Consider the following 67,510-nt stretch of genomic DNA (forward strand, 5'->3'; position numbering starts at 1 on the left):
CTGTTTCAGGAAGCAGCTGTGGGGGAAACAGTCCCATTTCAATGAATGAGATCCTTGTGATTGCTAAAGACTCAGAAGAGACCGTTGTCTCCCTGAAGGGCAAACCAGCTGCATTTGCCCCAACACCCAGATGCAGACAGAAATTTCTCATGTCTTGTTGTCTGGCTCAGATTTCAATGTTTTAGCTGCTCAAGTGTCAGATGGACTGTGAGAGCTGCAGACAGTTTAACTTAACTAGTTCGGTTAAGGAGAGGCTAAGAAGGAAGGAGAAGTCAACCCACTCATCACCAGGACTCAGAAAAAGAAAGACTTTATGGAGTTTGAGGGGAGTTTGAGGACACTCAGACAGGACCTGCTCCCCATCAGCCTCCGGGAACGAAGAGGTGGTTGCTGGGAGCTAGCACTGTCCCTATGTATATCCCCTCCCACGCAGGGCACAAAGGTGTGGAAGGAACTCCTGCCTCACCTCCATGAGGATATTGATGAAACTCCACCCTTCCTGAATCCATGGTGCATCTGATTTAGCAGAACCTCCTCTGCCCAGTCCCCAGCTCACTGTAAGAAAAAACAAAGCCAGGAGAGAAAGAAGGGGTTGTCAATAACTAGGGTGTGGTTGAAGAGGGGAGGAGTCCCTTGATACCTCAGCGACCTGGCTGGGGTTCCACACTGGAGGACGGTGAGCAGGGCCCCCCGCCAACCCTGGTCCAGCAGGAGACACATGTCCCAAGCCTAGCCAGTCAGAACACTCCATACCTGACCACAGTGGTTGGTTTGGAGATGGACACACAAACCAAATCAGTCCAATGAGAGTCAATTCTGAGATTTTTTTTTCTAAAGGCTTTATTTATTTGAGAGAGACACAGAGATAGCAACAGAGAGCATGAGCAGGGAGCAGAGGGAGAAGCAGCCTCCCTGACCCCGCCGAGCAGGGAGCCTGACGCGGGGCTCGATCCCAGGACCCTGGGATCATGACCTGAACCGAAGGCAGATGCTTAACTGACTGAGCCACCCAGGCGCCGCCAATTCTGAGATTTTTGCTGGGATTAGGAGCCAAGAAGCCATCCTTGCCATAAAAGGGATAAATCTTCCTGAAAATAAAGCCAAATCACAATGGAGAAGAGCCTGGAATAGCCCGGAAAGTAGGAGATTCACTTGCAAGAGCAAAGTTTTGTTGAAAGAAGAAATTATTTAGGTGTTCCAACAAATCGGATCTTGGAAGATTGACCAAAGAATTTGTTCTATAAATCGAAGAATAGAAAGGAAACAGGATATGACATCAGAACAGTTGCCCATCACACAGGTTTTCCTGGGTGTGGGGAAGGAGCTCAGAGAGATTTGGCGAGGTCAAAACTAGATTATAAATGTTGCATGGCTTCTCTGAGAAGAAACTCAGCTAGAGGGGCAGAGAGAGATCCCGGACCCAGAGAGGTAGAGGATACATCTGAAATCAGCAGGATTGTGCCCCAATCCCCAAGCATAGCTGACAGACTACGAGCCTCTCAGAGAAGTCCTAATTACAGCACAGAGCTTGTGGTGCTTCTAAAATAGGTCCACAAATTCTTCGACACCCCTCCCTTCAAAAGTTGGAGCCAAATTCCCCTCCACCTGGACTTGGTGACTCACTTCTAACAAATAGATCATGGTCAAAGCAACTGTATGGAACCTCCAAGTCTAGGTGGGTCATTAAGGGCATTGAGGGAGGCTTCAATCTTACTCTCTTAGATCACTAGCTCCAGGGAAGCCAGCTGCCATGTCGTAAGGACACTCTAACAGCCCTATGGAGACATCTGCGTGGCAAGAAATTGAGGTTTTCTATCAACAGCCAGCAAGAAATGAAAGCCTCCTGCCAAGGGCCAAGTGAGTGAGCCACCTTGGGAAAGGATCCTCCATGTCTTCAGATGATTGCAGCCCTGACCCTTGTCTTGGCCATAACCTCTTGAGAGACCCTGAGCCAGAATCACCTAGCTAAGCAGCTGCCAGATTCTTAACCCACAGAAACTGTATGAGATAATAAATATTATTGTTGTTGTTTCAAACCACTAATTATTTTTTTTAATTTTATTTTTTTAAGTCATATCTCCACCCAACGTGGACTCAAACTTACAAGCCCAAGAGATCAAGAGTCGCACACTCTACCAACCGAGCCAGCCAGGCACCCCTCAAACCACTAAGTTTTGAGATAATTTGTTAACAGCAGTATATAACTAATCGTGCTAGACTGCAGCGAGATGCTTGGGCAGTAATGATTATGGCAAATAACCAAGAGATGAGCCTAAGGGGAGACTTATACCAAGCCCTGTACATTCCATGCTGTTGGCCAGAAGACAAGCTGAGAGTTCCTCACTCTCCTAGGAGACACTCCAGACCATGGGTATCATAGGTAGAAGATATAACACCCAGAAGCTTGGGAGTTAGTATCCAAACACCATGCCCAGAGGCCTGGCCTAACCAGCCGTGTCTCAGCCTATTGGGAAACGCAACATGCAAAGGCGGAATGAGAAGAGATTCTTCCGCACAGGATGGCAGTGCCTGGACCAAAGATCTCCTACGCCCAGGTGTCCAGCGGGGAGAGGGAAGGGAGAAGACGGATGAGGTACTCTGAAAGACTGAGAATTTACTCACAGAAAACTGAGTGAACTGAGAACTTTTAAACTAGAAATGAGAAAGTTACTTTGGTTGGTTGAGTTTAAGTTTATTCCACTGCCAAAGAGACGCGTTCATGAGCAAGTTGTGTTCAACTATAAGTAATAAAGTTCTAGGGCGTCTGGGTGGCGCAGTTGGTTAAGTGTCTGACTCCAGCTCAGATCATGATCTCAGGGTCCTGGGATTGAGCCTGCATCAGCCCCAAGTCAGTGGCAGGCTCTGCGCTCAGCAGGGAGTCTACTTCTCCCTCTCCCTCTGCTCCTCCCCCTGCTATGCTCATGCTCACTCGTGCTCTCTCTCTCTTTCTCCCCCACCTCAAATAAATAAACAAAATCTTTTTTAAAAATTAAAATTAAAAAAAGGTTCTGTTTCCACACATCTGAGATGGACTATAAATTTTCAAACCACTACATATTCTTATTTATTTCAGACAAAGAAAAACAAAACGAATGCCCACGTACCCACTACCTCACCTAAGAAATAAGAAGTCAGTCTCCCCAGTACTCCTCCTGGACTGCTTTTCTGCTCACCCCCACAGGTAAATGCTATCCTGAGGTTTTTGGGTTTTTTTTTTTTTTCATTTTCACTCCCATGCATTCCTTTTTACTTTAACTGCAAATCTGTCTCCTCAATAAAAAGTGCATTATTTTGCCTATATTTAATCTTAAAATAAATAGTACCATATTGCAATTACTTTCCTTCAAGTTCTTTTTCGTCTTAACATTATAGTTGTAAGATTCACCCATGGTGAAATTTGTAATTCCAGTGCATCTAGTTAATTCAATTTCTTAGTCTGTTTAAATGTACTATGGATACTGATTATTCCTCTTATCTTATTTTGAGCTTTCCAGTTTTGTCTAAACTTTCTTTTTTTATTATTTCTTGATAACTTTTTTTGAATTGATTCGATTATTGTTTCTACTGACTTGGAAGTGCACCTTTTATTTCTAATATGTAATAGTACATTTTTCAAATGTTTATGTCACAAAGTTTAATATTATTCAGCATTGTTATCCTTCCCCAGCAACTCAGCTCCAGCTGCATTATTGCTGACTCAGATTTTAGTTCTGCTTCAATTTTTACCCACAAATCAAATAGTATTGTGGTGCTTTATTTGGTCAATATTTGTTTATATTTACCCATTTGTTTACCAACTTTTGGACCATTATTCTCTTGCATCTCACACCTTCCTTTTGAAATCAGTCTCTTTTTTCCTGACAAAATTTGTAAGTCTGATGATAGTAAATGATCTCTTTTTTGTCTTGTCTAAAACTACCCTTGGTTTACCTTCCCTCTTGAATGCCAGTTTGTAAATAGTTCTAGAATGGCAAAATTATTTTCTTTTCACGTTTGAAGGTTTTATTGTATTACTCCACTGGCTTATATTGTTGTAATGAAGGTGTCTGTTGTCCATTTAACTATTATTTCTTTATAGATAATCTGTCTTTTACTTCTGCCCTCTTTTAATACCTCTTCTTTGTATTTGTTTTTATACTTTAAATATGGTGTGACTATGTATGGATTTCTTTTTATTTATTCTACTTGAGATTCGTTTTGCTTATTGAATCTGAGTAGTCATATCTTTCATTAATTTGGAAAAGTAATCAGCTATTATCTCTATAAATATTTTCTGTGTCCCCTCCTCTGTCTCCTCTCTTCTGAGATTCCAAATAGAAGACTTCGAATCAGGGCAGCTGGCTGGCTCTGGTGGTTAAGGGTCTGCCTTCAGCTCAGGTCATGATCCCAGGGTCCTGGAACTGAGCCTGCCCCTCCTCCCCCTTCCTCAGGACATAGCCCACCAAGAGCTTTATGCAGGGGTCCCAGGAATCATCTGCTGTCATCCAAGCCTCTGCGTTACTGAGACTTAAACCAACCACAAGGTAACCTCAAAAACCTTTGTTTTTGGTCTCTGAGGGTTTCCTTTATTTTCTAGTTCCCTTCACAATGCATTTAAATGGAGATGTGTAAACTTTACCCAGCATATCCAGGAAATTTGCAATGGGAGGGTTTGTTTTTTTCTAGGAGATATATGCCACCATAGTGTTCTTCCCACAAGTTTTTAAATCATTCAGTTTGCAATGTGTGGAACAGTTTGGAGAAGAGAAACACACAGAAGCAGGGAGACCTACTAGGAGACTACTGCAGAAATTTACACAAAAGAGGATAATAACTTAAAGAAGAGTGGTGGTAGCAGAGACAAACAGAAACAGATGGAGCTGGGAGATATTTAGTAAGTAAAATCAACAGGGTTTCAGACATCCAAAAAGAGATGTCTAGTAGAAAGTTTTAATAGGGGTTAGGAGGCCAGAGGAGAGATTCAGGTTGCATAGGATACTAGGAAATCTCTAAAAAACTGGTAACTAAATTGTTACCGAAACTCAAACTTGTCTGTGCACCTGAAGCCAATGTCTGAGACACCAGTTTTGAAGCAAAGAAAGTTCTATTATCAGCAGAGCAGCCATTTCCAAAGATGCCTTGTCCTGTTGAACCTAGGGACAGCTTACAAAACGAAAGCCTTACATATGTTTGGGGAAGGAGGTGAGTATGTGAGAGGAAGGTGAGAGGTTTCTTGAAACCCTGAAAGGGGGCAATCGGGAGGTATGCATTTATTCCAGAGAATGAAGGGTCAATCAGGACCTGGTACATCAGAAAATTTCAAGACAAATGTTTTTGTCCAGCACTCATTAGTTTTCCACAGTCAGTGGGTAAACAGGGAGTAGGGGTGGAAAAGGCAAAGTTCACGATTGATAAGAGGTGCTAAAACATAAGTAGGGAACAAAACAGAAGGTAGACCTAAGTTAATAATGCAACTAACACAACTATAGTTCTGCTTATGCTTTCAAAGCAGGTCCAGGAACCAGGTGTCCAGACTCAAATTCACCAACATAGATACTTGGAAGAAAATGCAGAGGGAAGAGAGGAAGGTCTTAGGACCCAGCTTCGAGAAATACCAACATTTTAAGACCTCAGAGGAGGCGAAGGAAGCAACAGAAACTGAAAAAAGACAGGAGAAAGACCCAGAAGAGAGCTGTGGCTTTCACTGAGGCCAAGAGATGAGCATTTCCAAAGGGAGGAAGTGTCCAGCAAGTGTCCAGTGAAACAAAAGTCAAGAAAAATGACTGGGCATTCGTTTTGGTGACACGGGAAATTGGTGATCTTGCCTAGAGTCAATGAATGATAAAGGCAGGAGCGGTGCTCGCTTTGCCAAGCACATACACTAAAATTGGAACGATACAGAGATTAGCATGTCCCCTACGCAAAGATGACACGCAAATTCGCAAAGCATTCCATATTTTGAAAAAAGAAGAAAAAAGACGGGAGTGAATTAGGGAATAGAAAATGGACACCACTCCTTTGAGAAGTTTGGCTATGCAGGCGACGACAGAGAGAGGGCCTTCGCATTCGAAGAAAAGGGCTGGAGATGTGTTATTTTAAGAGGAGGGTAACTTTATAATGTTCTAAAGAAGACAGGAAGGAACCGGAAGAGGGAAAAGAAAAGCTAAGAGGCCGGGTCGAAAGAAATCCATAGTACGGGTAGACGAATTCTCTTGCATTACTACTGATCCACCAGGCTGAATGGACGTCCAAATTTCGGCGGTTTGAGTACCTACAGGCTTTCGGTCAAGGGGTTTTGGGGGGTTGGAGTTTTGCTCTGGTTTGTTTCTGCATGAAAGCCTTGCCTCCTCGGCCTTCTTCCCTTCTTTCCCCGCCCACTCGGTGTGTGTCCACCGCCCCCCGCCCGTCCCCGCCACTCCTTGCAATGAAATATACTGCCTTCTCTATGAATTCTTCCGGGTCGCCAGGCAGGGCCACGCCCAATCTCAATCCTGCCCGCCCCCCCATTGGAGCGCGCTTCCCGAAAGACGCATGCGCACAGAGGGCGTAGTCGTTTCCAAGATTGGGCACCCCCACTACCGCCACCAAATCTTGCGCAAGCGCGTTAGGTCCTGGTCGCTATGCGGGTGCTTGTGGGTGAGGGAGGGCAGAAAGGGAGAGTCGGGGGCGGGCTTATGGAACGGTTGAAACAAAGCTTGAGAGGTGGGAGGCAGTCTCTGAGGGAGGGCACTAAAACGTGCACAGGTAATCGTGCAGCGGCCTTGGCCTCCTACCCCAGGAAGCCGAATCTCCCCAGTCCCTGTGACCTGTGTCACCTCTGCATCGCGGGGAGGGGGCGAGAAGGAGGGGAAAAGTCTGAAGTCAGCTGGGATGGCAGCAGAGGACGGGGCCACAAGCGGGGACGGAAGGCGACCCCGAGAGGATAAATACCTCGTATTTTCTGGCCAGGTGGCGGGACTGGCTTCATTGGGACAGCCCTAACCCAGTTGCTGAAAGCCAGGGGCCACGAAGTGACGTTGGTCTCCCGAAAGCCGGGGCCCGATCGGATCACGTGGGTATGTCCGTCCTCTGGAAGCTCTGGGGGACGGTCCGGTTTGGCGGCGCAGGGCGAGCTCCCACAACCCGCCCCCCGCCCAGCACTGTGTTTTCTCTGACAGGATGAACTTGCTACGTCGGGGCTGCCCCGCTGCGATGCCGCTGTCAACCTGGCGGGAGAGAACATCCTCAACCCTCTCCGAAGGTCAGCCACGGCCCTGAAGCTGATAGCCTTCAGAGCAGAGGGAGGACGGTGTGACCCTGATGAGCTGTGGAGAATGGAGATGTCAGATTGAGAACTAAACTCCAATCCCAAACTACTCATCCCGCCCCACTCTTCCCTGCACACCTACCTGCCCTTCTGCCCTCTCAGCCGTTGACTTTCGTCCTCACTTATAACTCAGGATGCCCAAAATATATTCATTTTCTTTCCCCAGGAAAGATGGACTATTTCTCTAAACCACAATGCAGGGTTTACCTAGAAATGGGTCTGGATGAGCCCCACGGAAAGAGAGCCCCTGTCAGAGAAAACACAGAGCCCCACGGAAAGAGAAAGGGATATGTTCATGGCTCATTTCCTTTTTGTTTCTCCTGCAGGTGGAATGAAACCTTCCAAAAAGAGGTTCTCAGCAGCCGCTTGGAGACCACCCAGATACTGGCTAGAGCCATCAACAAGGCCCCACAACCCCCCCAGGCCTGGGTCTTAGTCACTGGTGTAGGTATGTCCCAAATCACCACCTTTATATTAGCCAGAGGAAGAGAGGTCACAGTGAGGGGCTAGCTCAGGCCCTTCTAGCTCTACATGCCCCAGAGTGCTGGTCTTTTCCAAATACAGAACTTCCTAGGCCCTCCATCCATGCATATTTCTTCTGACCTTTGTGTACTTTCACTCAGAAATGGGGATCCCTAGAGGAAGAGGGGATAGTGGCACTGCTCCTGATGCCGGGAAAAGTCCCACCTACTCCCAAGTCCCTTGCCTGTCATGGCACAGTTCTTTAGGAACGGAATTCCTGATTCTTATATTTCACCATTGGGACGGGATAATTACAACTATAGAACATATGTCACCTGCTACTCCAAGTGTTTTATATGTATTACAGCATTTAATCCACAGGACCCCTAGAAGGTAGGTACTATTATGACTCCCATTTTAAAGATGCCAACAGAGAGCTTATATAATTTGCCTGAAGTCACAGGCTTAATAAATGGTGGAGCTCAGAGTGGATCTCCGGCAGCCTGGCCCCCAAGTCTTTGCTCTTAACCACTACACACTAGCAGCCCCTCAACTTAGCCCTGCAATTAAAGATAAGTTACCCCAGGGCAGCAACGGGTCAACCCATGGAGCAGCTCAAAGAGAAAGTATCTATGGCTCTGTCTTCCCATGGGAAGATCCCAGGGGCCAAGAAGGGTGAGACCAAGAGGAACAAGGGCCAGGCAGGACCGAGGATACTGGGGCAAACCAGTGCTGTTCCACCGGCAGCTTACTACCAGCCCAGCCTGACTGTGGAGTATGATGAGGACAGCCCAGGAGGGGATTTTGACTTTTTCTCCAACCTGGTAACCAAATGGGAAGCTGCAGCCAGGCTTCCTGGAGAGTCTACACGCCAGGTGGTGGTGCGCTCAGGTGAGAACCAGGCTTGGGTATCAGACAGGGTTGGAATGTCCACCCTGGACTGGGGGCCTGGGGGCGTCAGGGGAGCTGAGCATCCAGAGTGAGAGGAGGCTGCCGTTTCTGGCCAGCCTGCAGGTGGGAGGACGCGAAGCCCCAGAGAAAGCTAAGTTGGCATGGAGACGGGGAGACCGGGAGAAACTGGAACAGCCTGGAGGTTGAGGAGCCTCACATGCTGTCCCTCTTGCCTGTTCTAGGGGTTGTGCTGGGCCGTGGGGGCGGTGCCATCGGTCACATGCTACTGCCCTTCCGCCTGGGCCTGGGGGGCCCCATTGGCCCGGGCCACCAGTTCTTCCCCTGGATTCATATCAGGGACCTGGCAGGAATCCTGACCCATGCCGTCGAAGCAAGCCACGTGCAGGGGGTCCTGAATGGAGTGGCTCCAGCCCCCACCACTACAAATGCTGAGTTTGCCAAGGCCTTCGGTGCCGCCCTGAGCCGCCCAGCCTTCATTCCTCTCCCCAGCGTGGTGGTGCAGGCGGTCTTTGGACGAGAGCGTGCCATAATGCTGCTGGAGGGCCAGAAGGTGGTCCCACGGCGGACACTGGCCACGGGCTACCAGTATTCCTTCCCAGAGTTAGGGGCTGCATTGAAGGAAGTCGTAGCCTAAGTGGGGAGGCTCCTGGCAGGGCCTGAGGCCTGCCCCTCTACAGAGGCTTCCTGGTTAGAGACTGAATACGCTCAGGTACTCCTCTGAGACCTGAAACCCTCTGGTTCTTAGGGATTCCCCTCCCTGCCCTCCTTCTCATTGTTCTGTTGCTCCACCTTATTTAACTGAGAGACTGTCCACAGTGTCACGGTTGCAGTCTCATCAAGCTGGGTCCTTAACCTCTTCAACTCCTTGTAAAAGAATTTCCAAGTTTGGTTTCCCTACGTGTTCCATTACTGTCCCAGGTATCCTTTATATGTTGTGTAGAATGCTCTGCTATTGAGGCAATAAAGATAAATTATCTCACAGGCTTTGGTTTGCTTCTTTGGCCTAGATTCTCCTGGAGTTTATGTCCGAGAAAATGCCGGATGACTCTTTCCCCTACGTGGGGCTCTGAACGTTATAATGGGCAACATCTCCCTTCTGGGTCCCTCCATTGCCAGAATGGTAACAAGTCTGGGGCATGAGGTTATAATAAAGGTGGAGACTAGAAAATGAGAGAAATGATGATCCAGTAACAGTGGGTTCTGTGGTCATCCTGCATACTTGTCCACACAGTGCCATTCGGGTGCATCAGAGGAAGAGACAAAGCCCCAGTCTAGAACAGCCTTCAGTCTATCACTGAACAGCAGTGAATAAAGCAATCACACATTGTCCTAAGTCAAGCTGCAGTAGGACAAAGCCAACATCCCTGTCTGTAAGAAGCTGAGGACTTGCCTCTCATCTGACTGGGACTTCAGGCAACCAGGGTCCCCAGCACAAAAGGGCAGATGATACCCCTGGCCTCCTGCCCTGGTTATTGGCCACAACTTAACCAGCAGTTCCCGTATCCCCCAATTTGGGCCATCTTAACCAATCTCCTTTCTTCCCAGAGGACTCTGGGCTGTCTTTGAGCCACCATCACCCCCTAACTAGCTTCTTTCCAACACACTTGCCCCCAGCTCAGGTCAATACGGGCTAGTGGAATAAAGCAGCAATGGGGAGGAGGGGTGAAGACCCTGGGACCCAGAGACTCTCCAGCATCATCCAGCTCCCCACACTGGTTGCTGGAACGAAGAACTGAGGTGGCAGTAGTCAACTTGCTGTCTCAGGGAGAAGTGACAGCCTGAAAAGGACCATGTCCAGGGACCTGCCACAGATCCCAGACAGCACAGAATCCAAGGGCACCTGAGCTACTTCTTTATCTGGTCTTGAGCTCTTTAGGAAGTTGATGGGCTCTGTATTGTTCCCAAGGGAATGACCCATCTCAAGGGGTAGAAGTAACAGAAAAGCGTATTTGGGGGCTGTGCTAAAGGAAGGTCTACTGACCAATGCTGTCCACGGATGAATGTGCGACCTGGAGGTAGTCAGGTTCCCTGCACAGGACTTTAAGCAGATAAAGGACAGGAGGGGCGCCTGGGTGGCTTAGTCAGTTAAGCAGCTGCCTTTGGCTCAGGTCGTGATCCCAGGGTCCTGGGATCAAGTCCCGCATCGGGCTCCCCGCTCTGCGGGAAGCCTGCTTCTCCCTCTCCCACTCCCCCTGCTTGTGTTCCCTCTCTTGCTGTGTCTCTGTCGAATAAATAAATAAAATCTTAAAAAAAAAAAAAAAAGATAAAGGGCAGGATGTAGGAATCAGGATGGAGAGGCAATGGTCTTATGTAACAGTGGTTGATCTGGTGGCCAGTCAGTTACCCTCCTTCTGACTTGGGATTCTTCAGTTTTCATTTTCCAGATAACTGGTTCATCTCGATAACAACCTCTGAAAACCCGCCCATCCCCCCCCCACACACACACAGCAGAAGCGGGGCTCACTTTATGCCACATATGTGTTCTGTAGAGAAAATGCTGGGGTCAGATCACATTAACATTGTCATTGCAGAGCATGGCTTCATCAGTTTGGTGAACGCTCAACACTTCAGCAAGTGCATCTAACCGGGGACTTTCTGACACATTCGTTCATCTGTAAACACTTGAACACAACAGGAGAGCTGCCATTTACAGGAACCCTGAGAGTATTTTGGTAATGCAAACAGTCACCCCTAATTAACTGTTTTGTAAATGTGGATTTGGGGGGTTGCCCAAAAGGGACGCAGCCATTACAGGGCATATGATACTGAGGATGCAGTGTTAATTAAAATCTAGGGCCTAGGCCCTGGGGACAGAGGATCTTCAGCTCTGGCAAAGTGAGGTTTTGGTTAGGCAGCCTGTGCAGCCACAGACAGACACACCTGAGACTTGATGCAAGTACCTTTCCTCCGAGGAGCTTTCCTCTGTGTTCTCATTTCTCTTCCCAGCTGGCATTTTTAGCCCTGATTTACAAGCAGAAGTAAAGGCCAAGCAGCTCCATCAAGGTCACAGACAGACATAGCTGAGACCGGAAGCCAAGTCTCCCTCTCTGCCTTCTCCACCAGCTCCCTGCTGCCCCACTGTGACCCAGACCCCGTAACACCTCCCCAGGGCCTCCCCAGGGCCCAGCATTCCCTTCGATGCACCCAGCAGTCCAGCCAGGTCTGGGAAGCAACCTGTCCCTCTGGCATCCAGAGCCACAGCCAGGGGGAGGAAAGACTTCGCTTCCTTGCCACCTGCTCTTCGTTCCCCAACCGCCCCCTCGCCCCAAGCCTCCATCCCCAACTCAGTCTGAAGGAGGAGCCGGCAGTCCCCACTTCCAGGACCCGCTCTTCCCAGCGGGCCCCCACTCCCTACAGAAACCCTGTGCTATGGCAAGGTTGAGAACTTAAGGCTGAGCAGAACCTCTTGAGAGCTATCTGAGGTCCTGACTCAAGATGAGATCAAGTCCCACCAACTCAGAGTGAGTCTAGGTCAGGGTCTGAGCAGCACAAGGACCCTCACAGAAAGAGCCGAGCCGGGCCAGGCTGGAGCTGACCGGGTGGCAGGCAGGCAGTCGGGCAGGGGAGGCTCAGAAGTTGAGACTCAGCAGGGCCTCAGAGAGCTGGTTGATGTCCCGGCAGTACGGCTCCCGCTGCAGGATGAAGTCCACCTTGTGATCCTGGCCCCAGAACACCTCCAGCAGCTGGCGCCGCAGCCGCTCAGTCTCCCGGGTCTTCCGGATGCCACTGCTGCCTTTTTCCTCCTGCTGCCTTTCTTCTCTCCCCTGCTGCTGCTGCTGCTGCTGCTGACCGGGTTCTGCGACAGCCCTGGAAGGATGCTGAGCCTTAGAAGCCCCCTGTGCCCTGGGAAGAAGCAGAGGGTACACGAAGAGCTGATGAGCATCCTGGAGGGAAGCGAGAGCTCAATGGGCCTCCCAGGTAACGCTGGGGCCACGGTGAAGACGCAGTCCTGACGTTCCCCAAGCTGACCACTGAGTGGCAGCATCAAGCCACTTCCGAAGGGGAGAAGACCAGTCCCTTTAGAACCAGGAAGGTGAAGCCTGTCACTATTACGATCTAGTTCTAGTCTAATACAGTGATCGTTTCCATAATGGTCCAGCAGAGGGTGTGTGGAATACAACTGGCTGTAAGTAAAAGCAACCATGTTCCAAATAATCCACCAAAAATATGTATTAGGGGAAGCTCCCCTCCCAGCCAGGAGGGCCCAGATCAGGATGCCCCGAAAAGCAGTTAAAAGGCCAGGCCCACAGCAACCGAACCAGTACAGAACTAAGCTGGCCCAGATGAGGTCACCCTGCCCCCAAGACTCGGGATCTACAAGGCCCCTGCAGACAGAGGGCCAAGGCTGGGGGCTGCCTGGGAGAATGTGGGGCATTACCTGACTGGCTTCTTCAGGAACTCATCCAGTGTGGGGCCATTTCGCCCTAACGGGTCATCAGGAACCATGAAGAGGTTTCCCACAAAAGTGAAAGGCAGCAGGCTGGGTGCAGAAAGAGAACGTATGGTCACAGAGGGGCTCTGACGAACCTCCCAGACAGCTGAGACCAGCACCACCAGAAAACTACTGGCCACCATCCTTCGAGACCATATCAAGTCCCTTCCCAGAGTCTTCACCCGGTGGCGGAGCAGAACTGGTTTAGAGAAAGGTCTGAGTACACGCCCTGTTCTCAGGAGAGGGCTCTCACCGCTCCCTGATGATCGCCATCCACTTCTCGGACTCCTCCGCCAGGTCCCGGAACTGGTCATTGGAGACAATGACCCCATCGGTCTCTTCGGCCAGCTTCACCATGAACCTGTCTCAAAAATCACAGCAGCCGTTCTGGGATTCTCCAAGGCCCCAACCCTAAGGAGTATTATCGACTCCCATGACCCACTTCTGCAGATGGAGATCTGGCCCCCCACCTCACCTTGACCCAGCCACCAAGTGCCTGCCAGATTTAGGTGCCACGGGTTGGAGAGGAAACAAAGATGAATCCAGGATGGTGTTCCAATAGCATCCCCTCCACCTACCACAATCCTCCACCCAACACTTTGTGCCTCATTAGTGAGAGACAGTGAGATCTGGCTCCAGCCCTGTCTTCTTCCACCCTACCCCACCAGTCAGTCACACATCTATCGGGTTCTTCTCTTGAAAAGCGTTCCACTCTGCCCCTTCTTTTCCAGTCATACCGTTACCCTTAGCTATCTGGACACTGCAGCTGAGACACTGCATAGCCTCCTGATAAGAGGGTCCCCTGACCCCAACCATTTACCACCCTTCAGTCTCTCCTGCCTTCCCCTCAACAAATCTCTCCCCTGCTTGCCCTTTAATCTACCGAGTAAAGTCCACATGCCCAGGCCTGGCAGCTAGGGCCTTCGAAGCCCAGCTCGAGCCACCCTTACAGCCTTATCTCGCCTGGTATTCCTAATGAACTTTCAACTCTGCCAAAATCAATGATCAGATAACACCCCGTTCTCCAAACATGTCCTGTGCTGACTGCCACGTTTCTCAAACTATTCCCTCCATCTGGAGGTGCTTCCCTAACCTCACTGAGGAACAGAATCACCAGGGAACTTTTAAAAAAAGAGATGTCTGGGCCCCACTTTCGTTAATTCTGACTCCACAAGACTGGAATAGGACTCACGAGGCAGTGGATGGGGGTCTTTTCTAACAAGTTTAGAAACTAAAAGATGCAGCCTAGCCCAAGTCCTCAATGGACAAAAAACTGGCAAATCCCTCCCTTCCCAGAAAACTCCTACCAGAAGGGGGCTCCCTTTCCTCCAAGCTGCCACTGTGTTTGGTGTAGGGTTTGTGTGGGCTGCGAAGTCAATGATGAGGCCCACCCTAATTCCCAGCGTCTTCACCTCCTTCTGCAGGCCCTGCGCCTACTGCTAGGCGCTAAGTGAGCAGCCAGTATTGGAAAGACAGTGTGGCACCCAGGACACTAGTAATCCAGATTCAGTGTAACATGTCTGGTTCTGAGTTTCTGTCTGGGAAACAAATGAAGGTATATCCATGGTCTCATAGGATATACAAAAGGCATTTGCTGGTTAAGGGTATTTTACTATCGTGTTACTTCATCTGTTGCTCAGCACTACTCATTCAGTAGGCCTATGCCACGCACCACTGTGTCATTCACTGTAACCAGACAAAATTCCAAATTCGCATTGGGCTGTCTGCCTACTGGGACCTACGTAACTGTACAGACACGTGCCTTTAAAACTCATTACAACTGACTCGCTCTTCAGTTTCAATTCTGTGTCAGTGCTGGTGTGGAAAGGTTCCATATCTTGGATAATCTGTGAAATCTAGACATAAAACAGAAGAGCATTGGGAGAAAGTGAACTGCCTTTTTGTAGAATACCATTTGCTTGTTAGGGAGGAAACGTTGTTTGAAAAGACAAAATATGTAAGCACTATAGTTTGGAAACTAGTTTTTCTTTAAAACTGAAAATCCTAGAGGATAAAGAACTTGTAGTAGTAAAAATTTTTTAACTGGTTAATTGGGTTTTAAAATCTGCCCATTTCTGGGGCGCCTGGGTGGCTCAGTCAGTTAAGTGTCCGACTCTTGATTTCGGCTCAGGTCATGATCTCAGGGTCGTGGGATGGAGCCCCGCATCGGACTCTGCACTCAGTGTGGAGTCTGCTTGAGAGTCTCTCTCCCTCTCCCTCCACTCCTCCCCTCCACCCCCTCCCACCTCTGCTCTCCCTATCTCTGAAATAAATAAATAAAATCTTTAAAATCTGCCCATTTCCCCACTGTGTAAACTCTGGGGAGGGAATGTGCCCTGCATTTTTCATTTAAACAATTTGGCAGTTTTAAGTTCTCACTTTTCCTTTGCCATGTAATAGCCTTGGTCAAGAGAGCTAACCACTCTTACCCTATGGCTGTGGTTCTGTAGGACAGAGACGAGACCCACTGCCACACTAGATTGGGTCTGTGAACAGTTAAGGAATATCACTGTACACTTGCCTAGCACCTTGAGTGAGGCAAGCACATCCCTTAGCTCCTTTTGATATTCACAAGGAGGGTGACCAAACGAAGAGGACCCTGAGACAAAGAGGTGAGCCCGCTAAGAGAAGGGTCCACGGGCAGAGTCAATGAATAGTACAACTTGGGGCTCAAATTCAGATCTTCCGATTCTAAGTCCAGTGACCTTTCTGTCAGAACATGTTTTGTGTACTCTTACAATCCATGGCTTGTGTCTCTTCATTTGACTTGTGATTTGGAACATTTACCCTGGCGATTCCAGAACGTTGGGGAATTTCTCTACATGTTTGGAAATGTGGGTTGTCAGAAGGTACTTGTCAGTTACTTATGTCACCAGCTTTCCATTAAACTAGGATTTTCTAGACAGGAAAGCACTACATAAATACCAGGCAGCATTCAGCTTGAGGAACGAAAAATGAATGAATGGACACACACTATTGTCCACCATCTGTCTCATCACGCCTGCGGGGCAGGTTTACTGACCCATTCGTGCAGGTCCACAAAGGAATGACTGGCCATTTCCCCACTGCCCAGGCTTAGAGACAGCACAAGGGGTCAGGAGCTTCTGTCTCTCCCTCAGTTCCCCCACTGTGTTCCTGGAATCTCAAGACAGGGGCCAGGAGAGAAGCAAGTACCTATCATCATAGGAGGAGATCCTCTTGCCATCCATGACTCGGGAGGGAGTGAGGGAGAGCAGGCTGAGGGAGTACAGCTTTTGCAGGAAGTGGCCCTCTAGAGAAACACAGGCGCACAACAGGGTTATCCTCAGGCCGCAGCGGGGCCTATCCCAAGTTACAAAAGACCAGGCCCAACTCACCTCTGACCTTGGCATCCTTACTGAAGCGCCACTGAGGCACAAAGACGGTTATGTCCCGGTGGCCTCGGTCCCAGAAGTACTGCACAGCAATGGCGATGCCCCGGCTGGAGAAGTAGTGTTGGAGGCCGTGCCTGCAGTGGGGAGCGGTCAGTGCTCCGGGGCCCCAGAGGAGGGGCCGCTCAGGGTCAGGAACTCTGCTCGGATCATCCCTCCCACGCCCACCCCGGATCCTCAGGCCCACCGGGTACTCACACCATGGCCACATTGCTGCCGTCGATGACAATGTGACGGAGGTCTGGCTGGCCGGGGACATTGGCAAGGCACAGGGTAAAAGGGTCCTGCAGGGCCTCCTGGAAACGCTGCGTGCCGGTCACCAAGTTGCCCCCGCGCGAGCCTCGTTTCCACGGAGACCCACGACCCCGCGCTGCGACCTGCTGTTTATCTCCCCTGTCTCCTCGGTCTCCACAGTGCCACGGGGGTTCGGGCGCAGGTGGAGGGCTAGGCACCCTCGGAGGTGAGGCTTTCCCGTTGTGTAGCCGCTGCAGGAGGGAGGCTCCCCGGGGCTGAGCTGCCCTCTGACAGGGGCCCTGGGCACCAGGAGGCTCGCCCTGGACACATACCAACCTTCCTCTGTCCTGAAGCACCCCCTCCTTGCCTAGGGCCTTTCCTGTCAGGGGCCCTACCTGCCCTGCCATTCCTCCTCCTGACTGTGATCTGAAGGCCCCTTCTTTCACCCAAGCCTCTTCCCCAGACAGTTCCTTCCACCCCAAATCCATCTCCCTGGGACCACCCTGCTTCCCTCCCTCCTTCTCCATAACCTGTCTCTCTCCCCTCGACTCTCGCCACCCCGTAGGTCCAGGGTCCAGGGACTCCCTGCCTTCACTCGAGGGAGCTCTGACGCCCTGGTACTGAGCACCCAGTGGGCCGGGACTCCCCCCGCCGCAGGGGGGCAGTGCCTGGGGCCCCTGCCCCCTGGCTGCCTCCTGCACCAGGCTCAACAGTTCCTCCTGGACAGCTAGGGGCAGCTGCAGCAGGGCCTCTCTGTGGGCATCCCCATAGGGCTGCAACAGGGCCGAGAAGTCTCTCAGCACTCCAGCACACTGGGAGGCTCCAGGGGCTCGCCCCGGCCGAAAGTCCCAGCTCAGCCGCTCCACCAGCTCCTCCACTCTGCTCTGAGCCATGACGAAGGCCTCGGTCAGGCCACTGACCATCAGCGAACCGGGGGGCCCTGGGACGAGGTGGGCTGATGTGCTCCAGACCAGACAATCAAGGAAGAAGCCCTGGGCTCCCAGGAAGATGCAATGCAGTTTGGGTGGATAGTGGACTTCATCCTGCAGCTCTGGGCTGCAAAGACCCTTCAGGAACTCCTGGGGGAGGAATGGGCAGGTAGGGAAAAAGGAGACTGCTGCAATTCTACATGGCCCAGTAGCCTCCTCAAGCCCAGTGCATCCCACCCTGAGCTCCAGGATGCCTGGGCAGAACAACGGAGCCCCATAGATCCTGACAAAGGTAAGGATTAAAAAGGGATCAAGAATCCATTTCCTTCCCTTTTAAGCTGATAGTCTATGGCTAATATTTCCATTTAGAACTTGATTCAACTTAAGGTACTATTATAATTAACTGATTATAATTAACAAGGCTGTCTCCCTAAATATTTATGCATGTGTATGTGTGTTATATATTTCCACCATAATGACTGTCATTGCTAACTTTTGCTGAACTCATGCTTTATCTCATTCACGGTAAGCCCAATGAGGAGGACACTGCTATTATTCACATTTCATAAATAAGGAAACGGGAGACTCTGTCACAGGGCTGGTAGGTGGTGGAGCTGTACTGGAACCTCTGACCGAAGGAAGCAATGTGGCCTGCCTTCCCATCCCCCACTGAATTCCTTGGTGGGGCCTGCTTGCCCAACTGGATCATCTCCCAGTCACAACTGATTTGAGCGAATCACCTGTCGCTAAGTCTTGGCAGAACCTGGCTCATCACGGCTGAAATGAAACCAAAACTCCACAGAAATACAGATTTGCAAAGTCCCTCAAAGTTCAGAGCCACTGAGGTTGCCAGTAAGACAACCAAGGAGTGGAGATCCTCCCCAGCAGACCCTCCTCTCCTCTGCCTCCGTGTAGGGGAGGGAGTCACTGTTCCCTGAAGGGGCAGAGAGGGGTGTTCACCTTGGCTCTGCTGGCGTTCTCCTTGGGGCCCTCCAGCTGCAGCCAGATGTGAGGGTTCTCAGGACAGTCCTTCGGGAGGACACTCATCCCCACGCTGAAGATGCGCTCCACGTACGGTTGGTGCTCCCGCACCTTGTCCTCAGCCTCCGCAGACACAGCAAAGCGGTCAGGGGACGGTGAGCCAGCCCCCCACGTAGGCATGGCTGCTTGGCCACCCAGCCCTGGAAGGAGAGAAGGCAGCTCAGAGCCTCCTCGTCCCCTCAACCCAAATTTTGGTCTCCCAGCCGACACCAGCTATCAACAGGTCGCACCTAGTTACCCATCTAGTAAACACCCTGGGTCCATCTAGGAAAGGAATGTCAGATTATGCGGAACCGGGTCTTCTCTCCGAGAGGAAGTCATGGGCAAACAAGGCTGCCTGTTGGGGATGGGCATCTGGCCTTTGGAAAAGGCTGACCAGGGCCCTAAGCAGGAAGAGTGGGGGGCTCCAGCTCGGTCTGGAGGCCAGAAGTGAACAGATGACAAAACAGTCTCTCTCCTCAAGGTCTCTGCAGTCCCCGGGTCCAAAGCGGCCTCTTAAAGACGAATCCTCACCGGGGCTTGAACTGTGATGTCCTCTGGAGTCCCCGGTCTGCCATTTCCAAGGTTCTAGCCCCTCCCACCTCTCCCCCTCCCTCCGCTGTCCGCCGCTCCTCTCCGGCGCGCTACGGCCCCACCCGGGGCCCAGGGGCCAGGCCGGGTACCGCCCACAGCCGCCTGCGGCCGCCGCCCCTCCCCCCGGCCGCGCTCTGCACTGGGGCCTCCGGCTCGGCTCCTGCGGCCCGGGCGCGGGGGAGAGCGAGCCTACCCGCCTCGGCCGCCCGCTTCGGCCTCAATCCCGCCGGCGCCTCTCGGTGCCTGCCGGCCCCCGCTTCGCCCGCGCCCCAGGCCCAGAGGAGAAGGGCGGGGGCAGGGGGAGGGCCGAACCTGGGCGGGCCTTCCCGAAGTCCTCACCCAACGGGGACCTGTCTTCACATCTCGACCAGTTTTTTGAGTCACTTCCTGGCCCGGGGTGGAGTCAGCCAGACCCCACCCCGCGCTGGGCCGGCTCCGGGCCCTAGCGCGCCCCTGCCGCCCGGCTCCTCCCCGGCCCCGCCTCCCCGGCCCCGCCTCCCCGGCCCCGCCTCCCCGGCCCCGCCTCCCCGGCCCCGCCTCCCCGGCCGGCCCACTCGCCCGCAGTTCCGCCGGGCTCGGCGTCCAAGCCTGGCTGAGGGGCTCTCCTCTCCGCGTAAGTCTGGGTTCTCGCTCCTTCTGAGCAGCTGTTTCTCGGGAGAGAAGAGCCACTCGTTGGGAGCTGGAGGTGAAGAAGGCCTTAAAGGGACTAATCCATTACCTTCGGATGAAAATCTGGAAGACCAAGGAGAGAAAGAGACTGACCCACGGTCACAAGATACTGACACCGTTGGCCCAAGCACTTTCCACCAAAACAATTGTAGGGAAAAGACAAGGGCGCCCGCTTTTTTCCAAGAGCGGAAAGGGGCCACTGAGGGCCGTTGACTAGCAAGGGATTTTGAAGAGGGGAGGAACAAGAAGAAGGAAGGGACTGTAGGGCTCTCTTGCACACACATGCACTCACACACACACACACACATAACGGGCACTCACACGTCCTCACGGGCACATATACACTCTTACGAACACACCAAGTTCTCTGTCATCCCATATGCAGCCTTCAGTGCTCTCCAGAGGGGTTGCCCTGGGTTCTGGCCATAGCCCTCCTGTCTGGCTGCTTCATCCCTCCTCTCCCTCCTCAAGCCCAACTGCTGCTGTCACTTCATGCCCTGCCAAGGAGGAGGGAACTGCAGTGACGGCGGGAGAGAGAGGCAGGACAGAGAGGTATGGAGAGAGAGAGATGTTGAGACCAGGGAACAGTGAGACCCAGAGAGAGGGCTGAGGAGCAGGGTGAGAGGTAGTGAGAGTCCACCAGAAGCGGAAACTGAAAGGAACACCAAGAGGGGGCAGAAGACAGGAGGACTTGTGGGTCACAGAGCCACTCAGCCATGGTGGGAGCCAAGCGACACTGGCTACCAGGTCTCCTACCCAGCCCCAGGCTGCCCTCGGCCCTGATGCTTCTGGCTCTAGGGTGCGGGTGGGCCCAAGAGGGGGCAGAGCCTGTCCTCTTGGAGGGTGAGTGCCTGGTGGTCTGTGAGCCTGGCCGAGCTGCTGCAGGGGGGCCTGGGGGAGCAGCCTTGGGAGAGGCGCCCCCCGGAAGAGTGGCATTTGCCGCAGTCCGAAGCCACCATCATGAGCCAGCAGGAGAGATCAGCAATGGCACCGGTGGGGCCATCTACTTCGACCAGGTAATCCCCCTACCCTTGTCCAGATGACCTGTAAGGACCTGGAATCAACTACCCAAACCCACTTTGCTCTTAAGGAAAAGCCCCCCACTGTGACCAGGTGCTCCTCAGCGCCACTGCCCATCTCCCTTCCCTACACTCCTACCCACATCCCTCCTTGCCCTTTCTCACCATTTCTTTTCAATCTGGGCCTTCCTCCTGTTCTTGTCTTCTTGCCACCCCTTCTTTTCCTCCCCACAACCCAGTAGTTTCCCCGAGCCCCACTCAGCAGAGTCTGCTTCCCACAGGTCCTGGTAAATGAGGGTGGTGGCTTTGACCGGGCCTCAGGCTCCTTCGTGGCCCCTGTCCGTGGTGTCTATAGCTTCCGGTTCCATGTGGTGAAGGTGTACAACCGCCAAACTGTCCAGGTGACCTGTGTGCTGGGGCCCTGTCCTGGCTCAGGAGGGGAGGGGAGGGAGGGTGAATAAGTGGAGTCAGCTGTGACTCCTCGGTAGACCCTCCATTGACCTCTGGGGTGGGGGGCTGGCAGGGCCAAGGGAGGAAAGGACCAGCCTAGCAGAGAGGGTGGAGGAGGTGGAGGCCAACACTGGCCACCTCTCAGCCCTCCAAGAGTGCACTGAGCCCCAAGTTCCCAGGATTACAGAGTCCCTTGGGGGCTGGAGAAAAGAAGCAGCCCTCCAGAAAGTGGGTGGTCTTGGGACAAGGGCTGGGCAGAAGTGCTAACTGGGCTCACCTCCCCAGGTGAGCCTGATGCTGAACACATGGCCTGTCATCTCAGCCTTTGCCAACGACCCTGATGTGACTCGAGAGGCAGCCACCAGCTCTGTGTTACTGCCCCTGGACCCGGGGGACCGGGTGTCCCTGCGCCTGCGTCGGGGGAACCTCCTGGGTGGCTGGAAATATTCAAGCTTCTCTGGCTTCCTCATTTTCCCACTCTAAAGGTTCAAGCTTTTCAAGGACTGGAATCTAACCCCTGACCTCTGACCTCCACCCTCTGCCCTCTCCTGCCCAGAAGCAGCTTCTCTGGGGTAGGCGAGAGGCTCCCTCTGGCTGCCTGTATTCTACCTTCTTGCATGGGACCCTGTGCCTAACACCCACGGTGAAGAGTGAAGAGTAGAGCTGTGGTGTCTGGGGACCCGGCCCCTCTTACCTCCCCTCCCACCCCCTGCCTCTCACTGCAGGGTTTGTGCCTGTGGGGTTTGGCAGGTAGGGAGGTCTGTGCTACTTTGCAGACTCTGCTCTTCCTGTTCCTCCACCCCCAGCTCTCCACTCAGTGCTATTTGGGGACAGGTGGCCCAGGTGAGCCTGACAGGCCCCCACTGGGGCCCAGATGGACCAGCCTCAGTGTACCCTGCAGGCTCCTTCCTGTGAGGTGTGCCAGCATCACGGATCTTGGCCAGCACAATCAGAAGCTGAGCCAGCACTGTGTGGGCTAGGGCAGGAGGCTTAGGCACCAGCAGAAGTGCGGGGAGGACCACAGAGCGGCCCGGAGCCTGTGGCTGGTGAGGCAGGCAGGGCATGTGCCCAGCCTGAACGTGGTATACGTATTTCATTTACATGGGAACGGCCAACAGGCAGTGAACCTGGGTATCCATCTGTGCTAGGTCCCAGATGGACTCTGGCCTTCCCCTCCCCATCCAAGACATGGGGTGTATGTGTTCGCTCTAGCCAAGAGTGGGTATACTGAGTTTCCTTAGACAGCTGGAGGTAGGGGTAGAAAGTCACATGTGAGCAAGTGTAGATCTCCAGGCATGGAATGTGTCAATGATAAGGCCACCTCCTAGAACTGCTCCACCTTTGTGATCTGAACTTCAACCACTCCACACCCTGACGGTCACCTCCCAGCTCTCTCAGCTACCATCACTGTACCTGTTCCAGATAATCCCTCAGCCTCTCTTCTTTCTCCTGATTTGTGCTGTCTTGTCCTCCTTTCTTAAACTTCCTGTTATCTTGGATGCTATGATTCATCCCTTCAGCCACTCTCCTGCTGGTATTATAAAATCTCTCTGTCTTACCGAGCTGTCCCATTCTCCCAGCATGGATGAACCTATCAGTAAAGCAACTAGAGAATGATGGTCAGTGAGAAACTGCAGGATCACTGAAGAGACAAGATGCCATTACAATTTGGATCAGGGGTTACAAGTTACAGGCAGGTATGTTGTTGAGAAGATAAATGTAAGCTTGTATAGTCAAGTCAAATAAAAAAGGAAATTAGTAATGCTTGAATTAAATAGGAAATACCAATGTGAATTTGTGGTTTTCAAAAGAAATAACTTTTTCAAACGTTGTCACTAAAGTAGCCTAGAAACAACATCAGGAAAAATCTGATATGCATTCTTAGCACCAGGATCTTTGCCTCAAATATTATTCACCTTTAAAATAACTCACGGAGGGGGGCGCCTGGGTGGCTCAGTCGGTTAAGCGACTGCCTTCGGCTCAGGTCATGATCCTGGAGTCCCGGGATCGAGTCCCGCATCAGGCTCCCCGCTCAGCGGGGAGTCTGCTTCTCCCTCCGACCCTCCCCCCTCTCATGTGCTCTCTCTATCTCTCATTCTCGCTCTCTCAAATAAATAAATAAAAATCTTTTAAAATAAATAAATAAATAAATAAATAATAAAATAAAATAACTCATGGAGGGGCGCCTGGGTGGCTCAGATGGTTAAGCATCTGTCTTTGGCGCAGGTCATGATCCCAGGGTCCTGGGATCGAGCCCCACATTGGGCTCCTGGCTCAGCGGGGAGCCTGCTTCTCCCTCTGCCTCTCCCCCTGCTCATGCTCTCTCTCTCTCTCTCTCTCTCTCTGTATCTCTGTGTCTCAAATGAATAAATTTTAAAAATCTTTAAAAAATAAATATAAATAAAATGAAATAAAATAAAATAACTCACGGAGGGGCGCCTGGGTGGTTCAGCCGGTTAAGCGGCTGCCTTCAGCTCAGGTCATGATCCCAGGGTCCAGAGATCAAGCCCCACCTTGGGCTCCCTGCTCAGCAGAGAGTCTGCTTCTCCCTCTCCCTCTGCCCCTCCACCCACTTGTGCTCACTCTCTCTCTCCCTCAAATAAATAAATAAAATCTTTAAAAATTAATTAATTAATTAATTAATTTAATTAGATTAAATAACTCAGGGGGAAGGGTGCCTGGCTGGCTCAGTCAGTGGAACATGTGACCCTTAATCTCAGGGTTGTAGGTTCGAGCCCCCCGCTGGGTGTAGAGATTACTTAAAAATAAAAATCTTTTTTTTTAAGATTTTATTTATTTATTTGAGAGAGAGAGAATAAGAGAGAGAACATGAGAGGGGGGAGGGTCAGAGGGAGGAGCAGACTCCCTGCCAAGCAGGGAGCCCAATGCAGGACTCGATCCAGGGACTCCAGGATCATGACCTGAGCCGAAGGCAGTCGCTTAACCAACTGAGCCACCCAGGCACCCAAAAATAAAAATCTTTAATAAATAAATAAATAAATAGAACTCAGTGTTCCTTAGAGAATAAATAGCTCCATGTCTTAAATAACTCTAGGCCCGGAACATGTTGTTAATGACAGAAAGCAAGGATATTTTTTAAACTGTAAAGGTAGAGCTGAAAAGGCAAAGGAATCCGTCTTAAAATGCTCCCAAATGACATGCTGTGACAATTTGATCATCAAAAGGAAAATAATAGGGGCACCTGGGTAGCTCAGTCGGTTAAGCACCTGCCTTCGGCTCAGTTCGTGATCTCGGGGTCCTGGGATTGGGCTCTCTGCTCAGTGGGGAGTCTGCTTCTCCCTCTTCCTGACCCTCTGTCCTTAGCCCCACTCATGCTCTCTCTCGCTCTCTCTCTCTCAAATAAATAAAATCTTAAATTAAAAAAAAAATTTTAAGATTTTATGTGTCAGAGAGAGAGAGACAGAGAGAGAGCACAAGCAGGGGGAGAGGCAGAGGCAGAGGGAGAAGCAGGCTCCCCGCTGAGCAAGGAGCCCAATGCGGGACTCGATCTCAGGACCCTGGGATCATGCCCTGAGTTGAAGGCAGACGTTTAACTGACTGAGCCACTCAGGCGTCCCAAAATTTTTTTTTTAATTTTTTAAAAAAGGAAAATAATATAATTAATCAGAACAAGGTGAATTTTTAAAATCCATGACTCTGGAGTGATATTCAAAAAGGAAACAGTCACTATAAAATATCCAAAAAGATAGTTAATATACCTAGTGGAGAAGAACAAATATAATGGTATATTTTTAGTTAATTCTGATAAGTAGAAGAGTATAAAAATAGTAGGTATTTTATCTCTTCATAAGGTACACTCATTTCTCTTTATCTGTATAAGTAGGGAGGGGTGGACACGTAGAGCTGTGAGTAATTCCAGAGAAAGTTGGAACTGTGTCAAGAATGAAGAAGACTGATTGGCACCATCTGGTCATATATTACAACTAGGAAGAAAGGGAGTCCAACAGTGTGTTGCAAGATGATGAATTAGTCAAACGTCTAAAAGATAACTGCTCACAGCTCAAACTTGATCCTTCATCTCTTGGGAAAGGGAGCCTCTATGTTACAATACTAATTACAATGAGATTTCAGTAAGAGTAAACCCAAAATAATAATGGCTTAACCAAGGAAGATTATTTCTGTCTCACATGGAAGAATTCGCACATAAAGAATCTAGGGGGGGCGCCTGGGTGGCTCAGTCGCTGAGCGTCTGCCTTCGGCTCAGGTCATGATCCCGGGGCCCTGGGATTGAGTCCCGCATCGGGCTCCCTGCTCAGCAGGGAGTCTGCTTCTCCCTCTGACCCTCCCCACTCTCATGCTCTCTCTCTCTCTATCTCATTCTCTCAAATAAATAAATAAAATCTTAAAAAAAAAAAAAAAAAAACTGGGGCCCGGGGCGCCTGGGTGCCTCAGTCGTTAAGCATCTGCCTTCAGCTCAGGTCATGATCCTAGGGTCCTGGGATCGAGCCCCACATCAGGCTCCCCGCTCAGCGGGGGCCCTGCTCCTCCCTATCCACCCCCCCCCCGCTTGTGTTCCTGCTCTCGCGCTCTCTCTCTCTGTCGAATAAATAAATAAAAATCTTTAAAAAAAAAAAAAAAAGAGTCTAGAGCCGGATTGCAGTTTCATGGTGATCACAGCTGAGTTTCCCTTCTTGCAGTTCTACCATCGTTAGCATGCCATCTCATGGCCCAACATGGCTCCTTGCATTCCAGCCATTACATCAGCCTCATAGCCCCCCAGGAAGGAGGAAGGAAGAAAGGGCACACTTTCCTTTATAGAAGCCTTCTGAAAAGACGCATCCCACATTCCAATTGCATCTCACTGGCTAGAATTTAGTCACACCTGGCCACACCAGGCCAGGGAGAGAGGCTAGGAGGTAGAGTCTTTATTCCAGGCAGCTCTGCTCAGCTAAACATTAGAAGTTTTATAATGAGGAAAAAGAGGAAACTGCATATTGGGGGAAAACAACTAGATGTTTTTAAAAGTGCAAATGGGCTACATAAATTTGTCAATAATGACAGTGAAGTTGTTGTATTGGTTTTCCATTGCTGCGTGTAACAAATTACCACACAATTAGCAGCTTAACACAACACCTATCCATTATCTCAAAGTTTTCTGTAGGTCAGAAGTCCAGCAGAGCACGACTGGATTCTCTATCTGGGGTTTCATAAGGTCAAAAGCAAGGGCTGCCTTCCTTGCTGAAGGAGAAGAATCCACTTTCAAGCTCATTCAGAGTTCAGTTCCTTATGGCTGTGGGACTGAGATCCACCATCTTTGAGCCAATGATGTTGGGCCAAGCCCTTCGTACACTTTGAATCTCCCTGACCCAGTCATGTCTCTGACTTCAGTGGAGAAAGTTCTCTGATTTTAAGTGACCACATGATTAGATTGGGCCCACCCAGAAAATCCGGGATAATCTCCCTATTTTAACCTAAATTACATATGAAAATGTCCGTTTTACCATGAAACATAATTCAAGTTTCCAAGGATCAGGGCATGGACATTTTGGGAACATCTGCATGGAATATGGACATTTTTGGAATATCCTCGTCATTAAATTTAAAGATGGCATCATCTAAAGGAAAGGCATCCAGCTACAACACACTAATCATGTGGAAAAAGTGTGGGCTTGAGGAATTCCCATGCTATTCAAGGTAAACACTGGCTCTGATTTCAGTCATTTTAGAAGGGGATCCAGTTCCCAGGTCCCAACCAAGAATTCGTTGATTAGTAATACAAAACTTCATCTGCACTGGGATAAGTTTCTTTTTTTGGATGGCTAAACTGAGATAGTATCCATCTCTTGGGTCTACAAACCCATTTTTATAATAAGTGTAAGTGTAGGTGTAATAAACGTCATGGTCCTTGTAAGATGTGTGTGCTTTACCAAAATCATGCTTTTAGAGAAGTTAATACATTAAATTGGTGATCCTATCGAAATATATATGAGGATTTAAGTTTACAATCAATGTTTAAATCATTTGATTTGTAAAATACATGGATTTTGATTTATTTGGTGTATAAATCGTGTTTAAATGTTTAGACAATTTTGCTTAAGTAGGTTTACAAGGTAAATAGATTAAACAACAAATAAAGCACAGATGGTGGTTAGTGTTCCTCTCCAGGTACAAAAAGCTCCTCAGACTTTAAGGATCCTAAGAATAGAATCCAGCTGTTTTACCTTCCTATGCCCACGTCCTGGCAGCTGGTTGTGGCAGAGAAAGTCCCACCACTGAAAGATGCGCTATAGATCTAAACTCATGGTGTCCAGCCACCCCTGGTCCTCAAGCCTCCGTCCAAGTCTCCTGCGGTTTCCCCTGCCAGGTGTTCTCCTCATCCTCCCCAGCATCCAACTGAAGCCTTCTGTTCTCTCCCGAAACCTTTTACACCACCAACTCCGCCCCATTGTCAGCAGCAGACAGCCCCCTTCACAGAAGCAGCAGAAACACCAGGCAGGAACCCTTCCCACCACCACATCTAGAAACTCACCGCTCTCAGCCCTGCTTCGTCCAATCTGGCTCAGCAGAAGCTGGGTCCCTCTTCTTGTCAGGGCTGCCATCTCCATCCACCAGTCACGAAGCTCACTTCCTGCAGACATCCCCTTTTCTTTTCCTCGCTTCTCTCTTGTAGGTGTAACTTCTCCCTCTCTACTCCTTCCCTTCAGCAGCTAACTAGACTCAAGTATCTTAAACCTGAAAGAGAAAAAGATGGGTATGGAAATAGTTGTAGGTATAGAGTTGTCCTCGGCTTTATATGCCCCCAAGGCTAGTTGGTGCCATCTCTCCTCCTCTTTAGAGTCAAATATTTATGCTCACCAGTTTCCCACCTCTTAAGTCAACTGTGGCCTCCACTGCTCCACCTAAACTGCTCTCAGCTGCTCACTCACAACTTCTGTGTCACTAAAGTCAGTGGACACTTCCTGCGTCCACTGTTATTCGGGCTCTCCCTAACATTTGGCCCTGTTGACCTCACCCTCTTACGAGAATTCTCTGCGCTGGTTTCCCTGACTATATGCCTTCTGGGCTTGCCCTCCACTCTCGGCCCAGGCTCCAGTCTCTCTTCCAGGCTCCTCTACCTCTGCCCATGGCTTAAATGTTGGTTTTCCTCAAGGTTCTGCCCTAAGATTCCTTCTGTCCTGACGCACTCTCATCCATGTGCTGACAGCTTCCACATTTGTTATCTTTCTCCCTGATCTCCCTCCTGAGTCTCAGACTCATGCCTTGGACAGCCCACCTTAAAGTCGACCTCCTAAAATGAGACTTTCCCTCCTAGATCTGTTCTCTCTGTGTGTCTGTTCTCTGCAAATGGAACCTCCCAGTTGCCCTAACCCAGCGCTAGCCATTGTCCTCAGCTCCCCCTCTCCCTTACCCTCCCATAGCCAATCACTTACACCCGTGGGTTCCATCCATGGTTTTCCATCCACCCTGGCTCAAACTACCAATCTCCCAAATGGAGTTTCCCAAAACCTTTTGTTGTTGTTGTTGTTTCCGGGGGGGTTGTGTTTTTGGGGGGTGAGGGAGGGACAGAGGGAGAGGGAGAGAGAGAATCTTAAGCAGGCTCCACACCCAGCATGGAACCCAACTCAGGGCTCGATCCCACGACCCTGAGATCATAACCTGAGCCAAAATCAAGAGTTGGATGTTTAACCGACTGTGCCACCCAAGTGACCCTAGTTCCCCAAAAGCTTACTAACTTATCCCTTGGCCTCCAGTTTCACCTCCCTCCACCCCTTCTCCACACTGGGGCTGCCATAATGATCTTTGTAAATGAGCTTCACTGCCTAAAGCCCTTTAGGGGATGGGGTGTGAGTCTCAGAATGAGACATATCTTTGTGTGGTTTTTGAGATCCTTGGCAGTCCAGCCTCAGCAAACTCTCCTGCTTCATTTTCACCATCTGCAAGAATGTGGAGGCTTACCAAGTAGCACCAGGTACTAGCGGAGGGAAAGCGGCACCATCCTCTGTTGGGGGACCTGGAGCTGGTATATTAAATTAAAACTATGCAGCTTATGACCTGCTGAATGAGGAGGCACAAGCCACCCACATGGACGTCGTAGGCAGGTCGTTCCCTCCCTGTCTGAGCTTTCACCTCAGGGGCATGAAAACCCCAGGGCCATTTTCACTGGAGGTGCAGTTTCAGTACATGCACACAAAGGAAGAAAAGACACAAGATTTATTACTTACAAATCCCAGACTTAGAGGTGGGGGTTCACTCAATGAACCAAGGGAAGGGCAGTCGTCTATCACTGGTCATGAGTGAGCGAGCAGGAGGTAAAGAGCAGGGTAACAAGCACCTATTAATCATAAGGTGGTTGGCCCAGAGATCACTAAAATGTTTGTGGACTCAACTCTAAGTGGTTATTTTAAAAGGTGCCCCAGGAAAAGCAAAGTGGGAACTTGGGGCGGGGTGGAGGCGGGAGGAGCACGGCATCCTGAGCTCTGATCCTTGAAAATGGCCCAGCCTCTGGGCATGAGCCAGGTTGCCGTACTGCGAAATAGCCAAGCAGCAATTCAAAAATCACTGTTTTCTCATCACACCACAGAAAAAGAAGGCATGGCTTTCAAGTCAAAATTTATCAGGACCAAGAGAATCGTTCTTGGGCCCACCTGAGGTAAATCAGGACCTGTTTTAGTTTGTAAAGCATCTTAATCTGGACCAACCTGAAATGGAGAAATCTTAACTGACCCTGTATAACACATTAGTGAAAGACGGAGAGCCACAAATTGAAGGCGGGAGGGGGGGGAGGGGGGGAGGGGGGAGTAACCCTAGCAACCAAGTGAATATACTCGAGTGAGAAGCAGTGAGCATAGCAGTTAAGATGGTGGCGCGGGAGCCTCTCACTTAGAAGCTGCATGTGACCTTCTGTGACAACCTCTCTGTGCCTCAAAATGTGTTGAGTCCACAAACATTTTAGTGACCTCTGGGCCAAGAGTCTACACAATGGAGAAAAGAATTAGATCTACTCCACAGGGTTGGGAAACACTTAGAACGGTGCCTGGCACAAAGCAAGTGCTCTATATATGTAAGTGACTGTTACCACTTGGATTAGTAAATAATTAAAACTGGTGCATGTCCCAAAGATTCTTGGGCAATCTTTAAAAAGCAGGTAGGACTTTTGTTTTGTTTTATAGTGGCCACTTACCTGTTACAAAACTTCTTTCATTCAGATGTGTTCACTTTTACCCTGAACACAAGGACTTAGTAACTGGTTGCTCAGAAAGCATGGTATGGCAAAGCTGAGCGGTCCTAATCTCACCAGCTAGTTTATGTAAGTTTTAACATGGGAACAGGATACAGTGTGGAACGTTCTTTGTCTTTACAGCTTGTGTTACATCATGGGACTATCTGCATAATGGCTGTTTTGTAATTTCTCTGCTAGAGACTTGGGGAAGCCCACCTGCCAGTGCCACATATAAGAAGGGAAAATCGTGATGGGTGTAAATGAGAGAAGCAGTGACTGGTAGTCTACCATGCCCATGATGCTCAACTGTAGACAGACGTTTTTTATTCACTCCCCCAAAGAAAGGAGGAATCACAAATCCTGCTCAGACCTTGTAAGTTGTTCCATAGCGAAGAAGAAAAATCTCACCATCAGAGGGCTCAGAAGCCAATGTGGGTAAAATCTGATTATGGCTTAAAGTCATCCTGAATAGCAAATAGATTTTGCTGAGCCACCTTTCTGATCAGCCTTCCACTTAGGAGTTAAAGCCTTTCACTTGCTGCCCTGTACAAAGAGCATGTGCATGGCTCTTGGTGAAGGGGGGCCGGGAAGACCAGGACCTCTCTGAATGGCCTGTGAGCTGAGATCCCAGGTTCCTGAGCCACAGGCTCCTCTACCACATTCTCTCTTACCACCCTGCTCTGTATTTGCTTGTTGAGTCATCTTGAATCATCTCCCTCACCCGAGTGTGGGTACCAAAGGGGCAGAGACCATATCACTCACATTACCTGCTACCCACCCCACACCTAGACAGGGCCTGGCACATAGGTGCTCCACAAATAATGAATGACAGGGTACAGACAAACTGGGGAGTTCTCAGGAAGGACATTTCCTTCCTACCACTCCATACCCCTGCCAGTGCTGGACAGAAGCTTGGGCAGGTGATGTGCGCCTGGTTGGCTCAGTCAGTTAAGCATTTGACTCTTGCTCTGGGCTCAGGTCTTGATCTCAGGGTCCTGGGATCGAGCTCCACATCAGGCTCCGCACTCAGCATGGAGTTTGCTTGAGATTGTCTTCTCCTTCTGCTTCTCCCCCCACCCCACCACGTTCACGCGTGCTCTCTCTCTCTCTCTCTCTCTCTAAAAGTAAATAAAATCGGGGCGCCTGGGTGGCTCAATCATTAAGTGTCTGCCTTCGGCTCAGGTCATGATCCCAGGGTCCTGGGATCGAGCCCCACATAGGGCTCCCTGCTCCGCGGGAAGCCTGCTTCTCCCTCTCCCACTCCCCCTGCTTGTGTTCCCTCTCTCACTGTGTGTCTCTCTCTGTCAAATAAATAAATAAAATCTTAAAAATAAATAAGTAAAATCTTTAAAAAAAATTGGGGGGCAGGTGAAAAAGGCAGCAAGAAGCAGAAGCCCAACTTTGGGAAGCTTGGCCACCATTAGGATGGTCTCTGAGCCTGAAAGGCAGTAACAGCAAGAGTCCAGGGGCAGGAAGAAGAGAAATGTTAGCTGGCATGCAACTGGCGTAGTCCGCTCAGGCTGTTATAACAAAATGCCATAGACTGGGGGGCTTACACAACAGGCATTTATTTCTCACAGTTCTGGAGGCTGGACATTCAAGATGATGACAGATCCAGTGTGTGGTGAGAGCCCGCTTCCTGGCTCGCAGATGGCCACCTTCTCGCTGTACCCCACATGGTGGAGTTAAAGTGACTACTAGCATCTTTCTCTTCTAATAAGGACGTTAATCCCACCATGGAGGCTCCACCTTAATGACCTCATCTCTGATTACCTCCGGAGGGCCCTTCTAATACCTTCTAATACCTCTAATATCTAATACCTCCTAAGAGCATCCTACTGGGGGTTAGGGTTTCAACAGATGAATTGGGGGGGGGGACTCAAACATGCAGTCCCTCCCAGCCCTGCTGCAAACCAGCAGTGGGGCCTGACGCCTGTCGATGCTAGGTGCCAGTCTCCCCATCTGTGAAATAAGACCATGGGTCAGATGAGCTCGGAAGGGTGGTGCCCAGGCCTTCAACTCTGCAAGTCAGCCTGGGAAACGTGCGGCAGCAGTTCCCCCACGACTGCCTCCCACCCTCCCCACTCCCAGAATTGAGTCCGTAGCTAAGAAGAACTGGACGGGACGCCTGGGTGGCTCAGTTGGTTGAGCGACTGCCTTCGGCTCAGGTCATGATCCCGGAGTCCTGGGATCGAGTCCCGCATCGGGCTCCCAGCTCAGTGGGGAGCCTGTTTCTCCCTCTGACTCTCTCCCCTCTCATGCTGTTTCTCTCTCGCTCGCTCTCTAATAAATAAATAAAATTTTTATTTAAAAAAAATTTAAACAAATAAAAAGAACCGGACATTGACTCCATTTGGATCCATTTATTGACCAATCGAATGAAAAAAAATCATATAAAAGGGTATAAGATCATAAATGTGGTTAACAGCTGGGGGGCTGGGGAGGGAGGGAGGACATGGGTCCAGCACGGAGGGGAGGTTGGCATACTATTGGAGGGAGGGGGCAGAGAAGCCAGGGAGCAGAGAGTGGAGGGAAAAGAGGGAAAGACGGTATCTGCTAACAAGCCCGCAGCTCACCTTTCAATTTCTCAGCTGTCACCCAGTCATTCTCTCCCGGACAGAATGAATGGCTGGAAATGGTTTAAGGGCAACATCGAAGCAGTTTGTCTACGAGAGCTGGGAGTGGGGAACCAGAGAGGATTCTGAGGTATTCTCTCCCTTGAACCTGTCGCCACAACCCTGTTTAAAGTGAACTGAGAGTCGGGAAGCTGAATCCTGGTCCCAACTCAGCCACCAAGTAGCTGTGTGACTTTGGGCACATCGATGCCCCCTCTGGGCCTCTTTCCTTGGCTGCAAAACAGGCAGACTGGACGCGACGGTAGGCAATGCCTAGCTCTAGCAATGCCAAGTGCTTTGGCAACCTGGGCCAGGCCAGGAGACTGGCTCAGCTTTGGAGAAATAAAATTACTCAGAGGCCCTGCTGGAGTGACACGGTGCTGGCCTTCACCTGGAACTGCTCTGTGGGTGGAAACAGCAACTCGGAGAGGTCAGTGTAAGCACACACACCTAGGAGAAATTCACTCTCCCTACAAGATGATCTCTGCAGAGAGTGGCTCGGAGGGAGCTGGGTTTTGCTCTACACAGAAGGCAGGTGCAGGGGATGGGGTGATCCAACCAAAGCAGTCACACGCTGTGCAGGGTCTGGGGATGCAGGGCACAGTAGACACGGGAGGAGGAGAGGGCTGTGGGCTTTGGGGTGGGGTTGGGAGGGCGAGCCACGCCAGCACATCACCGTGTGCCAGACTGCTCATTTCAGATGCCCTGCCCTCCTTGAAAGAGGCCTGGGCCCCTTGGTCTAGTTGAAGTAGCTTGTCAGGTGGAGATGCCACACTCGGCATCGAGATCCTTGATTTCTGTATGGTTGATGCCATTGAAGCAAGGAACGGGGACTTGTCTCCATTGGCTGGAGCCAACTGAGGTAGGCCGACTGTCTCCCCTCGACCTTCCCCTGCTGACAAGCGGGACGGTCGGCGTACCCCAGCGCTGAGCCTCGGGCCCAGAACTGCCAACCCCTCCTTGACAGCTGGGCAGGCCTAGCCTGGCCTGAGGAAGGTGGCCATGAGACTGGAAATGAGCTGTGACAACCTCATGGACTTGTGTCAGCTGTGACAACTTGAAGGGCAAGAGCCCCCAGTTGAACCTTCAGGGGAAGAGTCCACATTAGAGGAGGGAATGGAGTTCCGGTTTTGAGGCCCAGAAGCACACCAGAAGTAAAATTCTAGGGGGCATGTGTATATATATACCTGTCCACGTGTGACAGGACAAAGGAAATACTCGGGGAAAGACATTGAGCCTGGCCTACCCTTACCCCAGGGTGAAATCGCCAGAGGCCCGTATCTCACAGCCTTTGACAGATTCTCCCAATACCCCAAACTGGGGATGTTTCCGTAGGGACACTTGTCCCCAGTTCAAGGCAATTCAGCAAAGCTTTGTGAATTAACTTCTCCACAAAAGGCACAACCGAGGCCCCCAGGGGGCTGTGAGGCCACTTCCCGGGGCTGGGGGTGGCCTAGCAGCAAAAGCCCAGGACCTTGGAGTGGGGGCTCTCCCACCACCCCGGTCATTGCTCCAAGACCTTGAAGGACAGGGGTGTGCCGCTCTTGGCAAAGGCCTTCATCAGACTGCTGGGATAGATGCACCCCAGTTTCTCCGGAGTTGGGAAGCCCCAGACCCTGTAGAGAGACAGGCTCAGGCGGTCCCCAATATAGAAGGGGCCCACCCACTTGGCACTGCTGCCATTCCTGGGGAGGGACAGCAAAAGGACTTGGTCGCCCACATTCCACTCCTTCTCCTGACTCTCCCGCTTGAAACGCCTGTTCTCCGCCTTTTCACTAGCCTTGTCAGCCACCCGCCAGTGTAGCTCCAACAGCTCCCCAATGAGCTGCAGCAGGAAGACATCCATCTTGAGGCCTTCGATATTGGCACTGCTCATCTCCCACCACAGGGGCTCGCTCAGCCTCGCTTCGTCCCCCGTCAGGATCTGGACAGGCGTGGCCTGGGCGGAGGAGGCCCTGAAGGCCAGGTGCAGCAAGGGCAGGGAAGCCGCCCACTTCTTGCCGTGCAGGAAGATGAACTCCTTGAGGGCCCTCTTGAATTCCCAGTAGGCGTCAGAGCTGGTCAGGCAGGGGAACTGGAGGTCCCGGCTCAAGGAGGCAGCCTGGGCTCCCAGGGCCAGCCCACAGCTCACCAGGACGTGCCGAGCGAACTGGGGGCCCTGGGCGGCCTCCAGCCTCACAGGGACACCCCATCTGGCAAACACATGCTGCAGCAGCACCTGGGCCACGGCCGTGTGCGTGTAGGGCTTCAGTGGGAACGCCTCCACCCACCTGGTGTTGGGGTCGGCCACGATCAGCACATGCTTGTGGCCCTCTTCGCTGATGGTGATGGGGCCCACCACCTCGATCTGCAGGGTGGACCAGGGGGCAGTGGACCTGAGGGGCCAGGGAGACTCAAGGACCTTCAAGTCACTGCCAGTGAGGTTCCGGGGGATGCAGAACAGGCAGCTCCGGCAGTAGTCCCTCACATGCTCCTGCATCCCAGGCCACCACCCCAGCAAACGCAACTTCTTGTAGGTCTCCTCGGGCCTCTGGTGGGCACCCAGGGGCAGGTCATGCACAGAGAAAATCAGGTCCCTCCGGAGTTGCCTCGGGACCACCCAGACCCTGGGCCTCTTGTCCCCCTTGAACATGAGCAGGCCGCTCTCCTGGTCGAGGCTGAGGGAGCTGAAAACAGAACTGAAGGGGGAGGAGCCAGGCAGTTTCTGCCCCGCCTGCAGCTTGGCAATGATCTCGGCCAGGGTGCCGTCGCTCCGCTGCAACGCCAGCAGGTCGGGCCTCTTGCCCATGGTGTGGGGGGACACGGCGGGGACCGGCACATCCTTTGGCAGGTCCCACCACTGGCCGCCCCCCTGTGCGCCCTGTTTGGCCAGGGTGTCCACTGTCACAGCAAACAGGGAGCCCCGGTAGGAGGTTCGGTAGATGAACGGGAGGGAAGAGAGGCCAGAGGTGAGCGAGATGATGTAGGAGAGCAGGCTTGGGTGAGGTAGCAGGGCGCCGTCCGAAGAGAGGAAGCCTCGAGCCCTCCACAGGGGCAGGAGCTCCCAGAGGAGGCTGAAGATCCAGTTGCAGTGTGTGAGGAAAACCACAGGCAGGCGGGACTGGCCAAAGCGCTCCAAGCCACAGGCCACGGCCGCCAGGTGGGCATAGGTTGGAGTGTAAGGGGAGCAAGAGAAGGAAAGGGAGACGGGGGCGCTGGTGGGAGACAAGACATAGAGACCAAAGCCGGCACACCACTCGTCCTCACGGTAAAAGCAATAGCCCGACATGTGGATGCAGACGAAAGTGGACAGGTCGGAAAAAGGAGGCAGGACCTGGAAAAAGCGAGGCATTGAGGACGCGGGCGTCAGCAGTCGGTTTTCTCCCAGCAGGCCCTGGAGAAGGGTCAATTCCAGGGCCCTCTTGCCTTTGTCCTGTACCAAGAGGGACCATCGGATCAACCATGCTTTGGAAACCCTGCGGCCCTCCCGCGTCTCAGGGCCCACGGTGGTCCGGGAGGCGTAGGAAAGATCCAGGACCACCGGGGCATCCCCGATGCAGCGGGAAAAATGTTTGAGGGCCCAGGCCACAGCGTAGGGGCTGTCTCCCCCTGACTGGGGGCCCTCGCTCTCCTCATCGGGGAGGAGGGGTTTTGAGGTATAGGCAATGGGGTGCTTCCTCCCTGAGTGCTCCTGATAGACAACGGCCGTTAGGGCCACCTGGCTCACTGTCACCTCCAGGCGGAAGGGCAGCTGGGCGTTGGGGGCTGTCAGACAGAGGGCAGACACCAGGGCTCGCTTCAGAGCCAGGAAGGCCTTCTCATGCTCCCAGTCCCACTGCCAGTCCGGCTTCTGCTTGAGGAGGCTGTGCAGGGGGCCCACGAGAGCTTCGTAGTCAGGGATGACATCCCGGTGGGAGTCCATGAACCCCACGAAGAAGGAGAGTGCAGTGAAGTTGCTGGGGATGGTCAGCTGGGCCAGCTGGGCCAGGACCTGTTGGCAGGGAGCCTTCCCATCCCAGGGGATGCCCAGGTAGGGAGAAGCCGGCGCAGGCAGAAGATCGATGTCTAGGGCCCCGTCAGGGGGGTCATGGAGGCTGAGGCACCGGAGGATTTCCTCTGAAAGGGAAGGGCACTCAGCCCTGAACACTGATGCCAGGGAGGAGTCCAGGGCGTCTTCTTCAGACAGCTCCTGCACGCCCTGTCCCTCGCTCTGCCCCCCGTCCTGCCCCTCCTCCTTCTCCTCCATGACTTCCTCCATGTTCCACAGACTCTCGGCAGGCGCAGGGGCAGCACCGTCACTCGGCTCAGAGGCGCTGGCCGAACTGGGAGGAAGGGTCTTCCACACCTTCAGGAAGTTGCCAACGTCGGTGTCCAGCCTACACCAGAAGAGCAGATCGGAGGCGTTAAGGGGCCTCATGGAGGACGGAGGGGCACCCCAAGGGGAAAACCGCATCTGCGGAGCCTCATCCCGTGGCCGAGTGTCCCTGAGGCCGGGCCAAGTGCCAGCGTGCCAGGCGACACGGCAGAGCCTCTGTCAGGACCCTGCCCGCCCCCCCCCCCCCCCCCGGTGCCTTCTCTACCTCCAGCATATGCCAGGCCTCCATATCAGAGATTCGGCTGTGCCCTGAGGGCTCATCCAACCAAAACCTCATTAACCAAGCAACATTTCCAACGAGATCTAAGCCGATGATATGGTAGGAGTGAAGTGACTGGCACTTCCAACCGGCCCCAACGATGAGGAAGCCAGGGGAAAGTCAAGAGAGGGAGGGGCGCCTGGGCGGCTCAGTCGTTCAGCGTCTGCCTTCGGCTCAGGTCATGATCCCAGGGTGCTGGGATCGAGCCCCGCATCGGGCTCCCTGCTCCGCGGGAAGCCTGCTTCTCCCTCTCCCACTCCCTCTGCTTGTGTTCCCTCTCTCGCTGTGTCTCTGTCAAATAAATAAATAAAATCTTAAAAAAAAAAAAAGAGGGAACGGGGCCTGACAAGGGATTGGGAGCGCACAGCAGACAAACCCAGGGAAATGAGACTGAGGAACCTGGCCCCAGAAGCAACGCCTTGTCCCAACACCCTGCTGGGCCCTGGGAACTAGGAGGTGGGGAATAAGGTAGCTCAGAGGGGGCAGATACCAGGGCATGAGTTACTGCAAACCTGGCCCAGCATAATGGTCATGTATGTCTAACTCCAGTTGTGAGAATCAAAGATAATAGATAGGGGGAAAATCCACCGGAATGTACTCCAGCACAGCTCCCCTTATTCACCAGGAAACAAGAATGAGGCTGTCCACGGCAGCACCGGTGCCGATAGCATGATACGGAAAATGTCAAATGAGCCCCAGCAAAAAATTGGATACATCCGTTGGGTACTTATGGAATGGAATACCACACAGCCATTAAAATGAGCCATGTGAATTCACACGGCATAGATCTGGATAAAAAAAAAAAACAATAAAACATTGAGTACAAATGCCAACGGCGGCAGGGTGCATGCAGTGTGCAAAATTGGAAAACTGGAAAACCATACTACGGGTGGTTTACAGATGCATTAATATGTGGTAGAAGTGTCAAGACCTGGAAAATGGAACCACTCGGCTCATTGCTAAGCACTAGACAAACGCTGGCTAGCACCGAGACGTTTCTGGTCAATCCCAGGAGGGGCTGGGAGGCAGCGGAGGCCCGGCCCATTACCTGTTTGGCTTCTTCAGAAACTCGTCCAGAGTGGGGCCATCACGGCCCAGGGGGTCATCCGGCACCATGAAGAGGTTCCCCGCAAAGGTGAAGGGCAGCAGGCTGGATCCGGGAGAGAGGGGACATGGTCATAGAGGAGGCCTTGACTCACCCACGGCCCATCGCCCCCCAGGTGTCCGGACGGGGCTTGAGACCCACTCTCCTCCCAGGCAGGTGCTGGTGGGCACGGCTCCAAGGCCCCTCTCCCGGGCCCAGCACTCCCTGCCAGGGGCTACCCAACATCCACAGGGAAGGAACGGCTCCAGCCCCTGGGATCACCTCACCGATCTTTGACCATCAGTTTCTTGGAATTATTCATCAGGATGTGGAGCTGCTCATTGGTCACAATGATCCCGTCTGTCTCCTCTGCCAACTTTACCATGAACCTGCAGGGAGAAGGGATGCTGCTAACCACCCAGCAACCCTCCCTTGCCAGGCCTTCGGGGAAAATGAACTCTTAGTGTCACGTGGAGGTGTGCGGACCAAAAATGCTGCCTTTGGTAGTCAGGGAGCCAGGGCTCAGGAGCCCCTCCCCTCGTCTATGGGGCCATCCGGGATCACCACTAGCCCCCAGGAGGGTGAGGTTGGATGCACACCCCCAACTGTACATACAAACACAGACCCCTATTTAAGAGACAGACATTCAGACAAATGCACAGACACGCACACGGGAGCCTGCACACTCGTCCGCATTCACACATGCATTTTTACCGCTGCAGTTCCCACGTCTGCAAAATGGACACGTAAATACCTACACTGTATTGCTGTGAGGATTAAACTGAATGAGATAGGACATTGAAGTGTCTGCCTCGGTGCCTGGCACACAGCATGCACACAAATATTCCATTATTCCTCTTCACCAATGCACAACATTCTCATACGTGCCAAGACATACATACATCTATATGTACGTATACACGCTACATATACACCTGTATATACGTATATACACATAAACATATGTAAAAACACATACCTGAATAAACAAATCCACTTTGCCAAGGATCACCTCTCCTTGAAAGAGGGCTGTGACCAGGAGAGAAAGCAAAGGCCACCTACTTCTCGGCATTCCCCAGAGGTTGCCTTTCCAGTGGCCCCAGGCATGCTATTCCACAGGTGCCCAGCAGAGGGGCCTTTGCAGAAAAGCCATCTTCCCTCAAGACCTTCCCAAAGGGCCTAGCCCTTGAAGGAGGGATGCCTGGGCTACCATGCCCAGCCCTTCCCAGGCTGGGTAGATGCCAGGTCTTGGGGAAAGTGGGGAGGAACAGAACTTCCCATTGCCCAGCGTAGGAGGGGCCTAAGGGCAGCCAAGACCTGTGTGTGCCCAGCATCAGCTCCAGCCTAGGACCAGTGACTATGGCAGGGCCTTCCCTACCCCAACAGAGGCAGCATCACACACACACACACACACACACACACACACACACACACACACACATACACACACACCAGCCCTGTGCATACTGGTCCTGCAGCCACGCTGGGGACTGGGTGCTTAGGACTGACAAGTAGGGAGGCACTGGGGTTTTACCGAGGAGACAGGGCCAGTCTAACTCCATTTTCAGAGCCCAGCCAGGGCTCCAACCACATACAGTCACACACATACCTCTGCCCAGTGCCAGGGCTGGGGGCAGGGGGGAGACTGAGGCAGTTCCTTAAGACATGAACTTTAGCCCAAACTGGAGCCCCAAATCAGTCACTTGGGCAAGCAGCTCACCGGAAGCACCAGAGGTCCCCTGGGCCAGTCCTGCCCAAAGTAGTGGGTCTCAGCCCATAGGTGATGGGGGAAGAAAGCCTGTTGACTAAGGGAATGGAGCTGTGGAGTCCCAAAGTCAGGACTCCCCCTTGGCCTGGGGTAGAGCCGACCTTGGAGCCCTCGCCCCACGGTGTCCCTCCCTCTGCCTCCAGAGGGCGCGCGCACCAGGCCATCCTCTCTGACGGGACTCTGGACAGGACCCTCGGACATGTTGGCTTCCATCCCCCCAGAGCAGGGAGGCAGGACTCCACCTGACACAGCAGCCCAGCCCCCGGAGCCCTACAGAAGGAAGGCCTGGGACTGGCACACCTATAATCGTAGGTGGTGATCTTCTTGCCATTTTCGAGCTGGGAGGGGGTGATTGAAAGCATCTTGAGGGAGTGCAGCTTCGTCAGGAAGTGGCTCTCTGGAGGTGAAAGGCAGAAGACAGGGGCTGCTCAGAGGAAGGGCCACGTGGCAGGGGCCACAGTCGGGACAGAGAGGCAGCGGGCAGCTCACCTCTCACCCTCCGGTTCTTCTTCAGCTGCCAGGTGGGCACGAACACAGTGACCTCTCGGTGGCCCCGGTTCCAGAAATACTGTACCGCCATGGCAATGCCACGGCAGGAGAAGAAGTGCTGGAGGCCGTGCCTGGAGGGGGGAGGGCGGGGGCGGGAGGTGAGGGAACAGGTCCCTCCTGAGGAACATGGCCCTGCCTCCTCTGGGCCCTCCCTCAGAGCCAGGCAATGCCACGCCCTGCCCCAGCTGCCCAGAACCCCCAGCCCACCACACGCCCCTGGGTACTCACACCATGGCCACACTGCTGCCGTCAATGACCACTCGCCGCAGCCCCTGGTTCCCGGGTTCCCCCGACAGGTTCAGCTCGAAAGGTGTATTCAGAGCCTCGTGGTACCTCTGGAAGCTGGTCACTGTGCTGTTGGCCTGTGGGTGGCGAGGCGGCTGCCTCGGGGCGCCCTCCCGGGCCCCCAGGAGCCCCTGCATCTGAGGTCGGTGCTTACTACTGGGAGCCAAGTTGCTGCCGGACTGGGGACCCTGCCTTTCGGCCTCCCCCTGGCCCTTCGGGAAGGAGGCGTTGCCCCTTGACGAAGGCTGGCCCTCGCCCAGGGGTTTGGCCCCATCCGAAACTGGCCCCGGATCTGTGGGCGTCTTCTGAGCCGCAGGTGTTTTGGGAGCTCTGGAGGCTTTGGGGGCAGCAGGTGCTTTGGGGGCAGCAGACCCTGTTTTGGATGCAGGCCCAATTTGAGCTTTGGGTGCTTTGGGCCCCGCAGGTGATGATTTTGCCGCGGGCGTTTTCTGAGCCGCGGGAGTTTTTGGAGTTGCAGGTACCTCTGGAGCTGCTGATGCCGGTGGAGCCCCGGCGGCCTTCTGAGCAGTGGGCACCCCTGGAGCTGCTGGCTTTGTCGGGGCCGAAGGCACTTCGAGAGCTGCAGGTTCTGCGTGGACCACCGGCGTCGTCTGGGCTGTAGGCACTTTGGGGACTGCGGGCAGCCCTTGATCCGCGGGTGGGGTTTGAGATGTGGCCACTGCTGCAGCCATGGGCACTTCGAGAGTTTCAGGCACTGTTTGAGCATCGGGTACTGACAGAGCAGTCGGCCCCCCTTGAGCCACGGGTCCCCCCTGAGCTGTAGACACTCCTTGCCCCGGCGGCAGTGCCGGAAAGGGCCCCTCTTCTGGCCCCTTACTATCCCACTGCCCGCTTCCTTGATCCCCTGGCTCGCTTCCAGCTTGCAGCTGCGGTACAGAGGTCAAGGGTGGCCCTATCTGTGGAAGTCCAGGGCTAGTCTTGTCCTTTACACCTGAGCCCCCCGAGACCACCAATAAACTCATGACTTTTTGGGGGGTCTCCGGCCTCGAGCAGTTCTGGAGGGCCGCCTCTCCTCCTGGTCCCGCATCCGGTCTGCAGTCTGGGCTTTCCATGCTGGGCAAAGGAACCAGCTCCTTCTGCTTCCACTCGAGATTCAAGGGCAAAGGATTCTGCCCTGGTAGCTTGAACTGAATGGGGCCCAGCGGCCTCTGCCAGAAAGGGAAACTGAAGCACGCCTGGGACAGGAGCCAGGCCAGGTGGAGGGAGTGCAGCTCATTGATCCTCCAGAAGGTGGCCGCGATAGCCCCCGGCCACAAGGGCCCAAAGGCTGGCCCCGGGGTCCAGGCCTTCCAGGGCGGGCACACACCCAGGGCTGACACGGGGGGCTGGAAGGGGACTTTGTCTTCCACTCTCTGGCCCTGCCTCTGCTGTGACAGGGCCTGTGTGTGGGCTGTGGAGTCCTGGCTGCCGGTGGCTCGCGCCGGCCCTTCCTCTCGGGGAGCGCTGTCTGTGCCACCGTGGCTGCTGGAATCGACCCTGGAGGAAGCCCCAGTTTGTTGGAAGGGTGGTTAGACCATTTAAGTCCCCCACTATGTCCTTGGGGTGGGGGAGCAGGGATAGGATCCGAGAAGCAAAGAGATTCTTCAGAACTTACCGTACCAGCTGGTTGGCGGGTTCCTGCTGTGTGTTCTGGCCGGGGGTGCCCGATACCAGGGCCCTGGTGGCTCCCAGACTGGTTAATCTCTTGGAATGTTCTAGACTCCTGTTCTGGAGGGTACCCACCTCCAGGAAGGGCCCAGGACCGTCTCCCACGGACACCATGGCTGGGCCTTCCTTCTGCTGGTGGGGAGGGCAGATCAGGACCTCGGGGTCAGAGCGCGACTCGGAGGTACCGATGCGGCCGAGCCACTCGATGATGTCTTCCTTGCCCGCCGCGTCCCGCACCAGGCTCAGCAGCAGCTCTTGGACCGCTGGGGGCAGCTGCAGCAGATCCCCTGCGTACTGGTCACCACGGATCCAGACCAGGGCCCCGAAGGCCCTGGTCACCTCGGCCTCCCAGATCCCCCGGGGTGTGAGCAGAGCGGCAGGGCCCCAGCGCAGCCGCCCCACCAGCTCCTCCAGCCAGTTCTGGGTCATGATGAAAGACTCGGTCAGCCCCCCCACCATCAGGGAGCCGGGGGGGCCAGGCACCAGGTAGGCCAGGGTGCTCCAGCAGAGACAGTCGAGAAAGAGGCCCTGGGCCCCAAGGAAGGCGCAGTGCAGGGCCTGAGGGTAGCGAACCTCCTTCCACAGCTCCGGGCTGCACAGGCCCTTCAGATACTCCTGAGGCCACAGTAGGGAGAGCAAGCACAAAAGAAGTCATCCCTTCAGGGGCCTGCACTCACTGGCTTGCACTCCCCAACCCCAAGGACATGCCCTCCCCTTGCCTACCATAATCCAAATGCCGCCCCCCGGCCCGCCCCTCTCTCCTGGTCCTGTCCCCCCTCACACACTCATTTCTTCCCAGGGAACTCTCAGACAGGATGAGGGAGGCACCCAGGGGAAGGGGAAAGCACCTAGGCTTGGAGTCGGGGGCCCTGGTTCTAGTTCCAACTTGACTGCAACAGGTTAGGTAGGTTAACTGGGAAATTTACCTTCTTCTCGGGACCTCTGTCCCTTCGCCTGTTAAGTGAGCTACCCCTAAGGTCCAGTCCTACCCTGGGGTTCTAGAAATGTGAGCTAGCTAGGAGAAGGGGAATTGCACACTACTGAATATCCTCCATGAGCCAGGAACCTATGTGACCTGGGGCAAGTTATCTACCCTCCCTGTGCCTGCGATTCCTCATCTGTACAATGGGGATAACAGCCCCCCCCCATTAAGCTATTATGAAGCTTCGATGAATTAATAAAAAGGAAGTGCTTAGCCTAGCGTCTTAGCCTAGCTATTTGCATTCTGTATGCTCAGAAGGGACACGTCGCTCGACCAACGACACACAGCTAGAAGCTGATAGGCCAGGAGCACAATCCACATCTGTCTGACTCTGAAACCAGAGCCCTTTCTACCTCCTCAGACTGCACAGTGACTACAGGGTAATCCTGAGGGATTCTGGCTTAATCCCCCTCCAGAAGGTCTCTAACATAACCTGTACCTGTAACCATGGTAACTCTGTTGCCCAGAGGGAAGAGAGGAGGAGGTAAGTCACTGGGCCAGCATCCAGGGGAACCCCGCAGATATGCACAATGGTTGAACCTGAACGAAGGCCTCTGGCTCTCTGGGCAGACCAAGTCCTCATGTTTACAGGGCTCACACACTCAGTCTTCAGCAGCCGCTGGGAGGGGAGAGGTTGGGGATCCCCCCTTACACGGCTGAGTTGTACCAGCACGGCCCCATGAGCTCCAAGGGAGCATGGGCACTCCCTCTTAAGCAGCCAGCCCATGTTGATTGCACTTGCCCTCCGGTCCCTCCTGCCCCTGCACATCCCACGTCCGTGACAGCCATCCCTCTTCCCGTTTTCCCCTAACAGTTCCATTAAGGAACAAAGGCTCCATTTTAGATCTCCAGCAGCCATTCTGAAGACCACTCCAGCGCCCTCCTCAGACCATTCTGCTCAGGCCTATGCTTACCTCTTCTACCTGGACCAGGCCACAGACATCCAACCCCTTCCCCGAAGGGCCTAAATACACCTAGGCACTTCGGCCCAGGTCTAACCCCTTTGCGATCAGTCCAAAACCAGCTCAAAACCTGATAGACATCCCAAGCCAATCCCTCCCACCTAGAACCTCAGCTGGTCCCACTGTCTGGCAAGGGTGAATCTGACCAGATGCGGGATAATTATTGTAGACCTTAACCAATCCCCACCCCAGCACCCTACATTCCAATTACTTGAAAAACAATATGTAAAAATGAAGAGATGTGCTGGAGAAGAAGATTGTGGGTGGTTTCTTTCTCTTTGTGCAAAGAGCTTAAAATAGTTATGGTTCCATTAACTGTTCAATATTTTTTAACTAAAAGATAAATTAAAAACTAGAACCCTTTTCCAAATAATAAATGTGAACTAATATTCATCGAATACTCACTGTGCGTCAGGCTCCATATACACATGATCTCATTTATTCCTCTCTCCGCCCTAGAAGGAAATTACTACATCCCCATTTTAGATGAGCAAGGAAGGGCACAAGTTCAAGGTTACACAGATAGTGGGCTGGGATACTCAGGCACCCTGACTCCAAAGTCTGGGGTCTTAACCACGGTGCTGTCTATACCATTCAACAAAAAAAGGTAAAGAAACAACAGAGTTGTAAGTTGGAGCCCCACGTTGGGTCTAGAGATTACTTAAAAATAAAATAAAATTTAAAAGTATAAAGGCAGACTGAGGTAAAGTTGTTCAAGGAGCAATTAGAGACCAACCAGCCCCCTACACAAAGGCTGGGTAAGTACCTCACACACCTGGAGGTTTGCTCTCTGGACAACCTAGCGGGCAGGAAACAAGGTCCCGGGATTAGAGGTTGACCACACACGTGAGGGTGTGCAGACCGTACAAAAAAACATGAAGGAAGGGAGGAAGGCCAAATGATGAAGTCTACAATGAAAGCTGAGTGCAGAGAAACCCATTCTTCCCATTCGGCAATTCAGCAGCCAGACCGTGACCCTCCAGGACAGAGAATAGAGAAATAACATTCTGGAAATCTGGCCAGCTGGAGAGCAAAGACCTAAAGATCACCAAACAGGTTCCCTGACAGACAATGCCCTCAGATCTCCGTACACCAAGCTCAAAACCAACAAGTGTCAGCCTCGTGCATGGATTGCCATGACATATGAGGAAAGCTTCTAATGTGAAATAAACATACAGGAGCGCCTGGGTGGCTCAGTCGGTTAAGCATCCAACTCTTCACCTCAGCTCAGGTCTTGATCTTAGGGTCATGAGTTCAAGCCCCACGTTGGGCTCCACAAAAGAAAGAAAGAAAACATACAGAAAGGGGCAGGGAACAATTTGAAGGAAGAGAAGCTAGGCAAGGAGAAGAAAACTTCAAAATGTTTACTGTCATTGCTCTCTCAGAGAGATAATAAAGAACATTGAGCACGTTAAACAAGAATAGAATACTACTTTTTTTAAGATTTATTTATTTGAGAGAGAGTGTGTGTGCAAGCAGGGAGGGGACAGAGGGAGAGGGAGAGAAAGAATCCTCAAGCAGACCCTGCTGAGCGTGGAGCCCAATGCAGGGCTTGATCCCAGGACCCTGAGACCACGACCTGAGCCATAACCAAGAGCCAGCCACTTAACTGATTGAGCCACCCAGGCGCCCCTTTGAAAAGAGAATTCAGAGAACATAAATGACTTTTTTTTAAGATTTTATTTTTAAGTAATCTCTATATCTAATGTGGGGGTCAAACTTACAACTCTGAGATCAAGAGTTGCATTCTCCACTAACTGAGCCAGCCAGGCGCCCCCATAAATGACTTTTAGATATTAAAAATATGATGGCAGTGTAGTGCCTGGGTGGCTCAGGCGGGTGAGCGTCTGACTCTTGATTTCAGCTCAGGTTATGATCTCAGGGTCGTGGGACTGAGCTCCAGGTCAGGCTCCATACTCAGTGGGGAGTCCACTTGAGATTCCCTCCCTCTCAATCTGCCCCTACCCCCTCTCAAATAAACAAATAAAATCTTTTTTACAAATTAAAAAATAAAAAGGTTGGAAGATAAACTTCAGGAAATCTCCGGGAAACAGAGCAAAAAGTTAGAATTGGAGAACAGGAGAAAAAATAAGAAAAAGAACACCAGACCAGAAAGTTCAATGTCTGAAGAGGAGTTCTAGAAAGAGAAGACAGAGAAAACACAGGGGGGAAATCATCAACAAAATAGTTCCAGAAAAATTTCTAGATCTGAAGAACATGAGTGTTCCAGATAGGCCCACAGACTACCACCGCAGTAGTAACCAAAGACGGATGAAAATAGACCCACACAAAGGGGTCTCACTGAGAAACCTCAAAGCAGTGGGGAAAACTACAAACTTCCAGAGGGAAAACATTTCACACACAAAGGACCTGGAACCTGAAGAGCTTCAGATGTCTCAAAAGCAAGAAGTCAGTGGCATAACACCTCTGCATTTCTGAAGGAAAATAAGTTTCCATTTATAATTCAATACCAACCAAACTATCCATATCAAGTGACCTTCAGATGTTCAATGTAGATATGCCAATGTGCGTATCATTTTACCTCCTCCAACATTTTACCTCCTACAAAATCTTTCTGGGGGGGGGGGATGTTTCTCAGGAAGCTGCTGGGGAGCATCTTTCAACGAATCAAGAAAGGACATAGGAAAAAAGCAAAGACAATCTCCAGGATGATGGTGAAGAGAGAGCTCAGAATGGATTCATCTAGTCAACAAATCGTCACTGAGCACCCAGGCACTATTCTAAGACCACAAGCATCAGCAGGCATGGGGGACAGCTAGCTCGGACTGGAGGGTAGGACACAAGGGACAAGCTTGTTGAGAGCAGTCACCAGCATACCCTTCAGCACCGCACCATCTTCCTCACTTGATGACGCCATCGATGGATGTGACCCACCAACCCAAGAAAGAGAAAGACATTCAGTCCAGTAAACAAAGCATTTGACAAAGAAAAAAGGCAAAGGGATGCCAAGAATGACAGCAAACTGAAATCTCAGATGACAGCCGTGCAGTCCTGGCTAGACAGAAAGATGTCTCCAAGGAAGCTGGAACTGCAAGAACACCCTGAGCCCATAGGTCGGCCTTCTAGAAAACTGTAGCAAAAGGCCACTGAAGTTGTAAGAATGGGCTACAGGTACAAAGAGAAACAAGCAAATGGAAAAACAAGGGGTTCTTACCTTAGTGAAATAAAAAAGTGAGAAAGAAAACATAAGCCGAGTACATGGCAATGCCCAGATGTGAATGATGCATGCCCAGGCATGATGATGCAAACAGTAAATGCAGGTTCGACAGAAAATTGAAACGTAACTATATTGGGAAAAAAGAATGGATGGTGAGGTAAGGGTCTAAACCCTCACCTACAACAGAGAAGGTAAAAAGATATCTAAAACTGGGGCACCTGGCTGGCTCACTGGGTGGAGTATGCGACTCTTGATCTCGGGCTTGTGAGTTCAAGCCCCACGCTGGGTGTAGAGATTACTTAAAAATAAAATCTTAAAAAAGAGAGAGAGAGAGATCTAAAATCATTTAATCACCTCTGAAACTAATAGCACACTATCTGTTAAGTAACTGAATTTAAATTTAAAAAATAGAAAAATAAATATACAAAAATAAAATCAATTAACCAAAAGATAATAGTGTGTGTGTGTGTGTGTGTGTGTGTGTGTATATATATATATATTTTTTTTTTTTTTAAAGGAATGCGTAGATGAGGAAACGCCAAAGGGACTACTGTCTAGGAGGAAGAACACTGAAGACGGAGTTGGGAGGGACAAGGCAGGGAATCACGGTGTCCTGTTGTGTGCTTTTTAAAAACTATTGGACTTGGGGCGCCTGGGTGGCTCAGTCGGTTAAGCGTCTGCCTTCAGCTCTGGTCATGATCCCAGGGTCCTGGGATCGAGCCCCGCGTCGGGCTCCCTGCTCCGGGGAAAGCCTGCTTCTCCCTCCCCCACTCCCCCTGTTTGTGTTTCTGCTCTTGCTATCTCTCACTCTGTGTCAAATAAATTTAAAAAAATAAAAACTATTGGACTTTTTAATTATGCATTACTTTGATAAAAGAAAAACTAAGTTTAAAAAAAGAGAGAGAGAGAAAGGTTAGTTGCCCAAAACCCAATTAAGTGTGTTGGTAAGAGTTTAGCATCAGCCCCTGGGGGCTGTGGGGGGATAGCCCTGATTTGCAGCATTTGACAATTTCTATGGCATAAATACTCCCACCATGGCTGATTTCAAACTACCAATGGGACTCCACTGGTTTGCAAACTTCCTGAAATGTTAACAGTGGGCCAGTAGCAGCCAGCTCCAGCATATCCCTGGCCACCAACGTGGGGAGCAAGGGACAGCTCAGCTTACATCTGACAAGCCAAGCCCAAAGTCAACAAACCTTGCCCCGTCCCACAGCTCCCTGAACCCAGTCTCTGGCTCCCCCTCACCTCCCTCCGTCATCTCCAGAAAGGAGAAAAGTGACAGTCACCTCTCCTCTCTGCGCTCAACGCTTCCTCACATCATTGCCAGGGACAGAGGGCTGAGCAGGGCTTGTCCGTGGGCAACTCTGATCATTATTAAAACCCTCCTTTCCACCTGCTGATTACACCTCAGAGAGGCCAGGCCACCCCACATTTTTTTGCCGCCTGGGAAGGTGATTTCCGGCAAATGTCTTCATTATTTTTTAAATCCCACCACAAGATAACAATTGAAAGGCACTCTTGAGTTCTACAGACATTTTCCTGGAAAGCCAGGGCATATAATTTAGAAACATACCCGGGCCCTTCTCCAGATGAGCCTGTCTCCTTCACCCCTCCTCCCCTCCCCATCCAGCCAACCCCACGCTCACCCCTCTCCCATCCCTCAGCCTCTGGTCTCACTAGGTCCTCTCTGCCTGTTGGCCTGTGTATCACAGCACATTATCAAAGTGCAGGCTTCCGAGTCCCCATCGTTTAGGATTAGGTTCAGCCCCAGCACCTCCACACGGAAGCCACGAGACATCCTCATACTTGAGAAATTGTCACGTATGAGACTGCTGGACCTTGGGGAGCATTTCATCTTACTTTAATTTCAGCTTTTCACTTTACAAACAAGGAGACCGAAAATCAGAGACAAAAGCACTCGTTCAAAGTTGTACAGTAATAACTGACCTATATGGGGCAGCTGGATGGCTGGGTCTTTTGAGCACCCAGCTCTTGGTTTCAGCTCAGGTCACAATCTCAGGGCCCTGGGATGGAGGCACCCCCCTACCCCCATGAAGCCCTTGGTGGGGAGTCTGCTTGAAGATTTTCTCCCTCTTCCTCCGCCCCCCAAAATAAATAAATAAATCTTTAAAAAACAATGACAATAACTGCCATCTACATCCCGTAGCTCTCCACATTTGCAAACGTACTTAAGCATGCATTATTTCAGCTGACTCACAACCCCTCCACGATGTGGGTGTTCTATTATTATTTTATAGATAAAGAAATAGGCTCAAGGGAGAGTAAATTATTTGACCCAGGTCACCCAGTTAGAGGGTAGCAAACCCTGATCTCAAACTCTCTCTGCCACACCCCTCTGTCCCAGACATAGCTTGGTGACAACAGGTTGAGCCCAGATCTCCTGACTCCTAGGACAAAGCCTTATCCTTCCACCCTCCCTGCTCTCCTGCTCCAAACCTCCAACCATCTCTTCTTTCTGCTCATTTTGTGCAATAAGAGAGGGACTTACCCAGAAGACCCTCAGGTTATGTTTCCATCTTAAACAGGGCCTTTCCCCCAAGGGAAGACAAAGGGGAATGAGGTGACAGGTAGGGGAATTGAGAGAGCCACTGGTTACATTAGCAGGGCCTGGGGTGTGAGGGAGGGATCAGTGGCCCAAGGAACCCTGAGATGGCAGTGGAAACAGGAGCAGACAAGCCTGGAGAAGCTGATCCTGGATTTAAAGCAGGGGGCAGGGGCGCTGGGCACCTCTGAAAGTACAAATCCCATAAAAGGGTGAGTCGTTCTATTTCAAATTAACAAAAAGATTAAGAACCCAAAACAACCCCAAAGGCTCCTCTTGTAAACCCACCCTATCCCAGCTACTGAAAAGTCTGAATCTCAGGGGCTCCTGCCCATCCATTCTCTGGGCAGGCACCCCTCCCCTCCCCCGGCACCTCTGTCAGAACTGGAAAAACTGCTGACCAAGCAGCTCCAGTGGCGGGGCTGAGGGAGGAACTTCCCAGCCTGCCTGCCTGCCACTGGCCAGTGTATTCTGGGCTCCCCCACCCATGGCCTTGACCAATTAGGATATTGGTATAGACCCAGCTGGGGAAGGGGTGTGTTTTGGTGGGTGGATGAGAGGTGCACAGGGAGTGGGTGACCTGGGACCCAGGGAAGCTGTAGCATTCCTACCAGGAAAAGATAAGGGAATCTAGGGGGAGAGGGAGACCTTGGCCATGATTGGGGGTCAGAGGGAACCTGAGAGGCCCAAGTAGGGAAGAAGCCTGTGAGAGAAGCCGGGAGAATGCAAGAGAGGTGCACTGTGACCTGGCCTGTCCAGCGCCCTGCCCCACACAGCAGGCCCTTTCATCTGAAAGCCCACAGCCCTCCTCCAAGATTCCCACCCATCCCCAAGGGCTGCTGCCTTCCAGAGCAGCTGCATACACACACACACACACACACACACACACACACACACACACACACACACACATACACACACACACACACACATCCCAGCCCCTGCAAGAGGCTGCTAAGGCATCAAGAGTGTGGAGCAGGGAGCCCAGAGCCCTGGGTTCTGGTCCCAGCACTTGCCACCCTCCCCCCAACCCCCACCTGACACTGTGTCCTCAGGCAAGCCCCTTACCCTCTCTGATCCCCAATACCGCATCTGTAAAATCCAGCATTGCTCTAGAAGGGTTTCTAAGGGCCCCTCTAGTCCAGCACTCTGAGAGGCTCCAAGGGGCAGCCCAGGATCTAAGGAGACTTAAAAGGAGACAGAAGCACCTGGGCCTTCCAGCATCTTGATGGAGAACAAAGAGGTGTTGCAGAGGCCATAGAAATGCTGGACCTTAAGTTGTTCCCCGGATGGGGGAGCAGGCTATGGATGCTGGGGTCCTGGCCATGGAAGGCTCATGGGGGAACACACAACCACGGAGGCTCTCTCAGAGCACTTGAGGGACAGAAGTGACATGCAGGAGAGGGGTGAGGCAGAAAAGAAAAAGGGAACCAGAGGGAAGGAACCAAGGCTGCGGATCTGGAAAGGCAGGAGACTGCCCCACTACCTGCCCGCCATAGTGCCGAATCCAGGTCGAGGGACCTCTGGGGACCCCTGTCTCCCCGGGACAGGGGAGCGTGAGAGGGGTCTGGCTGGAAGGGGCGGGTGGGGGTGGGGACAAGCTGTTTACCTTGGCTTTGCTCATGTTCTCCTTGGGCCCCTCGAGCTGCAGCCAGAAGTAGGGGGTGTCTGGACGGCTCTGGAAGGCGTTCAGCTTGACCCTGAAGATGCGCTGCACTTGCAGCCGCTGCCGCTGCACCCGGGGCTTTGATTTGGTCTGCACCATGAACCATTCCTGCGCCGGAGGGTCGCCCCCGGACAGGAGCATGGCTGCCCCGCCCGCCCCTGGAACGAGGGCGCCGACACTGTCACCGGGCTCCCAGCGCGGGAGGCGCCCCAGCCGGGTGCCGGAGGAGCCCAGGCCACGCCCCCTCCTCCAAGCGGCGCGCCCCCCAACTCCCCCCCCCCCCGCCCTCCGCCCCGCGCTCGGGCCCGGGTCCTCCCGGCTCGAGGACCCACCCGCCACTGCCAGGGCGCCCGTCCGCCCGAGCTCCGTCCCTTTTGGCGGCGGCTCCCGCGACAATCTCTTCCTGCCAGGGGCTGCAGCTGGGGGTGGGACCGCTGGGGCTCCCGCCGCCCTTCCCTCCGCCCCCAGCCTTCCCCCTTCACCACTGCGCCAGCCCCCGCAAGATGAACCCTTTCCCAGTCTGCCGAGTGGCTAGAAGGGGCGCGGAGGGCCGGGGGAGGGGGCGACGAGGCGGGGGGAGGGAGGGGGCGGAAGGGTCCTCGAAACCTCCGCCTTCCACCCAAGTTTTAGGCCCCGAGCCAGAATCAGGGGTCAAAGTTAATTTCCTTCCACGTTCCCCTTTCCTGGGTGGAAGGAAGAGGAAGGGGAAGGAGGGGCGTTCGGGTGCGGGAGAGGGGGCTTGATTTCTGGGACTTTCTCCCAGCTCCTCCCACCGCGCCCCTCCCAGCCCTCCCCGGAGAAGCGGACCTGTGCCACTCCTCCCCCCCCCCCCCGCCCCCCGGCCCCGGAGGAAAGGGTTAAGGGAGAGCAGGGTGGGGAGCCGGGGAGGCCGGGGCCTGAGGAAACTCCGGGCTGGAAACCTAGCAGGAAGCCGAGGGTAACGGCACCTCCTCCCTACCCCACCCCCAAGTCTGGGGACAGCCGGGGCTGGCAGGCAGCCCAGACCCTCCTGAAGCCCCCAGGGCTGGAGGGGCGGGAGAGCCGCCCGAGTGTTCAGACTCGCGCTGTTTATGAAAGCCCCATTTAGCGAGTTTGAGTAATGCCGGGAGGGGAGGCTTCAGGATGGGAGTGAGGGTCTGGCCTGTAATGCCGCCTTTGAGGGTTCGCTCAACCCTTGACCCACAGCCAACCGCTTGGCATCAGCGGTCAGGGACTAGCTCTGGGCTGGGCCCCCTCCCAACACCCTGCCCCGGAGGCGTCGTCCGCACAAAGAACACCTTATGCAGCCCTGCGGCCTGAACAGAAGAACCTGGCTCTGTGGAAGGGCGCAGTCTGGGTCCTGGGCTTCAGTGACCTTTATTTTACGAACCCCAAATGAGACGGGCATTCTAACAGACACAAGTGTACCTATGGGGACAAAGGGCAGTGGACTTTAATTTTCGGCCAGCCCTGGAACATCTGGCCCACGGGGCCATGGCATGTGGGGCCCAGCCTGGGGAGAGGTGGGTGCTCACACTGCTCCTAGTCTGGACTGGACTCAGCGCATCCTGTCCCAGCCCACCCCCACTCCTGGTGCTTCTCCCTAGACTGGAATCCAGAAAAGGAGGAGACTCCACAGCCCTCTGCTCGGCCCCATCTGACGTCCCTGTCTGGCCGCTTTAGAGCGCCTGGAAGCAGACCCCCAGGGCGCACATCAGGTCCTCTCCACTCTTCCCACCGCTGTCTGCTCTCCCTTGATTCAGAAGAGGCTCCTGCCTCCTCGAGCTTCAGTTTCTCCTCGGAAGCAAAGTGAGAGCCTCCTACCCCTGCTTCTCACTCTTCCCTGAATAAGTACGTAACTCTTGTTGACCTTTTCCCAGTGACCATGGACCCCGCCCACAGGGGCATCTTCAAGGAAAACTCTCAGGTTTAATCCTAAATTTAAAGGGGCAGTGCAGAGGATGGAAAGAGGTCAAGTTTAGGAGTCAGGTACCTGATAAATGGATAAAAGAGGGTAATTTATGTAAACTCTTGTGACTCCATTTCTTCAGCTCATAAAAATGGGGATAATAATACCTACAGCACAGGTTGCAAATCAGACCGCACGGTACAGGTACGACACCTGGCACATTTTCTGGCACAGAACAGATACCCAATACATTTTAATTTTCCCTTCCTAGATCTGTCTCTTGTCCCCACATCACCTCTGGCCCACATGTCACCATAGCTTCCCAGAGATCCCCTCTTGCCCACTGTCATCAGCCTGGCTCTAGAGCAGGCGCTCCTCACCCTTCCTGCTAGCCCATCCCCTCCTCCTGCCTCTCCTCCTGAATGTAGTCGATTTAATTAAATAGCCTGGCTCCAGTCCCGACTTCGCCAGTGATGAGTTGTGCACGATTAAGCAGGTAGCTGAGTCCTTGACCTCTCTGGGCTTCCTCATCTAAATTCATTCACTGGGCCAAATTCATTCACTCATTCAACAAATTCGACACATATTTATTGTTTACTATAAGCCAGGCCCTGAGAGTAGAGCGTTGACTAAGTTAACTCCTGGCCCTCATGGATTGGGAGAAGAGAGAAGAAGAAAACACTTGTGATTTCAGGGGATGATAAATATTCTACTGGAAAGAAAGCATGTTGGGCTGATGAAGAGCGCCCAATGGGACCTCTCTGGTGAGAGGACAGTTCAGCTAGAGGCAGAGCAGGAACCCGCGCTGAGATGATGATGTGCAAAGCCCTTAACAATTTTTGATCAAGCCTTGTCCGGTGTGAATCTGTTTTAGTGATTCCTCGCCTACAACATAAGTTAAAACTTGTTCGATGGTGATAGAGGCTTTCCTTGCTGCAGCCCAAACCTACCTTCCCAACCTTGTATGAAAGGATCCCCACTCAAGTCTAAGGAGAATCCGATCTGTCTCGGCATGTCTGGCAACAGGGTAGCACACCCTGCCAGGAGCCCGCTTGCATAAGGAATGAGAAGCCTCCAGAGAAAGCTCTTCGGGATGAAAGGAGGGGCCTGCCCTGTAAGCCTGACATATAAGCTGATTCCAGTGGCTGGAGGTGGGGGTGGGGAGCCCTGGGATCCAGACAGCCTGCTTGGGACCCTTGTGTGGGAATAACCCATAGGGGAGACAGGCTTCTCCCTGACTTTGCCAGAATCCTAAGCAGCTTGCCCTGGAGGGCTCCCATTGGAACAGAAGTAGCTTCCCAGAGGCACAAAGAATGGTCAGGACTGGGCGCCTGGGTGGCTCAGTTTGTTAAGCGACTGTCTTCGGCTCAGGTCATGATCCGGGAGTCCCGGGATCAAGTCCCGCATCAGGCTCCCTGCTCAGCGGGGAGTCTGCTTCTCCCTCTGACCCTCCTCCCTCTCATGCTCTCTGTCTCTCATTCCCTCTCTCAAATAAATAAATAAAATCTTTAGAAAAAAAAAAGAATGGTCAGGACTTAAGGTGGTTTCAAATAAGCAAGCAGAGGCAAGAGCCAAGAAAACTGGAGTTACTCCCCGTATTTGGTCAGGATCTCCGTAGGAAGCACATGGTCCCCTCAAAAGGAATGGCTGAAGGAAGGTTACAGAATGGATCTCTATAGGGATGTGGGCAGGGTGAAGGAAAACCAGTAAGCGGTTCTAGGGTTAGTGTGGGGGAAGCTGTTACCACCATAGGCCTGAAAGGGAAAGGGGAAGAAGTGGTTACCGGAACCAACCAATGGACCAGAGCTGGAGCTGTAGAGGGGCCACAAGACAGGAGCTGTGGCCTTAGGTAAAGATGCACAGCCACTGACAAGCTGTGACCCAGCGTGGAGGGAGCACTTCCAACTTGCTGCCAGTGACTGGCATTGGCCAAACCCGGACGGAAGCCAAAGGGCAAGGAAGTAGGGTGGTGGCAGGCCAATGAGTTCAGCCTCCTGGACACTGGGCAGGGTGTTGGAGAGCAAAGAGGAGAATGGGGAAGGACACAGAATGGCCAGCATACCCCTTTGTCTGTAACACCCATAGGCTGACGAGGCCCAAGGAAATTGGGGATACACTAATTTCCCCAGCTCCTCCCCATCACACACTCTCTCAGCAACAGGGATGAATACCCCCGCACTCCCATTCAGAACACAGGGCTCAGGCTCGCACTCAGACTCGCTTTCAAATCCCAGCTCTGTCACTGTATCAGCATTACAAGTTACCACAAACCAGGGGGGTGGCTTACAACAACGGAAATGTATTCTCTCACAGTTCAGGAAGCTGAAAGTCTGAAATCAAAACATATAAGCCTCTAGTAGCAACTTGGTGCATGAATAGACAAAGTGTTGAGTGGAAGAGACCAACAATGTAGAGAAGAAGAGCAACTACACGCTGAAATTTAGTATATGACAAAGATAGCCTTTCAGTCCGTGAAGATAAGATGAATTTTCCCTAAAGATCTTGCGACGATGGGGTAGCTTTCTGAGCGAAAATAAAATATCCACACCTCACCTCGTACACGAAAACAAATCCCTGAAAAATCAATTATTTAAATATTAAAAATCAAATCATAAAAATACTGTAACAATGGGAGAATGTTTTTATTATTATATTTGGAGAAAGCAGGTCTTTCTAAGAATGACACCAGATCAGAAGTCATCAAAAACTTGTTTAATACATTCAGTTACATAGGGGTGCCTGGCTGGCTCAGTCAGTGGGGCATGTAACTGTTGAAGCCCAAGTTGCAAGTCTGAGTCCCAAGATGGGTGTACAGATTACTTGAAAATAAAATCTTTTTTTTTTTAAGATTTTATTTATTTATTTGACAGAGAGTGAGACAGCTAGAGAGGGAACACAAGCAGGGTGAGTGGGAAAGGGAGAAGCAGGTTCCCGGCCTAGCAGGGAGCCCGATGCGGGACCTGAGCCGAAGGCAGACGCTTAATGACTGAGCCCCCCGAGAGCCCCGTGAAAATAAATCTTAAAAAAAAATACAGGGGTGCCTGGGTGGCTCAGTCGGTTAAGCATCTGCCTTCGGCTCAGGTCATGATCTCAGGGTCCTGGGATCGAGACCCGCATCAGCAGGGAGCCCGCTTCTCCCTCTCCCTCTGCTGCTCCCCCTGTTTGTATTCTCTCTCTGTCTCTCTCTGTATCAAATAAATAAATAAGTAATCTTTATATATATATATACATTCAGTTACATAAATACAGCATTTATCCCCCCTGGGAAAATAAACCCCATAAGCAGAGTCAAAAGATAAATGAAAAGCCGAGGAAACTGATTTGCCAATTATATCACAGACCAAGAGCTGATTTCCTTGATATTTAAACAGCTTTTACAAATCAGTAAGAAACAGACTAACTCGGGGTGCCTGGGTGGCTCAGTCAGTTAAGTGGCTGCCTTCGGCTCAGGTCATGATCCTGGGGTCCTGGGATCGAGCCCCATGTCCGGCTCCCGACTCAGCAGAGAGCCTGCTTCTCCCTCTCCCTCTGGCTGCCACTCTGCCTACCTGTGCGCTCTATCTCTCTGTCAAATAAATAAATAAAATCTCAAAAAAAAAAAAAGAAAAGAAACAGACTAACTCAATAGAAAAAATGGACAAAGGATATAAACAGTCCCCAAAGGAGGAGATATAAGTGGTTCTTAAACATATGGGAAAAAATGTTCCCTTTCATTCTCAATAAGAGAAATGCAAATCAAAACTATGGTAAGATCGGGGCGCCTGGGTGGCTCAGTCGTTAAGCGTCTGCATGATCCCGGGGTCCTGGGATCGAGCCCGGCATCGGGCTCCCTGCTAGGCGGGAAGCCTGCTTCTCCCCTTCTCACTACCCCTGCTTGTGTTCCCTCTCTCGCTGTGTCTCTCTCTGTCAAAATGAATAAATAAAATCTTAAAAAAAAAAAACAACTATGGCAAGATTTTTCATCTGCAGAGTGGCAAAAATCAGCAATGCTTGCTAACACACTGTTGACCATGCTCAGACCCTGCTAGCATGTCCTCACAACCTCCAAGGACAGCATTTAGCAGTGTATATTAAATTTTAATTGGATATACTCTGGAGCCCAGCGATCACACTCAAAGAATGTATTTTACACATATATTCTCACACGCGCTTAAAAAAATTCTTTGCAGCATTGTTTGCCGTGGCAAAATATGGTTGTCCATTCATGCAATGGGATGCTATCATTCAAAAAAAGTAGGGGGTAGAACTGTCCTAATATGGAACTAGGTCCAAGACCTATAAAAGTGAACTTTGTAAAGCCTAGTGCAAGAGCAGGAGGGCTGGGGCGCCTGGGTGGCTCAGTCGTTAATTGGCTGCCTTCGGCTCAGGTCATGATCCCAGGGTCCTGGGATCGAGCCCCGCATCGGGCTCCCCACTCCGCGGGAAGCCTGCTTCTCCCTCTCCCACTCCCCCTGCTTGTGTTCCCTCTCTCGCGGTCTCTCTCTCTCTGTCGAATATATAAATAAAATCTTAAAAGAAAAAAAAAAAGAGCAGGAGGGCTGTAGGGAACCACCCAGTTGCTGATTGAATGCCCCAGCGCACCAGCCAGCACCCACCAGAGGCGCGTGTACTGTGTGCTAAGGAAGATGAGGCTGAAGGGGGCCCCCCGGAGCACAAGCCCCTGTCATGTGTTCACGAAGTCTTATGTTTTTGTGAAATGTGCAAAAGAGATTTTAACCCCAGTGTGTAAGACTACTGTGTCTTTCCCTTCAGGCTTCCCTCTGTCACACTTCCCCTTGTGTCAGGTGATGTTGGAAGAGCCAAGAGCAGTTTGGGGATCCAGCAAAAGGAAGGTAGGTTGGAGAAACATTAATTATAAGTTTAGTGGGATAGATGTATGTGGCTTGTGGTAACTTCCACACAGAGTTAAGTTATTGCTTGCCATCCCTGTGCTGAAATGGCTTTCAGAAATATGCCTTTTGCCTGACCTGGGAGAGCCACACAAAGATATAACTCGTACAAACTCACAACAGGCAGTTAATAAGTTTTTTTTATTTAAAAAATTTTTTTGGTGGGGGGCGCCTGGGTGGCTCAGTCAGTTGGGCATCTGCCTTCGGCTTGGGTCATGATCTCAGGGTCCTGGGATCAAGCCCCACATCGGGCTCCCTGCTCAGCTGGAAGCCTGCTTCTCCCTCTCCCACTCCCCCTGCTTGTGTTCCCTCTCTCACTGTCTCCCTCTCTCTCTCTCTCTCTCTCTCTGTCAAAAAAAAAAAAACTTAAAAGTCTGAAGTTCAGGGGCGCCTGGGTGGCTCAGTCGCTAAGCCTTAAGCGTCTGCCTCTGCCTTAGGCTCAGGTCATGGTCCCAGGGTCCTGGGATCGAGCCCCATGTCTGGCTCCCTGCTCCGCAGGAAGCCTGCTTCTCCCTCTCCCACTCCGCCTGCTTGTGTTCCCTCTCTCGCTGTGTCTTTCTCTGTCAAACAAATAAATAAAATCTTGGGGAAAAAAAGTCTGAAGTTCAATCTCTGGGCTGTCTACCTCATTCGAAGGGAGCCCTTGATGTTTCCTTTTCTTTTTTTTTTTTAAGATTTTATTTATTTGAAAGAGGGAGAGAGAGAGAGTACAAACAGGGGGAGGAACAGAGAGACAAGCAGACTCCCTGCAGAGTGGGGAGCCCAACACAGGGCTCGATCCCAGGACCCCGAGATCATGAACTGAGCCCAAGTCAGACACTCAACCGACTGAGCCACCCAGGCGTCCCTTTGGATGTTTACTTTTAATCTTATTTCACTCATGTGGTAAGGAATCGGGGGCAGGATGGTGGGAAAGATCACTGGACCTGGAGTTGGGAGCTAGCCTTCCAATCTCTAGACATTACTTAAGCCCTCTGTGCCTCTGTTTCCTCAGCCACGAAACAAGGATAATAATAGGATTGTTGGGAGAGGATTAAATGAGATGAGCTATGTAAAGGGCTTGATGAGGTGCTGGGAGCAGAGTGCGCACCCCTGTTACCTATTTCTGTCACTGCTATTCTCGGTGAAATCTCCGAGCCTTGGTTTGGGATTGCAGCAAACTTGGAGTTAAAACACAGAATGCACTCCCCTAATATGCATCACAAAATGGCAGCTTTTATTATTCACTGCACAAGGAGGCACAAAGAGTTATAAATATAAACACTGGCTCTGCTCTTTAGGACCTTACAATCTGGCAGGGGAAACAGGGAACGCTCCCTAAAATTACAGTTAACGAGGCAAATCTATGATTTCCGAGTGCCAAACGACTGATGATTCTGAGAAGTGGGAGCCAATCTGTGAAAACGCACAAGAGAATCGGTTGTGAAGTTCACACAGGCACGGGGCACTGTTTTTCCGACCTTTCTCCTCCCGCCTGCCCACCCCACCTTCCACTTGGTTACTGCTGCCCCCTGGTGTCAGGCACCCTCCCAGCATTCCTGGGTGATAATCCGAACACCGTTCAGCCCTGGGGCAGTCTGGAGGGAGAGGAGGCCACCTGTCCACGGCACAGCCGGGCAGGACTTGAAGCTGGGCTGGGTCCCACTGGGAAGAAAGGAGGTCTCTCTTCTTTTCTCCAGCCTGGACAAGGACACAAACAGCAACTGCCTATGTGGAGGAAAGGGAAAAACTGAGAATTGTTGTCCCGTGGAAAGTGAAAGGCCAGTGACACATCGGGATGGAGGCAGGGTCTGAGTATTGCACATACATGGGCTGCATCTCCAAAGGTTACGGAATCACAAAGCTTTAGATTACACGGCCCCTCCCTCTCCTAGAGCTTCAGCTTTTCCCTCCCTTCCTGGCATCAATATATAAATATGTGTGTGTGTTTCCTCAAAAAGAAAATTGAAATCTCAACCCCTTTCAAGATTTGTGGTTAGATCTTTTGGAGAATGTTGCCCAATTTAAGTTACACTGAGGTTATGGGATTTGGGAAAGAATATCACAGAGGTGATGTGTGCTTCTCAATGCATTGTATCAGGGACATCTGATATCAACATGAATTATTGCTGATGATGTTAACCTTGACTGCTTGGTTTAAGGTGGTGTTTCCTTGGTTTCTCTACTGTAAAATTGCTCTTTTTCCCTTCCCATACTCTCTGTGTTAGAACAAGTTGCTAAGTCCATACCACGTTCAAAGTAAGAGGGATTAAGTAAACTGTACCTCGTAGAGCAAGGGGTACCAAAGAATGTGGGATTGTATTTTAAAACCCTCACAGTAATTAGTATATTTAGGAACAGATATTTTGAGGCCCTCAAATATCCTGTTCTTCCTTAAAGTTTTACCTACTGATTTTAGCCTAATTCATCAATGGATCTTGCCTGTAGCAATTATTAATGTGATGGTCGAATGGTGATTTTCTATTTCACTTATTCCTTCTACAGTTATTAATTGGACTTCTTCTTTAAAGAAAACTTGTCCCTTCTCCCTCAGTGAGTTATTTATTCAACTATTTATTTGTGTCAGTATGGATTTACAGAGATTTATTTTATTTTTTGTGTTATAATCTAATATCATTGTTATTTATTACGTTGCTCAAATTGTTTCAGCCTTAGCTATTAGGACATCTTTTGAGTTGGCTCCTGCATTCTTTTGATATCCGCCCCCCCCAGCTTATTTTTTTAGCCCTAACTTTCTAGAAATTCAAGTTGCTCCAGGCTTATCTTGCATTAGATAGTCCAGCCCTAGAATTAGTCATTTTTCCAAGGAACCCTGGTTCTTTTTATTGAAGAATGGTATTTAGACACCAACATCTTGATGTTACATGTGCTCATTGTTAACGTGGTGCCCCTTCTTTTGGGACTTCTTAGCTGACAAAACTGGCAAATATATGTATGTATATTAGCTCGCATATACATACTACTTATCTCTATATTATTTGTATGTCTGTATATATAATATATATTATATATATCACACAGATATATAGTATAATATATCATACTTTTATTTTATCTTTTATAAAAAATATTATACAGATATATAATATAATAAATATTATATATAATACAGATATCCATAGCTTATGAATCTATATAGAGTGATAGCTACCTACATAGATCTATCACATATATTCTATAATTCTATGTGTATATGTATATAAATCAAGCATGAGTTCATACTGGTATCTCCAACTCAAATCCAGCCCACAAGGTTTATTCTAGGCTTTCTCCCAACCAACCCCTCTTTCCCTGACAGTAAAAACCTTATGTCCCATTAGCTACAATTTATCTACTTATTTGTTCAAAACTAACGTACATGTTAAATCATTTCAGAACTGTCAAGCTGTGACAAATTTACCGACTATAATGTTTATATATGATTCCTTCTTTCTTTTTTTTTTAATCTATGGTTCCTTTTGTCTGTAGCCTTACAGTATCCAGTCAAAACATTGTTTTCCAAATTTACTTATTTTAGCTTTTCCCCCCACCCCAACCCCCACCACCTTTTTCATATATATTTGTAATATAGTTAAATTCATATGTTACATCCTGGGACTGAATGATTTTGTTTGTTTGTTTGTATACAATTGACTTTGGTCTTTGTAGAGTTCTATGGATTTTGATAATGGTATAGTCATGTATTCACCGCCATTCTATACAGAACAGTTCCATCGCACTAAAAATTCCTGTGTGCTGTCCCTTTAGAGTCAACCATTCCTTGTTCTCTAATCATTTCCCCTGGCTACCACTGATCTGTTTTCTTTCCCTGTCCTTTTGCGTCTTCCAGAATGTCAAGCCTAGGTCAGGAGCCCCAGTTTCCATGGTATTACGAGTTTCCCCTGTCTTGGCATTAAACTTTCTGTAGTCACACTTCTCACTTACTCTTCTATGTCCCTGTGAAGCAGTATTTCCCAAATTGTCTCAAGCAGATGTTGAGTGAGTGAAGTGTCACTAGAATGTGAGTCCCACAAGGATAGAGACGTGTTTGTTGTGTTTGAAGTTGTATCCTTGGCGTCTAGAACAGTGCCTGGCATATAGCAGGCACCAGGAAATATTTGCTGAATGAATAAATACGTGAAGATTCATATTTGTGGTACCAGCCTCCCAGATGGTCCGTATGACCCTCACTTGCTGCTGTTCCCACAGTAAATCAGGGCTAGTCTGTGTAACTAACAGAGTATAATGGAGAGGACCAAAGCTAGCTTATAAAGTTTCCACCTTGGCTTCTTGGATTGCTAATGCTGGGGAAAGCCAGCTGCCATGTCATGAGAACACTCAAGCAGCCCTGTAGAGAGGCCCATGAAATGAAGAACTGAGACCTTCCACCAATAGCCAGCATCAACTTTCCAGCCTAACTGAACCCTCAAAAATGCGTCCTCCCATTCCAACAAAGCCTTCAGATGACTGCCGCCTCAGGAAAGACTCCAAGCCAAAATTGCTCAGCCAAACCACTCCCAAATCTCTGACCTTGGAAACTGTGAAAGATAATTTTTTATTGTTGTTTTAAGCCACTAAGTTTTGGGATAATATGTTATATAGGAACAGATAACTAATAGTGTATTGTCCTAAATAAAAGAGCTTCATGACCAAGTACATTTAGGTAACATCGGATTATACAGCTAAAGGGATTTATTTCCTGGAGGAATCTTCAGAGATTTTAATATGCTAAATGCTCATTGAGAATGCCCATTCTCATTTAACTGTTTACTTCTTGTTCATCATGTTACCTTTCCAGTTTAGAAATGTAGTTGTAAGTAAATCTACAATCTCCCGGCATCCCAAGTAAAAGGGAGATTGTCCAAGAACAGCAGAAAAAGGAGAATCTCCTGAGGAATGAGGGAGTTGGCCTTAAAAATCCTACTCTTCACTCGTTCAAGTAGCTACTTCAAAATCACCTTTCATTTGGGAATCCCATGCCTCATGGCTACATCCGCCAAGCTGGCATCAAAAGACAGTGCTCTTCCTTACGCTGCATGGGTCCAAACATGGACACCCTTGCTTAACTTGCCATAACACAACTGAGATCAGAAAGACTGACAAAACTTTACATGAAATTCAGTGTGCTAGATTGAATTGGTCATCAAAAGAGATATGTTCCAGTCCTAACCTCTGGTACTTTTGAATGAGACCTTATTTGGAAATAGGGTCTTTGCAGATGTATTCAAGTTAAGATACAGTCATACCGGATTAGGTAACTGGTGTCTTTATAAGAGAAATTTGAACACAGAGGAGACACAGGGAAGAATTACATGTAATGACAGAGGCAGAGATTGGAATGATGTTTCTACAAGCCAAGGAACACCAAAGATTGCCAACAACCGTGAAGAAGCTAGCAGAAAGGACTAGAACAGATTCTCCCTCAGAGACTCCAGAAGAACGAACTCTGCCAACAACTTGATTTCAGACTTCTGGCCTCTTGAATTATGAGAGAATAAATTTCTATTGTTTGAAGCCACCTAGTTCGTGGTGCTTTGTTACAGCAGCCCTAGGAAACTAAGACATTACAGAAAGCTAAAAGGAGGGACACCTGGCTGGCTCAGTAGGAAGAGGATGTGACTTTTGATCTCGGGGCTGTGAGTTTGAGCCCCATGTTGGGTGTAGAGATTACTTAAACAAATAAATAAATAAATATTTAAAAGAAAGAAAGAAAGAAAAGAAAGAGGGGTGTCTGGGTGGCTCAGTCGGTTAGGCATCCGGCTCCGGTCATGATCTCAGAGTTGTGAGATAGAGCCCTGCAGCCCGTGCTGGGCATGGAGCCTGCTGGGATTCTCACTCTCCCTCTCCCTCTGCCCCTTCCCCTCCTGCCCCATCTGCCCCCCACCCCCACCCCCACTCACACCCATGCATCCTCTACACCAGCCCTCACTCTCTCTCTCTCTAAAAAAAAAAAAAGAAAAGAGAGAGAAAGAAAGAAAGAAAAATAAACTTTAAAAAAAAAGAGCTAAAAAGAATTACTCAGAGGAACATAAAATGTGGTGCAACCTACTCACGAACGGCCACCTTGCCCAGCCTTGGCTCCCTGACTTACTGCCCTGCCAGTATCCTGCCCCACTGTGGTAGAGGCCACTTGGATGCACTCAGGTCTAACTAGATCCTCAGGGTTCAGGCCTAAGAGAGAAAAACATAGAGCGATGCTCCTTCTAATGCTATGCAAGGTCTGAGTGATAAAACCACATTTCCTGACCCTGGATGCTCTTCATCCAGGACAACTGACATTGTGAATATCCATTCCTTTCAGGGAACGTCTTGTCCACACCCCCTCCCCCACCCCCAAAAGGGACGGATTCAATAGACTCTCTCAAAACATAGTCATCCACCGTTACTATAAGAGATACACAAACAATGGGAAAAGATAGGTTCAGTGAGCTTTCTAAAAGATCCCGAAGCCCCCCGTACTTCCCCACCATTACACATTGTTCTGTAATTGCCTATTATAAACTTGGAGTTCCGTGAGAGAGGGAACCACGTTTGTCTCACTTAGAGTTCTATCCCCGGTAGCTATCCCAGAGGCTGCTGCATAGTAGGATCACGATAAACATTTATAGATGAGGCAGCTAGAGCCTAATTAGGTCTGGGACGTGCTAGAGATCACACAGAGAGTTGATGGTTGAGTTAGCGTTCAAGCCCAGGAACTTTTCTATTCCCTGACCGCCCCACCTTAGCCGAACCTATTTAGCTAAGTTAATCAGTAGGTAAAGACCAAACTTCTCTTGCCTAAACTACTGCAAAACCCTTTCTGATCTCCCTACCACTATTTCTCCATACAGTTTCTAAACCTTAAATCATGCACGCATGGGCACACACGCACACACATCCACACCTGTAGGTCCTCTGACCAAATCAGTCCTCCACACGACTGATTGAAGGGTCCCAAGTCTGATTCTTTCCCACCAGTGTGGTCTTGACCTCATGTTTTCACCCTCAGGCATGACCCCTCTCCTGCCTATCTTGTTTATCCAGAAAACTCCCCCTCCTCCTTGAAGATGGAGCTCAAAATCACCTGCCTCTGTAAAATGTTCTTTGACCCTCCCTCTCAAGCTCAGCTCCCAGTGTTTCCATGGCAACAGACCGTTTCTGCCTCTTGGACAGCTCACATAAAATCACCTCACCCCTGTCTCCAGGGAGGAAGGTCTCCCCTACTGCTCACTGGTTTATCTGTTCCTCCACAGCAAGGCCCCGGGGTGATGCCCACAGCCCTCACGTCTAGCTCAGGGCTTGGCACACAGTAGGAGCCCTGGGGGACTTTGTGGGGAGTTGGCTAAGTGAGGAATGAGACACGGAGGCCACTAAAACCAGCTCCCAAAAAAAGCAGCCAAATCCCTCTGCCCTTCCCACATTTGGAATTTCCAGGAAGTGCCGTTTTTTTCTGCAACCTTCTTCAAGCAACTGAGATTATCTAGCAGCAAGACAGAGCCAGGTGAGGGGAGAGATGGGTCGCAATGTCAAGAATGTGTGTGCCCTTCCCCTCTCCTAAGAACGCTTTTCCAGGTGAGCCTCACCTAGGACAGCCCAGGCATGATCTGTGAGAAAGGGGCGGGGAGCTATTTTAGAGTCTGGAGTGGGAAGGAGCACACAAATGACTCTAGTTCTCAAGCATTCTTGTGTTGAATAATTACCTAGGGCACTCTTTAAAATGCGGATACCAGGGCACCTGGGTGACACAGTCCCTTAAGCATCCGACTCTTGATTTCAGCTCAGGTCATGATCTCTGCATCGTGGAATCAGCCCAGAGTCAGGCTCTGCGCTCAGCGTGCAGTCTGCTTACCCCTGTCCCTCTGCTCCTCTCTCTCTCTCTCTCTCAAATAAATAAATATATAAGTAAAAGATTTTTTAAAATGCAGATACCTGGGCCCTGCCCCCACGGTCTATAATTGAGTAAGTCAAGGTTTGCCTAGGAGTCTACATTAAAAACTAAAACAGGGGCATCTGGCTGACTCAGTCAGAGCTTGCAACTCTTGATCTCAGGGTTGTGGGTTTGAGCCCCACGGTGGGTGTAGAGATTACTTAAAAATACAATCTTTGGGGGCTCCTGGGTGGCATCAGTTAAGTGGCTGCCTTGGGCTTGGGTCATAATCTCAGGGTCCTAGGATCGAGCCCTCGCTGCTCAGTGGGGAGCCTGCTTCTTCCTCTCTCTCTGCTGCTCCCCCTGCTTGTGCTC

At 51.1% G+C, this 67,510-nt stretch overlaps 4 protein-coding genes and 1 non-coding gene across 11 annotated transcripts; 3 read left to right on the forward strand and 2 right to left on the reverse strand.

The window, feature by feature from the left end:
- Positions 1-5,835: 5,835 nt before the first annotated feature.
- On the forward strand, positions 5,836-5,940 carry LOC113910622. The gene has a single exon (XR_003516133.1). It is a non-coding gene; the product is annotated as a U6 spliceosomal RNA (small nuclear RNA).
- Positions 5,941-6,528: 588 nt separating this feature from the next.
- SDR39U1 (short chain dehydrogenase/reductase family 39U member 1) lies at positions 6,529-9,642 on the forward strand. 2 transcript variants are annotated; one of them, XM_027570830.2, is made up of 6 exons: positions 6,529-6,615; positions 6,928-7,034; positions 7,137-7,219; positions 7,612-7,733; positions 8,495-8,638; positions 8,881-9,641. In XM_027570830.2, the coding sequence occupies exons 1-6, from the start codon at positions 6,600-6,602 to the stop codon at positions 9,291-9,293; spliced, it is 885 nt and encodes a 294-aa protein (XP_027426631.1). In that variant the 5' UTR covers positions 6,529-6,599; the 3' UTR covers positions 9,294-9,641. The 2 variants fall into 2 exon arrangements, with proteins under 2 accessions (XP_027426631.1, XP_027426630.1); XM_027570829.2 differs by lacking the exon at positions 6,529-6,615 and adding an exon at positions 6,651-6,723 and having other exon boundaries at positions 8,881-9,642.
- Positions 9,643-11,106: 1,464 nt separating this feature from the next.
- Positions 11,107-19,727, reverse strand: KHNYN (KH and NYN domain containing). 6 transcript variants are annotated; one of them, XM_027570825.2, is made up of 8 exons: positions 19,591-19,727; positions 18,625-18,845; positions 16,700-17,814; positions 16,448-16,578; positions 16,266-16,362; positions 13,345-13,452; positions 13,038-13,139; positions 11,108-12,502 (listed from the first exon to the last, which is right to left on the reverse strand). In XM_027570825.2, exons 2-8 carry the CDS (start codon positions 18,823-18,825, stop codon positions 12,229-12,231), a joined length of 2,028 nt encoding a protein of 675 aa, XP_027426626.1. In that variant the 5' UTR covers positions 18,826-18,845; positions 19,591-19,727; the 3' UTR covers positions 11,108-12,228. The 6 variants fall into 6 exon arrangements, with proteins under 6 accessions (XP_027426628.1, XP_027426626.1, XP_027426627.1 ...); XM_027570826.2 differs by having other exon boundaries at positions 19,618-19,635; XM_027570824.2 differs by having other exon boundaries at positions 19,472-19,601.
- Positions 19,728-19,903: 176 nt separating this feature from the next.
- CBLN3 (cerebellin 3 precursor) lies at positions 19,904-23,428 on the forward strand. Its single transcript, XM_027570831.1, has 3 exons — positions 19,904-20,963; positions 21,248-21,367; positions 21,702-23,428. The coding sequence occupies exons 1-3, from the start codon at positions 20,664-20,666 to the stop codon at positions 21,897-21,899; spliced, it is 618 nt and encodes a 205-aa protein (XP_027426632.1). The 5' UTR covers positions 19,904-20,663; the 3' UTR covers positions 21,900-23,428.
- Positions 23,429-32,963: 9,535 nt separating this feature from the next.
- On the reverse strand, positions 32,964-53,043 carry NYNRIN (NYN domain and retroviral integrase containing). Its single transcript, XM_027572720.1, has 9 exons — positions 52,866-53,043; positions 52,477-52,691; positions 43,127-43,794; positions 41,455-43,008; positions 41,167-41,297; positions 40,978-41,074; positions 39,197-39,298; positions 38,874-38,975; positions 32,964-37,567 (listed from the first exon to the last, which is right to left on the reverse strand). The coding sequence occupies exons 2-9, from the start codon at positions 52,672-52,674 to the stop codon at positions 34,717-34,719; spliced, it is 5,703 nt and encodes a 1,900-aa protein (XP_027428521.1). The 5' UTR covers positions 52,675-52,691; positions 52,866-53,043; the 3' UTR covers positions 32,964-34,716.
- Positions 53,044-67,510: the final 14,467 nt, after the last annotated feature.

Source organism: Zalophus californianus, chromosome 6 (genome assembly GCF_009762305.2).
Source record: "Zalophus californianus isolate mZalCal1 chromosome 6, mZalCal1.pri.v2, whole genome shotgun sequence".
Classification (NCBI taxonomy): Eukaryota; Metazoa; Chordata; class Mammalia; order Carnivora; family Otariidae; genus Zalophus; species Zalophus californianus.

Excerpts from the sequence above, each read along its gene's own strand:
- CBLN3 (XM_027570831.1), top strand. The coding sequence starts at position 20,664 with ATGGTGGGAGCCAAGCGACACTGGCTACCAGGTCTCCTACCCAGCCCC. Across the intron at positions 20,964-21,247 it reads GGGCCATCTACTTCGACCAG|GTCCTGGTAAATGAGGGTGG; the intron begins GTAATCCCCCTA and ends TGCTTCCCACAG. Across the intron at positions 21,368-21,701 it reads ACAACCGCCAAACTGTCCAG|GTGAGCCTGATGCTGAACAC; the intron begins GTGACCTGTGTG and ends TCACCTCCCCAG.
- NYNRIN (XM_027572720.1), bottom strand. The coding sequence starts at position 52,674 with ATGCTCCTGTCCGGGGGCGACCCTCCGGCGCAGGAATGGTTCATGGTG. Across the intron at positions 39,299-40,977 it reads ATCACCACCTACGATTATAG|GTTCATGGTAAAGTTGGCAG; the intron begins GTGTGCCAGTCC and ends TTCTCCCTGCAG. Across the intron at positions 37,568-38,873 it reads TTTCTGAAGAAGCCAAACAG|GCTGGACACCGACGTTGGCA; the intron begins GTAATGGGCCGG and ends CTTCTGGTGTAG.
- SDR39U1 (XM_027570829.2), top strand. The coding sequence starts at position 6,654 with ATGGAACGGTTGAAACAAAGCTTGAGAGGTGGGAGGCAGTCTCTGAGG. Across the intron at positions 6,724-6,927 it reads GGGCACTAAAACGTGCACAG|GTGGCGGGACTGGCTTCATT; the intron begins GTAATCGTGCAG and ends TTTTCTGGCCAG. Across the intron at positions 7,734-8,494 it reads GGTCTTAGTCACTGGTGTAG|CTTACTACCAGCCCAGCCTG; the intron begins GTATGTCCCAAA and ends TTCCACCGGCAG.
- KHNYN (XM_027570825.2), bottom strand. The coding sequence starts at position 18,825 with ATGCCTACGTGGGGGGCTGGCTCACCGTCCCCTGACCGCTTTGCTGTG. Across the intron at positions 16,579-16,699 it reads GGCAGCAATGTGGCCATGGT|GCACGGCCTCCAACACTACT; the intron begins GTGAGTACCCGG and ends TCCCCACTGCAG. Across the intron at positions 16,363-16,447 it reads TAAGGATGCCAAGGTCAGAG|AGGGCCACTTCCTGCAAAAG; the intron begins GTGAGTTGGGCC and ends GTGTTTCTCTAG.